This window comes from Impatiens glandulifera, chromosome 2 (assembly GCF_907164915.1).
Source record: "Impatiens glandulifera chromosome 2, dImpGla2.1, whole genome shotgun sequence".
NCBI lineage: Eukaryota > Viridiplantae > Streptophyta > Magnoliopsida > Ericales > Balsaminaceae > Impatiens > Impatiens glandulifera.
The window spans coordinates 3458996-3531084 of record NC_061863.1 but is presented as its reverse complement, the minus strand read 5'-3'; the positions used below and the strand labels follow the sequence as shown (position 1 = coordinate 3531084).

Genomic DNA, 72089 nt, shown 5'->3' with positions numbered 1-72089 from the left:
ACTTTCATGGTGAATGGGCAAAAGCTTGTATTTGGTATGAAGGAGTATGCGTTAGTTACCGGCCTATGTTTCGGCGTTTATCCTGAGTTGGACCAAGAAAAATTGCGCTGTTGTCCACCTCTCTCGGTTAAATACTTTAAAGGGAGCATGAGTGTGAAAATGTGCGACTTCGAGAAGGCTTTTTTCAAATGCAAAGACAAGGAAGATGCATTCAAGATGGGGCTGGTATGCCTGATTTGCCAGTACCTATTCACATTTCACCCAAAAAGAGTTATATTTCCAAAAATACTCAACATGGTGGAAGACAAGGACACTTTCCTCCAATATCCATGGGGGAAGGTCACCTTTAGAGCCACCCTCAAGGGTTTAAACAAGAACATGAAACATCTCTGTACCTCATTTTTTGACAAGAAGAAGAAGGCTGAAGAACCTTATGCTCCTTTTGCATATAACATCTATGGGTTCGCATTGGCACTTCAAGTGTGGACGTATGAGGTCTTCGAAAACTTTATCCCTAAATTCGCCAGAAGGAATCAGATTAATGACCCTCTACGCCCAAGGTTGTTACTCTATCATTCCAACAGGAAAAACACATCGATGGAGGTAAAGACTGCTCTAGAGACCACGGATGTGACTGAGATGGAAGAGTCCTCCATGGAGAAGAGGTTATACAGTGGTGATGTATTTGAGCAAATCAACGAGATAGCTGATGATTTTTTTGAGGGATTTACTGATGGGAAGGTAATAAAAGATGATGTTGATGAAGACGAAGAAAGTGAACATGAAGAAGTTACTCCGATTCCCCCCAAACCTGCCACGAGGAAGAGAAAGGCTGATGCTACTCTTAAAGAAGCAGCCAACTTGAAGAAGAAGCTTGCTTATGAATCGATTCCGGCCCACATTCTTACTCCCCCATCTGCGACCTCAAGTCCTCGGGCTGACACACCTTCTCCTCGGGCTCCAACACCTACTGTTGGATGTGATTTTAATGAGATGAAGGAGGAGCTGAAAATAGAGATGAAAGAGGAGATGAAAAAGATGAAAACAAAGCTCATCAAAGAGCTACAAATCACAATTTAAGAAACTCAACAAACTCACCTTGAGTCGTTCAAGAAGATGGTTTTTAATATGTCCAAACAGTTGTTAGAAAAATCCAACAAAAGGATGTCCATATTATTAACCAGATTAGATGATATGGAGGAGAATATAAAGAAGAAGAAGAGTAAGAAGAAGGATTCTAAGAAGGCTGTGAAGGTCGAAGAGGAAAAGAATACTGAGGTATGGAGATATTGAATTTTGCACTTTACATTTCATTTCGTTAAGTACATATCTGATCTGACCAGTACCTATTTTGCAGGTTAAGGATTATAAGAAGGATGTCGAAGTTGAGAAGAGCAAGGTTGAACAGGAGGAGGAGAAGAAAGAGGTATTCTGCGTACTTTTCGTTTCGCTAAGTTAGTATTTTTCGTTTCGCAAAGTACTTTTCGTTTTGCAAAGTTAGTACTTTTCGTTTCGCAAATTACTTTTCGTTTCGCAAAGTTAATACTTTTCGTTTCGCAAATTACTTTTCGTTTCGCAAAGTACTTGTTGTCGATTCGCTAAGTTTGTACTGACCAGAATTTTGTCTATTTTGTAGGAGATGATAGCGATGCAGGAGACTGTGGGGGATGATGAGAAGATGAATGATGGGACTGATGGGAAGAAAGACGATGTAATAGAGGACAATGAGAAGGTGGAGGATGAACAAAAAGAGGACGGTGAGAAGGTGGATGATGATGAAAAGATGGATGAGGATAAGGTGGAGAACGATGAGAAGGTCGATGATGATGAGAATGTGGAGGATGAAAGAAAAGACAACGATGAGAAGGTCGATGATGATGAGAAGGTGGAGGATGAACGAAAAGACAACGATGCGAAGATGGAGGACGTAAAGATGGACGTTGAGGCTAAAGTGGAGGACGGTGAGAAGCTGGATGGTGTGGCTAAGGTGGATGATGTGGAGGTTGATCTGAAACTGAAGGATTTGAAAGTGAAGGTGAAGGATGAGAAGACTGTGGGGGATGTGAAGGCACAGACAAATGATGACAATGACGATTTCCAGTTATACAATACTCCTCCTAAAGGAAATTATGGGAGGAGAGTGAGGAAGCCGAAAAAAGATGACTCGTACACCAACCCTTCCTTGTCAAAAATGCCCAAGACAAAGGATCCTATGAAAGTGAATCACCTTCAAAAATTTGAAGATGAGCTATTGGATAAAGTAAAGGCGTGGTTGGATGATCCAAAAACCGATAATTCGACAACGGATTTACATACGGTTCAAGCAAAGAAGGAAGTGTTGGTTAGAGTTGTAACAAGGTTTACATGGATTGAAGACACGGTAAGCCGTGCAAATCAATTCATTAATCTTCGTTTCGCTAAGTACTCGTCGTTTCGCCAAGTACTTATCGTTTCGCCAAGTACTTGTCGATTCGCTAAGTACCTCTCGTTTCGTTAAGTACTCTTCGTTTCGCTAAGTACTCTTCGTTTCGCTAAGTACTTAGTCAATGTTGTTTGATATGTACTGAATGTATGTTGTATGCTCCCATTGTGTAGGAAATCGATGCATTCTGCCATCTTCTGCGGAAAAGGATTTCCTGCTATCCCAAGACATATAAAAATACACATGCGGCAATTGGGGATTGCGTATTGTCGGATAGAATCAGGCGACAGCACAGGCTTTTATTAAGGATCCTGCCAAATATCCAGTCGACGAATTCAAAGACTATTATATGGGCGCACCACATAGATATATGCCAGAGTGGTCAACAATTGACGATGTCTACATGCCAGTGAACATTAACCAGAAACACTGGATTTTGTGTGTAGCACGTCTTCAAAAGTACCGCATTGACGTGTGCGACTGTGATGCCTATCTTTATAAGAATCTGGATCCTTATTTGAAACCCTTCTGCGACATGATTCCATTTATATTCGCCAAAACAATCACTCCCGGTGAGAGGGTAAAGTATCCTAATTTCAACTTCGAAGGCCCCATCCAACCAATGACTTACAAACGGTTTCCACACCCCAAAGTGAAAACCGCTGCTACTAAGGTTGGAGAAGTCCCACGGGCAACAGAGAGCGGGGACTGTGGGGTCTTCACGCTAATGTACATGGAACACTTGACCGCTAATCAACCCGTGCATAATGTGACCTCAGAAAATATGGGATTTTTTAGGCAGAAGATGGCGGTCCGGTTATTCCATCAGATTATGGAACCTTAAACATTATTTTTTGTAAATTGGATAACTTATTTTGATGTATTGTAAATCTTGATGAATATGTTGGAAGTTGGATTATGTATTGTAAATTATTTTGTGTAAATTGATGTATTGTAAATTGACCCTTCAACCTACAAAAAAGATAAGTTAGTAGCCTTCGTTTTGCCAAGTACTCTTCGTTTCGCCCAGTACTTTTCGTTTCGCCAAGTACTTTTCGTTTCGCTAAGTTAGCACTTTTCGATTCGCTAAGTCCCTCCCGTTTCGCTAAGTCCCTCCCGTTTCTCTAAGTGCCTCCCGTTTCGCTAAGTTCCTCCCGTTTCGATAAGTGCCTCCCGTTTCGCTAAGTTCCTCCCGTTTCGATAAGTTAATACTCATCGTTTCCCTACTCATATACTACTACTATTAGAACATACAACATAAACATTAAACCTGAATTAACAACATACCAGTACCATAGTTCAATTAACAACATATATTACAACATAGTATCTATCAAGCTAAAGGTTCATATTGTTGAGATGATGAGTCATGCTGCTTAGATGATGAGTCATGCTGCTTAGATGATGAAGCTCGTGCAGTAGATGGTGCAGGCATCACTGCTTTGCATGTTGCCCTATTATGTCCAAGCCCAGCACATGAGCTGCATCGCCTCGGGATCTTACGGACCTCACCCTGGGATGACCTACGCTTTGTTTGTGGCCTGCCTTTCTTAACCTTCACATTTGGTTTAAGACACGAACGTTGCTTGATATGTTCGGGAACATCCCAATTTTCTTCATCACCGGGAGGATAACATGTCTCGGCATATGAATTTATCCAACACTCAGTTGTGTAATACCTGTGTGTATGGAAAATATAACGAATTATTAATTGGTTAAACAGAATGAACACGTGAGCTAGATATTAATACCTTGAACAGAAGTCATAAGAAACCAAATTCCGACTACGGGCAGCAGCCATTGCATGCGTACAAGGAAGACCCGAAACTTCGAATACTCTACAAGTGCAGTTCATGTCTTTCAAATTGACTTTGAAATGAGACTGATTGTCATGCACATAAAACTCGAATCGGTTAAGCGATTGGACTGTATAGAATCTGGCCTTCTCGAATCCCTCACGTAACACCTTCTCATAATTTGGAGATAAAACTTCTTTGTGATTAGACGCTCTTTCTCTTCTATCGTTAAACCATTGTTGTATTGTGAATCTTAAATACTCAGTCATTTCTGAAATGTGATACTTTCTGGCTTCCCTGCTCTGACTATTGAAACTCTCAGCATAATTGTTTGTCAGTTGATTGTATCGCTTACCGGGAAAAAATGCTCTACTCCATCTTGGGAACCCAATTTCTTCCAAATAGGCAGCAATCCTGTGATCTTTAACCTTGATTTTCTCAAACCACCGATTAAATTCGTGGACAGTGTATGCCCTTGAAGCCGAATCAAACTCCGCATGACACTTATCACTTTTAAATTTGGCCACAATATTCATCTTTATGTGATATGTGCACGCACCGTGGTCTGCTTCTGGGAAAACAGCACACAAGGCATTAGCGATGCTTGGGTGTCTGTCGGATACGAAGACGAGATCATCAACTAATCCAATTGCGTCTCTCAGTTTTTGCATGAAATAAGTCTAGGAGTTATTATTCTCTGAATCAACAACGCCGAATGCGATAGGATATAGTTGCTCATTCGCATCCAATGCAATAGCCACCAATAATTGACCACCCACCTTGTGCTTAAGAAAACTAGCATCAACACATAATACAGGACGGCAAAAGGATTTGAAACCCCTAATTGAGAGGCCTAGACATGAACATATACTTGAAGTGACCGAGCTCGTCTGTCTGTATGTCGGTTATGGTACCAGGATTACACTTCTCCTCTACCGTTCCTCGCACCGCTATTAAAGCATTTTCCCTTGCCCTCCATGCCTTATTATAAGTCAAAAATATTCCATAAGTTGTCTGCATGTCTTCAATTATTTTCTTAGGCAAGTGGTTATGATGATGGTCCATGTACTTGCTCTTCACGTACTGCCCAATAACCCATGCTGGTGTTTGCATTTTTTTCTTGGGCCTCGACAAAGTTGAGCATGAGTGTTGATGCTCAAATGTCCGGATCTCAAACATCTCAGAAAACTTACCTTTCACAGCCCGCAAGCTCCACTTGCATGTCTCATCCAAACATTTGAGTTCCCAAAGATTTTTTCTTGACTTCTCCACTTTGAATTCAAAATGATTGCCCATCGCATATTTATATAGAGCAAGTTGAAGTTCTTTTTTATTTTCAAACAACGAACCGACTTCCAATACGGTTTCACTAGTTAATGCCATCGCAAATGTGGGGTCTGGCGGTGATGTGTCTGTCGGGTCTGTCGATGGTGTACTCATTGAAGATCGTCTTGCACTAGATGGTGTACCCATTGATGATCTTCTTGCACTTGTTGGTGTACCATTTGATGCCTTTCTTGCACTAGTTGGTGTACCCAATGATGATCTTCTTGCACTTGGTTGTATAGGTATTGATGCTTTTTCACCACTATTAACATGCAAGTCCTGAGTAAGTGGGATGTGAGGCAAAGAGGTTTCTCCGGCTTCATTTTGACTTTCAACAAAGAATTCCAAGGGTACAACAGGTGGAACAAATTTCTGAGTAAGTTGTGGTGGTAGTATACTTTCTTGAGTTGGGTATGTAAGTAGTGGTATCTTTTCTTTAGTAAACGCTGACTTCTCCACTACAGATACACACAATGGTGACACTGTTCGACCCAAAATCAAGCGTGATAGATATGTGTTCAAATCCCCATCATTATCAATAAAAACAGGTTTTGGATTTCTGATATTCGGAATATCATACTTCACTTGGAGCACTAAATTGTATGCTGATAACTGAAGATTAAGTCTATCGTAGAGTATATCAAGTAATTCAGCATAACGAGTACTTTGAGGTAGATCAAATGTTTTGATTGAAGATGCATCAAAATACAGTATTCCATCAGCATCAAGTTTCCACTCTCCATTATAGAAAACGAAAACTTCAGCTGCAATATAAAAACATGATTTGATTTAGAGACGTATAATTAATACTTCGCGAATCGCTAGGAACTTAGCGAAACGGGAAGGCCTTCGCGAATCGTAAGGCACTTAGCGAAACGAGAAGTCTTTCGCGAATCGCTAGGAACTTAGCGAAACGGGAAGGCCTTCGCCTTCACGAATCGTAAGGCACTTAGCGAAACGAGAAGTCCTTCGCGAATCGCTGGGCACTTAGCGAAACGGGAAGTAAACCCTAATCAATCTCAGAAACCGAACATCAATAAAAACATGCTTCAAATAGACGTACCTATTGGAACAGTGCTCGTGCACGTCGTCGAGCTCATAGTGGATTTCGAACGAACTTCGCCGCCGAGATCTCCGACGAGTTCGCCGCCGCCGGAGTTTAGAGAGAAGGAGGAGAAGAGCGGGAAGAGAAAGAAGGAGAAGAAAAGAAATGAAAAAAAAGTACGGAGTTTATATTAAATAGTAAGGGCAATCTGGACATTTCACATATCGTCACTTCGCGAAACGCTAAGTGACTTAGCGTTTCGCGAAAAGGGCAAAATCGTCCAAAAAAATAAAATCACCACGAGCGCAATTAAATTATCAAAATTCCACCAGGTCAAATAACCCGGTTTTTAAGGTCATTTCATCAAATTTCCCAGTTTCATTGATATTATTATGATTGATTATTAAGTTATGCACTTTACTACCTATAATAACTGTCCCAATTTAAGATCTCTATATCATAAAATATTAATACTTGTTTTTAATTTACTATAGAATTAACTTTCGATATCCAATTTTTAAAATTATTCAAATGTTCATGGAAATGACATAATTTTATCATTTTTTTGAAATATTAAATTGTTAAAAAGATTTTGATGAAATAATGAATGTTTGGAAACAAAATATTTTAATAAAATCCTCAAAATATTCTAAATATTTAAAGATGGTTCTTTATTAAATTTTTAATTATTACAATTTTGTTATTATTATTTAATATTTGTATTCTTATTTAGTTATTTTTATTTTGTATATGTTATTTTGTAATTTATTTTTTATATATAAATAAGGTAAAAAGAAAAATAGAAATAAAATTAAAGCTATTAATATATATATATATTTTTTTCATGGCAACGGAAACCACCAGTCCACTAAACATTTAACACTTGCTCGAGTCCGATGGATTTCGCCGGCTGTTACCGAAGAACGGAAGAAGGCAAGACTTTATTCAACACCACTCTCTGCACTTCTCGATGATCCCATTCTCGCCGATGTATCGAAGAAACCGACGTGGATACCCTAATCAATTTGGAGCTCGATCGGCAGCGCCATGCGCATATCTGTCCTCAAAATGGACAACACCTCCTTCGGTAACCTTCGATTGAAACTTCATCTGCTGCAGTCTTGGATATTTGTTTTCTGATTCAGATGTTGCAGTTAATATTTCGGCGAATGTCAAGGATCTGAAATTGGCAATTAAGAAGAAACATGGGACATCGTCAAATTTCCTGGTCTGTTTGTTTGTCTCCCCTTCCTTTCTTCTCTACTTTTAATTAGAATTGGATTTCCAGATTCAAGCTGAATTTACAGGAAACATGTATGGAAGAATTTCTGTCTTTCTTGTCAAAATGTTAAGATGCTTGACGAAAGCTCCTCCCAGCAAGATCACGGCCTTCGAAACAACGCTCAGGTGATTGTTTTCTAGTATCCTAGTAAACAGAAAATACTATTTGCATCCTCTAAACTGGCATATATGTTAATCTTCATTTAGATAGTTTTGAATGAAAATGGTGATATTTTTTCATATGCAGGTGCATTTTATCCCCTACGTCGCCTCAAAGGAATTCCAACGACATTCTAAAAGGAGAAAGCATCGCTTCTTTCATGGCCTGAACCGGAAAACATGAGGGATTATCACTTGTTTTGCCTGGTATAGTTATCTTCATCACTCGCTTTCTTCATATTATCTCTAACAGTATTAAAAACTAAAATTGATGGAAATGATTCAGGCAGAAACTCATCATACATATATATATGTGGTCTATTGATCAAGAAGAGAGAAACCATTAAAACAGTATGTATCAATCAATATGCTTATTATTATTGAATCAAGGAAAAAGAAGAAAAAAAACTCCAATGCCTAGTGATTCATTCTTATTCAATTAAGGATGACAGACAACAAATCCATTGTCTTCCTATTATGTGTTTACACTTGATTATAATCTCTGTCAGTTTCATTTCATTTCATTTCATTTCTCTGTAGGAAGATCACATTTGATCCACTCAGAATAGCCACCAGCCATATCAGTGACGGAGGTAAAACCCTGCCACCAAGAAAGTCATAGTAGTTTTATTCTACTTGAGATAGATAGCTGTTTGTTTGAATGTTGTAGTTTCATTTATTGCTTCAAAATAGGGGATAGTCTTTACTCTTTACTTACAGCAGATAAAAGATCAGCTGCAGCCATATTTGAACGTCTCCCACTTTGACAACCCTGAATAATCAATCAATACTGAAATTAGGAATTTGTTTGAGTACTGTAAATAGGATTCCTTCGAGAAAAAGGACATACAATGACGATTTTATCCTTCTTCTCAAACTGTGATGATACCTCCTCAACAAACTTAGGGTTTCTTGACATTCCTGTAGAATGAAAACAGGGTTAATTCACTGTGTTAGTTTGTCGATTAGATTCTACTTAGTTACAGCTCTCTATTCTCCATATCTTGAAAATATACCTGTCCAACTCCTGAACATATAAGGAACATTTATAGACCCTGAAACATGTCCAGAAATGAATTCATCACAAGTCCTGAAACAATCAAAACAAAAACGTCATTTTTAAACAGAAATCTGAACTGTTGGAATAATAATTTTCTTTACTCTGCTTTGTTTACATAAATTTACCTAACATCCAAATACTTATGGCCAGCCCATGCTTTACCAACTAAAACCCATTCAGGTTCGTTCATAGTTGTCAATATCGCCCGTGGTGCTATCTATAGCGAACAGCATAGCGACAATATGTAGCTACAAGGCGCAATAGGTTATGCACTTTCAAATAGTCCCGTTTTTGTCGATGGAAGCTATTGCCCAAAAAGCGATGTTTTTAAAAAAAAATATTAATTATTTGACTTTTCGTCTTCCCAAATTTTTTCCACTTATTTAAATTAAAAAATATAAATATTTTTCTTTTTGTTCTTTCTCATATTACTTTTCTCTCCAATATTTTTCTATCCATCTTTTTTTTCTTTTTTTTTTCTTTCCTCTAATCCTCTTTCTACATTTATTCTCTCATTATTTTTTTCTCTACTCTTTTTCTTATCCCTCAATCTCTTCTTTTATTTTCATTCCTCTCATTTATTTAAAAATTCGTTATTATATATAAATAAATGCAGCTTCATTCCAAGAAAAGGAATAAATTGGAACAAAACAGTCTAAATGATTTGGTATTCAATAAGTACAATAGAGCTCTAAAGTGTCAATATGATAGTTGTGATATCATCGATCCTATCATATTAAGTGAACTAGATGATGACAAAACGAATAGTTGATAGCGTGACTTTTATTTTTGTTATGTTTTTTTATTTTTATATGAATATGTTTTATACCTTTTTATTTTAAAAACGCTATTCGTTTTATCGCTATAGCCATGAACAACTTTGACACTATTGGGTGTGCTATACTAAAAATCTTATATTTGACCATTTATAAATGAAAACTTTTTTCCTTAAAGGTTAACTGTTTTGTTGCCAGGCATTGAACCAGTGTAAGTCAGATTTAGTAATTTATAAATGAAAACGTAATTCTTATAAAATACATTTTCAAATAATTGTAATTAGTTTGTTGGATAAATTGAACATCTTGCATAACTTGAAGGATGTTATCAATACTTAAACTCTCAATCTCATGGATCTCATGCAACTCGTACCGTGCCAAAGTCGGCCCAGTGGTGTGTCCTACATGCGCCATCGTCTCTGAGAAAGATTGTTTTAGTGACGGTTCTTTAGAGGATTGAAAGAGCAAAGTCGGCTGGTTGAGACTACTTTAGTTCATTCAGGTTAGTTTTTTATTGAGTTCGGTTTTTTTCTCTAGTTTATTCACTCCATTATCCATGATCTCTAATTGGTTAAGAAATCGAAATATAATCTTCATCTTTATTTACCAGAAATCATAGTCTTTGTCATTAAACTTTAGAATAATTTATTTTTTTAAAAGAATTATATAGATTAGTAGAAGGCTATGTGAATGGATAGAATCTAGAGGTTCTCATACTAAATGTTTGAATATTTTGAATAGAGATTTTGAGAGAACCATATTATATTATTTTGATATTTAGGTTTGTATTACAAAACTTTAATATATGTTAGAAAATAACTGAAAAAATTTACCTCTCTTTTCTTTACACAACTTTCCTCTCACAATAATTTCTCTAATTTTAAATATATTAAGAATACAAAATTAAGTTTATTAATTTAACACTATAGTGTTCATAATTATAAAATAACCTACATCAATTCATAATATTTAAAAAAAATGTCAATATATTTCTGACATGACAGACTTTAATGTCATTTCATTAATGGTATCATGTGTTAAAGAGAGATATCTATATTTTAATATACTGTTCGATCACTCTGGTGGCTAACCAATCACAAATTTATTAATAATGGAAAATTTTAAAACCATACAAATCTCAAATAAGAGTAAAGAAGCAATATCATCTTCTATTTTTTTTTTTCTTTTTAGTGATAATTTGATATCTATACATTTTTTAATTTGATTACTTTGGTGACTAGTAAAATATTAACAATATTAATATTGTATTAAATAATAACATAATTAATACTAAGAATCACTTTAAACCAACCTAATTATATTCATTAACCTTTAAACATTATAAGCTTTTATTTTTTAAATAGACCCTTTATAAATAATAGAAGAAGACACATTTTCTTCTAATGATCATCAACCTTTTATCAAATAGTTAAACATTATCTTCAAGAAACATTACTTTATCAACTTTATAACTTTATATTTCTTCTTTAATGATGAAACTTGCAATTAATTAAATCAAATCCTTTATTAAACATTATCTTCAAGAAATATTACCTTTAAACAAACCCTTTATCAATTTTTATGACTTTATATTCGTCTCTTAACGATCAAACGAACAATTAATTAAATAAGACTCTTTATTAAACATAAATATTACCTTTAAACAAACCCTTTATCAATTTTTATGACTTTATATTCGTCTCTTAATGATGAAACGAACAATTAATTAAATAAGACTCTTTATTAAACATTATCTTCTAAAAACATTACCTCTAAATATTTCATTTTTCAATTTTTATAACTTTTTTTTATCTTTAACAATCATACAGACAATTAGTGGTTATATTCAATAATTTAAAAATATTTAATTAAATACAATAAAAAAAATATATCATTTTAATTAAATTTTGTTATATAAAAATTAACATATTTAATTTTCATTATTACACGTGAATTATAAAAAATTAATAATAATTTAAATTTTATTACATAAATTTTACCATTATATTGTGTTTGACATTAATTTTATAATATCATAATTATTAGACATTATATATATTAAATATATAAGTTTGAGAAATTTTAATATTGTGTATATATTCTTTCAAATTTTTATTTTTATTAATATTTTGTGAAGTTATCTAATCTCAAATTTATTATAATTTTTCTTATAGAAATTTTTTTTAAATACAAATATAGTCATTTATTTAAAATTTTAGTTTTTTCATTCTATTAATTTAATTTAAATTTTCCTTTTTTTTAACGTGAATTATCACACTATTGGAGAAAACAATATTTCAGTAAAACTCAAAATATTAATTAAAATATACGTAAAATGTCTATTAAAAAATAATATTGAACCATTTTTTTTATGTCAATACCATAAAACTTTTCTTTCAAAACTATATATATATATATATATATATATATATATATATATATATATATATATATATATATATTTATTTAAACTTAAGTGTTAATATATATAATTTTATTTTAGTTAAACTATAAAATTAATTATTAATTTTATTAAAAAAAATAATAATTAAATTTTATAATATTCTGTATAAAAATATTAGAGTTAAATATATTTTATATTATTTATATATATATATATATATAATCTATTTATTATATTTTTGTATTATATATATATAAATAATTAAAATATTAATATTATTCATTAAAATACATTTTTATTTATAGTTTTATTATAAAATATTTAATTAGGTTTTGTTATAGAAAAATAAATAAATAAAAATTAAATCCTTGGAGGCAAAGATTTATCGGGTTCCTCTTAATTTCAAATCCTCGTTTCGCTTCCCATTTTTCATTAAATCAAGATCGAATTTTTTCCTCTAGGTCTCTCTTACGTCGTCGTCGCCCTCTTTCGTCGCGTCGCCGTCGCCCATATCCTCTTATCGTGTTACTTATACCTAAGGAGAAATGAGAGTCAATTTAAGAAAGACCTAGATCTAAGGAGAAGGGAGAGACAATTGTACCACAAGAATTTGATGAGAAATTCATATAAAATATGTAAAAATAAAAAAATAATTATTTTTTTCTAAATCTACGGAGACAGAAAATACTCGTCTTCCTTTGGATTTCGAATCTTCGTATTCATTCTCTTCCCATTTTTTTCAAATCAAGATTGAATATTTTCCTCTATATTTCTCTTGCGTCGTCGTTGCCCTCCTCCGTTGCGTCATCGTCGCCCTCCTCCATTGTGTCATCGTCGCCCTTCTCCGTCATGTCGGAGTCGCCCTCCTCTTCTTCTCGTGTTACCTATACCTAAAGAGAAATGAGTGTCGATTTAAGAAAGACCTAAACCTAAGGAGAAATGAGAGACAAGTGTAACGCGAAAATTTAATAAACCGCGAAAATTTAATAAACCATAAGAATTTGATTAGAAATTCATATAAAATGTGTAAAAATAAAAAAATTAATTAATTTTAATTTCTAAATCCACGGAGATAGAGAATATCGACTTCCTTTTAATTTCGAATCCTCGTATTCATTCGCTTCCCATTATTCTTCAAATCAAGATCGAATATTTTTCTTTGGGTCTCTCTTCCGTTGTCAACGCCCACCTCCTATTCTTGTGTTAACTATACCTAAGGAGAAATGAGAGTTAATTGAACAAAGACCTAGACCTGATTAGGAGAAAAGAGAGACGATTGTATCGCAAGAATTTGATGACAAATTCATATAAAATGTGTAAAAATTTGGTAGATGTCACCCTAAATTTTTAGTTTTAAACATCATTATATATATTATCTCCGTTTCCGCAATTTGTACATATATTACCAGTAGTTTTGACATTTCCCATCAATCACAAATTCACACACGCATTAATGTAAGGACTCGCATATGTCATCTTACTTTTACTTTTGGCTTTCTCATCAATCACAAATTCACATACGCATTTACGTAGGCATGCCATCTACATCGACCACAAATTCACCCACTCATACCCACATGCACAATCACATATTTGTAAAGCATTTACGTAGGGACTCACACATGCCATCTATATCAATCACAAATTCACCCACTCATACCCACATGCTTATAAAGACTCGAACTCTAGTCTCCAATATGAAATGTGAATACTTTAACCATTAGACCATTTGTGTTTTTTTTATTTTAATTTAAAATTTTATGTATGTATAAATATTTAATCATTGTTAATTAATAATAGATAAAGTATATAATGAATAAAAAAAATTAATTAATTAATCATATAAATAATAAATATGCATAGAAGGATAATATGAAAAAAAATGTATTTATATAAAATTAATAATAAAATAAATTATCTATAGATTTTAGGAGAAAGAAACGCTTAATATTAATTTTTAAATAAATTAAAATTTTTATTTTATTAAAAATATATAAAATTATGTGTAAGATGTATATATGAGAAAAAAGAAAATAAAAAATAAATTAATTATTAGTGTTAAAAACGAAAATTAATTAGGAAAGATATATTATAAATATGAGAGAGAAATAAATATAAAAGAGAAATTTGTAATTTTATTTTAAGTTTAATAAATAATTTAAACGTTATTATATATTATATATAGTATTATTATGTATATTATAAATATATATATATATATAATATTAAATATAAGTTTATATAAAATTAATGAAAATATATATATATATATATATAATTAGGAAAGATAAATTAGTAAAAAAAAATAAAAATTAATTAGAAAAGATAAATTAATAATTATGGTAAGATAGATAAATTAGTAATTATGAATAGGTAATTATGACAAGAGAGAAATTGTTATAAAATATAAGAAAAATGATAGAGAGCGCGACTTGAGACAGCGACTGGGAGCGGGAGCGCGATGCCTACGTGGTGTGCCTACATGGGTTGACAGGTAGAATATTCTCTCTCCTTTTATTAATTATTTTCTCTCTCCTATTATTAATAATTAGTTACTGGAGAGAAAATAATTAATCGTGAAAATAGAAATATTAGATAAATATTTATTTATAAGTAATAAAACTAAAAAAATATTAATAAGTCAATATAAAAAAAATAATAAAAAAAAGAAAAAAGAGGCCATAAAAAATATTTGATAAATAAAGGAATTGAAAAGTCATAAAAATAAAAGAGATAAATTCATAATTCAACTAATTATTGATATTAATTAGGGTTTAGGGTTTAGAATTTAGTATTTAGGTTTTAGAGTTTAGGATTTGGAGGGTAGGGTTTAAGGTTTAGGGTTTAGAATTTATTTAAACATATTATTAAAATATTTAATGTGAGAATTTGTTGTAAATTATTGATTTATTTTAACCGTTAAACGAGAGATAGTAAATATCAAATAAATGAGTAAAATAATAATCGTGAGAATATGGATAAATGAGATAAATTAATTTGTAGAAATAGAGAGAAAAATTATGTAATAAAAGGAGAGAGAAATTAATTAATAAGAAGAGAGATAAAATAATTAATAAAAAGAGAATATTCTACCTGTCAACCCACGTAGCACACCACGTAGTCATCGCGCTCCCAGTCGCTGTCTCAGAGTCGCGCTCTCTATCATTCCTCAAAATATAATAAGCCTGAGAGTTGTGATGAAAACGTGATACGTTTTATTTATTAAGCATCATCATTAGATATATAGATTAAACCTTCATTATTTTTTAAAGAAAATTTGATACTTCTTAATCTTAAATTCTTAATGCTCATTTCTTAACAAACAAGAAAGCTAATAATAAAAAAAAAATCATGGTTTCCGAATGACTTTTTTAACTTCGGAGGATGTCTTTTTTTTTTTTCACCACTCAGATTTGAGTTTGCGATATATTTTGTTCGATGCAACACCTTATTTAGTAGGATCAAATTTTTTTTATCCCGGATTTTGTGATCTGAATAATTCTCCCAATTTTCGGTGGGTCGATTGTTGCTTATATCATTCGATTGTGTTGGTGATGTTTTCTCGAGTCCGTGTTCATCCCCTTTTAGAAAATAAAGAGACAAAATTATTGAATTTATTGAATTTAAAGTTATTTTTCATGTTTTCAATATGAGATATTTGATTTGATTTTTAACATGGAGACATTCTTACATGTATCCTCCCGTGATTTGTACGAGTTTATTATTATTTCGTCCATATAGGTAGATAATCAATTATTATTTAAGAGAACATTTTTCGGTGTTTATCGACCATCGGTTAAGGATAATTTCAACTGATGTTTAGAATATTTGGTAGAAATTCTTATGATACCGTTTCATTATTTCATTTGGCTTGTTCTACCTTAACACTTATCATTTAAGAACTCAAATAAGTTCGTAGTTTTTTAAACGTTCAGTTCATATTTTGATTGACCTCCAACAAATTGCATTATTGTTTTATTAAAAAAATTAAAAAATTGTTATTACAATTTAACATATATATATATATTCATTTTATAGATTTTATTTTGTATTATTTACTAGTTAATTTTTATATATATATATATATAACTTTTAATTAATTAATAAGAATTGATTTCTTATAAATGTTTTAAATATGAGCAAGCCAATTTTTGTTTTACAATTAAAAGAAGGGCAATAAATTAAAGAGAAAATTTTCCATTATTATTTTATTTTAATTTATCTCATTTATCCTTAATTTAATAATAATTATTATTTATTTAATTATTATAAAAAATACATCTTCCTCATAGGCTATCAATTTTCTTAACATAGATTTATAAAAAAAAAATTGATACTTCTGTTAAAAATATTTATGTCAAGAATTTTGAACTATATTATTTTCACGGTACTTAAAACATTCATAGTTAAATAAATTTTTGTGATATTCTTCTAGAGATTCTCTCACTTATTATTCTCTTATAACAAAATTTCCTAAACAACCTTTCATCAAAGTGTTTGTGATCATACTTTAATTTATTTTAAAATCTCATAACATAAATGGCCTAAACTATATAAATAATTTATATTAATTAATATTATATTAAATACAAAATGAACTTTACTTACATAACTTTCCATGTTTGAATTTTATTTTTTAATTAAAAAGCTTCAAATATAAAAAAACAAAACCAAAGACCCACTAACTACATGATTATGTATCTGTTATAAAATATTGTTAATGCTAAGATAATTGAGTTGTTAATAATTATCTCCACTAACAAACTTTTTTTTCACTTTTTTTCACAAATAATAATAATAATAATTCATGTTGGTTGACTGGTTGTGTCACCCACCACCACTAAGGTGCATTCTTGGTTTATTATATATAATCATTCCATAATTCCATTGATGATAGGAGAACAAAAAAACATTCACAAATCATTTGCATTCTTGCCGTGAATACAACAATCAACAATAAGAGCAAAATGGAAACGATAGCAGTTACTGCGGCGATAAAAGTACTAATTCCATTGCTTGCAAATACTAAATCAATGACAGGTGTTGGCAAGAGAGTGAGTATTTTGAAGGATGATTTGGAATACATGAATTCATTTCTGAAGACTGCGGAATCAATAGATGAAAAGGATGATGGGCTGAAGATATTGGTGAAACAAGTCAGAGACGTGGCTTTTGAGACTGAAGACGTTGCGGAAGAGTTCTTGCTTCTTTTGACCCCACCATCTGATCGTCACTTCCTAACAGCATGGGTCTTTCATGTACAACCACAAGGTCTGAGAACAAGGTCCCTCTTATCTCGTAAGATAAAACTCATTAACTTGGAGATGAAAAGAATCAAGGAAAGACGACAGACCTTTTCTCTTCCGAGTACACATGTTGATGAATCAGGAGATAAGAACCTTAGACTTGATGCTCTATTTGTTGAGGATACTGCTCTTGTGGGAATTGATAATTATAAAAGCCAATTGATTTCAATGCTTAACGTGGAAGATAAGAATCTACTTATCGTCACTGTGGTAGGGATGGGTGGCGTGGGAAAGACTACTCTTGTGAGGAAAGTCTATGAGAGTCCCGCTAAGGGGCACTTCGATTGTCAAGCTTGGATTACTGTTTCCCAGTCATTTACTACCTTGGGACTTCTTCGAGCTTCCTTGAAGAGCCTTAAAGAAGCGGTAAATGAAGAGGTGGACAAAATGGACGAGTTACAATTGATCGATACATTGAAGAATTATCTGCAACAAAAGAGTTACATTATTGTGTTTGATGATATTTGGAGCGCTACGGCGTGGGATCAGGTTAGATTTGCATTTCCTTGCGGCTCGTGTGGGAGTAGGATCATCTTCACTACACGTAACGGAAACATAGCCTCGTCAACTGAAATCACTAATCGCGTGTTCAATCTCAAACCCTTGCCTAATGAAGAGTCTTGGAGCCTTTTCTGCATGAAGGCTTTTCGAGGTGATGAATACAAAGGTGTTTGTCCCGAAGAGATGAACGATATCTCGCAAAGCCTGATAAAAAAGTGCGGAGGACTGCCTCTTGCAATTGTAGCCCTTGGGGGTTTGCTGGCTACAAAGGAGAAACAAGTTCTCGAATGGCAGAAAATTCTGAAAAGCCTATCTCCTGATACGAGAATCTTCACCGGACTTGAGAATCTAGAGAGGATATTATTATTGAGTTACAATGATTTGCCAAATCATCTCAAATGTTGCATCTTGTACACAAGCATGTTTCCGGAGGATTATCTCATCAAGAGATCGAGACTCACTCGTCTATGGGTGTCTGAAGGATTCGTGGAAGACAGACCAGGAGGATATACCCGTGAAGAGGTTGCTGAGGGCTACCTGAATGAATTGGTTAATAGAAGTATGATTCAAACTGTTTTGAAAGACAATTTAAACCGGGTCAAGACTTGTCAACTTCACGATGTCTTGCGAGATGTTCTTCAAAGGAAATCCAGAGACGAGACATTTTCAATTGTGTTGAAAGATGAAGAAATATTACAATTATCAAGTGAGAAGATTCACCGTGTAGCAATCTATCAGGATTTCCGTCGCCCAACTCCTCAAGGAGCCAAGATATCACTATTCATTGGCCTTCGATCCTTACTTCTCTTTGGTACGTGGAAATTAGCTGATAATATTAAATTTTTAAATTTATATAGTTGTCGATCGTTGAGGGTGGTGGAGATTCAATGGGAATCGCTTCAATATTTCCCTGAAGAGTTAACTGAATTGATTCACTTAAAACATTTGGGGTTGAGGACGACTTATATAACAAATATTCCAGACTCTATAAGAAAGTTGAGGTGTCTAGAGATACTTGATCTCCAAAGTTGTTTTATAAATTATCTATCGCAGGGGATCCTAAATTTGAAGAATCTTCGTCAACTGAGTTATGGCAGTAAAGTATATTCCGGTGATAATATTGCAACAGTTAAAGTTCCCTCCGGGATAGGAAAATTGAGCAAGTTAGAGAAATTGATTGGGTTTCAAATGGATCAGGAGAATGACAATGTGGTAGAAGAAATTGGAAAGTTGACAAATTTAAAGAGTCTGGCTGTTCTGAGAGTAAGTCAACAAAATTGGACGCATTTATCCACCACGTTAGAGAAATTGAAGCGTCTGACCGCTTTATACCTTTCATCACACAATCTTGATGAACGTCTTTCTCTAACTTGTATCTCATCTCCTCCACTACTTTTGCAGCGCCTTTGCCTAAGTGCCAATTTACAAAGTTTGCCTAGCTGGATCATTGAACTTAGATACCTTGGAAAATTAGTTCTTTTGCATTCTAGTCTCGAGAATGATCCACTAAGAGCACTTCAGGGATTGGAAAACTTGGTAGTGCTTCATCTCCTACACGAAGCTTATGAGGGAGAGGAATTAAGTTGTGATATTAAAGGAAGTTATCCAAAGCTTAAGGAGCTCAACCTTTGTTGGTTGAAGTATTTGAAGAGGATAGTGTTGACAGAAGGAGCTATGACTAGGCTAAGAGAGCTAAAACTCCATTCCTGCCGTTCACTACTAACGGTACCCACAGGGACAGAACATCTTAGAGACTTGCAATATTTGTCTCTGTCGTACATGCCTTGGACATTCTCACAAAATATAAGAGAACCAGATGGTAAAGATTTTTGGAAAGTTGAGCATATTCCAATAATTCAAATAGGTTAATTGGTAGACGTAATAATATAAGAATATGTTTGGAGGTTGTTGGTATATTCAGAACTTTCTTATCTTCTCCTATATATATTTTTTTAATATGTAAACATATTATTTTAGATTCAAATTTGAAATAATTTGTTTCTTACAACAAAAAGAAAATAAATGTAAATTTTCTTTTGGCCAAGAGTAAATAAAAAATCATAAATCACCATGTTCCTTTTCTATGGATGGGTGATGTCTTACTCTAAAATTTCAACCAGATTGAAATATTTTTTTTACTAAAGAACTCACTCATCTTTTGTAATTTGCTTGTATAATTGCATCATTTGTACTTTTCTTCTTAAATGTAACTTTCCTTTGGATTATCGTATAAAAATTATGCTTAATATATATATGTCAAAAATATTTCAATACCTTCAATATATTAAGTTTAAAATCAATGCGTTTTTTACTTGTTTCATAACTAATACAATACAATTTATTAACTTAATTTGATATTAAACTTAAATAATTCATTTCATAATATTTTTAGAGTATCATTGTTGCTACTATCAGTCCACTCATACTATCAATCAATGTGATTTATTAATTAAATTAACATTATATATTGAGTTCATCTATTGTGAAATCATCATTTTTTTCGTGTAATAACTTTTTCAGACGTATACTCAACATTTCTTAATAAAATGCTACTTTATTGAAAAGAAAGGAGTATATATTGAGTCTAATAATTGTATTGAAATTAAAAAAGCTTCAATTAAAATCCTTAAGAAAGCAAATTGTTCCCACAATTACCCCTTTTTGGTAGTTTAAGACCGTCCCTCCATGAAGAAAAGGTATTTGATCTTCACTCACTCACATAATCCATCTATTCACCATTATTTTTTTTTTAATCCATAATTTGATTGTCCTTTCACAGTCTTAAAGATCTATTTTATTTATTTATTTTTTAATTGTAGGAAGTTATATAACTCCACACTTAATATTTTCACTTACAAATAAAGTATTTTAAATGGAAATAGAACTATAACATGATATTTTAGGAAATAAAGTGTTTTAAATAGGAATAGAACAATAACATGATATTTTAGGAATCACCCTTATCAGTGATGGATTTGACTTACTTTCTTAGAAAAAAAATACAAATTCAAATACCCATAAAATTTTATTTTGAAATTTGACTGTAAATGTCACTATTATATTAGAAACATTATAATTATTACATGTAGACTCAGGTCAACATTGTCAGCACATCTTCTATTGATATTGAATTATTTGGATTCAAGAACAAAACCTAATCACACCATTATTCATTTTAATCCAAAAAAAAAAAAAAAGTTCAAATAAAATATTATAATATATTTACTTTATTATTTATAATAATTTGAATTATTAAATTTGGTAAGGAAATTAATTTCTTAAAATAAGTAAAGACCCATTATAAGTTGTAGTTATTTTTTCCTTTATTCTTGTGTATACCCATTTGAAAATACTTTATGACCAAAACAATTAATAAATACATAAAAAGTTTGGTAAAATTATCTCATCTAAATCAAACCTTGATTGAAAAACTTAAAAAAATAAAGATATTTTCTTATCTAGATTAGACCAAAATGAGTATATTCCAAATAAAGAGGACAAACATGACATTAGTGCATGAAATAGTACTAAATGAAGATCCAACTACCTTTGTTTAGAATGAAATCAAACACCAAATTTGAAAATCTCTCTTATCTCCCCTCTATTAAAACCAAACTCATCTCTCCCCATTCCTCTCATTTCAAGTTCTTCAAATTCCAAAACAATGAACAAACCTAAACCTAATACCTTAATCCAAACTCTACTACTTCTCTCATGCATAACTTCCACCTCTTTTTCCCAACAATTTCAAGAAGCACCCGAATTCTACAACTCCCTAGACTGCCCTTCCATCTCAACCGTCGATTTCCTCTCCTCCGACGACGCAATTCACATTGCAATGACCCTCGATTCAACCTACATTCGCGGAACAATGGCTGCAATTCTCTCAATCCTCCAACACTCCACCTGCCCGCAAAACCTAATATTCCACTTCATCTTCGCAAACTCCCCAAACGAAAACTCATCCCTCCTTCAATCATCCTTCCCTTACCTAAAATTCCAAATCTACACTTTCGATCCCACCTCCATTTCCAAACTAATATCAACTTCGATCCGATCAGCCCTCGATTCTCCTCTAAACTACGCTCGTAACTACCTCCCCGATCTCCTCCCATTCCACATTCGTAAAGTCATTTACCTCGACTCCGATGTAATTCTCGTCGACGACATTTCCAAACTCGCAGCCGCTGCCGGAGGCAGCGTGGTGGCAGCGCCAGAATATTGCGACGCGAATTTTAGTTCGTATTTTACGCGTAGATTCTGGTCGAACCCGAGTCTCTCGTTAACGTTTGTGAATCGGAAAGCTTGTTATTTCAATACGGGAGTGATGGTGATCGATCTTGAACGTTGGAGGGAGGGGAATTACACTAAGACGATCGAAAAGTGGATGGAGATTCAGAAGAGGATGAGGATTTATGAGCTTGGTTCTCTTCCGCCATTCTTGTTGGTGTTTGCAGGAAGAATTACGCCGGTTGATCATCGTTGGAACCAGCATGGGCTTGGGGGAGATAATTTGAATGGAAATTGTCGAGATTTGCATTCGGGTCCTGTTAGTTTGTTGCATTGGAGTGGAAAAGGTAAGCCGTGGGTCAGGTTAGATGAAGGAAGACCTTGCCCGCTTGATGAGTTATGGGCTCCATATGATTTAGTTAAAGACCCGTTTTGGGTCGATTCCTGAAACCCAAAAAATGAAAAAAGATTCAATCTTTGTGACTGAGACTGGAAAAGAAAAGATTCGTAATGTTTAGATACTTAAGGCTCTGTTTGGAGCTGGTAAATAATAGGTGGCAACATAAAACCAACATATTCTTCTTCACAAAGTGTGAAGGAAGCTCATCATCAAAATGCAAGTTACTAAAGATGACAATGGAACGAATAAAACCCCGCCACAGGTTCAAATTCGGATAGGGGAATTCGAATCAGAAAATCCTCACAGGACAAAAATCGTGTTCGAAGAATATTCGCAGGGACACTAGTAATATTATAAACCATTATCTATATAAAAATCTATCGTAACTACAATAAATTTATAAATGATTTTTCATTTTACGTTTATAATGTTCGACCTCATCCCAACCACGACAGGTCAAATCGAAAAAAATTGACAATTAGAATGGAATATATACCATTTGGAAGGATTATATTGTAAACATGAATATCCCACAAATCTTATTTTATCGTGTTAAGATACAAAGTTTTCGTGAGGTCGACAAAACACAAACTTTATACTCAAAAAAGAGAATTTCTAAAATAAAACACTCTTTTTTCTATGTTAAGACTTGAGACTGCAATGTATTTTTTACTGACAACAATATTCAATTATATTCGAAAAGATTAATAACTAACCGTTATACAAAGACAAGAACATCAACAGCTACAAACATCGCTCGAACCAGACAATATGTTCGTGTTTTTTTTCTCTTCTCTGCAGAGAATAACAGATAACTTTCGTGTCATCAATCATTAGTTATAGAAGAGACAACAACTAATGCTATAGATTAAGTTCGATTAAGATTATGTTTTTACAGTTAAAACTTGGACATTTCGATACAATCAAGACTTTTTTCTTTTTTTTCTTGAGTATTTACTGACCAGTTAAGACCTCTGCAGCTCGTCTGTTCGATCCATGATCATGCCCACTTTTTGATCTGTTGTCGTGGACAGAAAGAAACAAAGCTTCGTCTTTGTGTCTGCAGTTGTTGAATTTGACAAGAGATATTCAAAATCAAGGTAAAATATTTGATAAATTAAATTGAATGATACAAATATATATGAACAAAAGATTAAACTAGTCCATTTGAAAGCATCGATAAATTTCATTGCAAACACTGTCTTCTGGTCTAAGTATTTCATCTGAATATTGAATTAGAAAAGATAATGTTCTGAATCATAACATAATTGTACTCGTCCAACTCATTTTCTAGATCCAGATTCAACTAAAGAAAGTGTTTTCAAATGGGCATGGACATGGATCATAACCTAGAAAATAATATGTATACAAAATGAATCACATTATAACCTATGATTCAAATAAATATTATAGGAAACAAAATAAATCACTTCAAAATGCATCTTTGACCATTTTTTCAATGAATTCGTGATTGTAACAAAATATTAGTTTCCAGATAACCTAAACAACAATCATTAACATTACCTCAAACGTCGATCATCCAAGCCCGGTTTCATCACTCATCTTCAAACCATCCGTTAACAAACAGCTTCCACACGTTGATATAAACCATCACGATCATCGTAGCTCAACGATTCTATCCTATCGACATTTCTCCCATATCCAACCTTTATTTTGGGATCTAAACCCGCCCTTATCAGTTGTCCCAAGAGCTTCACCGAACCATCACATTGACCGGTTTTATGAAGGCCATTCACCAAAGAAGAATAAGTAACAATTGAAGGAGCTATCCCGGTTTCTATCATTTCATCCTTCAACCTAAAAGCTCCAATAATGTCGCCACATTTACAGTATCCATCAATCATAGTATTGTATGTAACAACATTAGGAAACAAACCCTTCAACTGAAGTTTCCGAAAAAGACTTAAAGCTCTTTCAAAATATCCAAATTTACACAAACCATTAATAAGAACATTGTATACAACAATATTAGGAACCAGACCAATAGATAACATCTCATCCCGTAATTTGAAAGCTTCGATTAAGTTACCTGAAACCGAAAGGCCATGGATTATGCTACAATAAGTGAAATTATCGGGAGAAAAGCCTTTCCGAGAAAAATCGAGCATAAGCTTCCTCGCTTCATCGAGTTTCCCAGACTTACACAAGCCAGCAATCGCTACGTTTTGAATCGCAACTTCCTCGGTTTTGTTAGAACCCGAGAATTTATCGAGATCTATTAGTTTCTTCAACATATCATCCGCCTCATCGATCCTTCCAAACGCGTATAAACCGCTGATAATCATGTTGTATATTTGGAGATTCGGAGAAAACCCGTTTTCGATAAGCTCGTGATAAGCACTCAAAGCTTTATCCAACATGCCTTCTCTACACCAACCGTAAATAAGAGAACCGTAAGTGACGATATTTAAATCAAAACCCCTAATTTTAATTTCACCAAGAACCTCGGAAACTCGTTTTAATCTCCTCGATTTAAACAACCCGTAAATTAGCATGTTGTAAGCTTCGATCGATAAAGGAATCGACTCCTTTTCCATTTCTCCCTTCAATCTAAACGCTTTTTCGATATTCCCATCTTTACAATATCCATCCATCATCGTTCTATACGTTATTCCATCGGGCGATAAACCAAATTGCTTCATCTTATCCAAAATCTCCTCGGCTTCAACCGTTTTCCCAATCTTAAATAGCCCATCGATCATAATATTGTACGAGACTCTAGTCGAAACAAAACCAGCCATAAAGCGTTTCCACAAATCCAAAGCACTTTCATAATCGCCAGTCTTGAAAAGACCATCGAGCATTATACAATATCCGACTTCATTCGGGTTGACACGTTTCTCCAACATGGATCGCCAAAGAAGTTTTGCGTTTTCAACATCCCCTTTCCCAAACAAGCCTTTCAAAAGGGTATTGTAAATTACAACATTCGGCTCGATTCCTTCCTTCAGCATCTCGTCGCAAAGTTTATAAGCCTCATTTGTTCGTCCTTCTCTGCAGTATCCATTTATAACGATACTATAGCTATAAGAATCCGGTTTCATCTTCCATTTACTAGACATGTTTATTAACATCTCCAATGCTTTATCAACTCGACCAAATCTACAATAGCCATTCATCATCGAATTATAAACAAACAGATTCATCGTTAGGCCTGACGAAATCATTTCGTTTAGAATTCTATCAGAATCATCCATCTGACCGTTCTGGCAATACCCATTGATCAATACGCCATAGGCGCGCTCATCCTTTTCTTTCATTCGTTTCAGCAAGAGCTCAGCTTCTTTCAACTGACCTAATTTACAGTAACCCTTAAGCAGCAAAGTATAAGTAACCTTATTCATGGAGATTCCATTATCACTCATTAAACCAATTACTCCTTCAGCACCCTGCAAATCTCCCAATTCAATATACCCATTAATCAAACAATTGTAAGTTACCAGATTTGGGGAAAACCCCATAGTTTCCATTTCTTTGATAAGCTCTAAAGCAGTATCGATCCGACCATATTTACAGTAAGCATTCACCATAATTGAGTATGTACAGACATCAGGAACGATTTGATTTCGAATTATCTGATCATAAACAGCAAAAGCTGTATGAAGTTCACCTTTTTTCACCAAGCTACTTAGTAAACTATTACAGGAGATAGAACTAGGCAAACGACCTAACTTGGGCATATTATCAAACACGTGGAGTGCATTCTTTGTTAAACCTTTCTCAGCATAGATCTTCAAAATCATATCGAATATTGTTGGAGAGAAAGCAAACTCTTTGTAAACATGGACCAATTCATCCCAAATAATGAAACCTGATCCTTTACTTTTGCATAATGATATAAGTTTGATCAAATAAGTTCTAGTTTCATCAAACATTCGACACCTAGAAAGTATATGAACAATTTTGCAGTAAGACTTAATATGGGGTCTAAAATAATTCTGCTTCGAAGCTAGTTCGAAGAAGTTTAAACATGCAGATGGGTTCAACTTCAATTTTCTAAGAACATTATCAACGAGTTCATCGGAGAAATCGAAGGAGAGATTGTTGATAGCTTCGAACCTACGGAGGACGAGGAGGCGGCAGATTCGTTCGGTGAGTTCGGTTTGGGTGATTTTGGATTCGTCTTGTAACTTCCATTGGAGAGATGATGAAGCGTGAAGTGATTGGGTTTTAAGGTAGAGAAAAAGGCGGAGACGACGTGTGGTGTACCTGAGAATGGGGAGATTTTTGGACTGGAACATACCTTTCGTCGCCGGAAGTGTTGGAAGCCATCAAAGTACGATGAAATATAGCATCTTTCTTAGTCGATTGATCGCTTATAGCAAGATTTTCCGGTGAGGGTTTGCCGCCGCTGTAGCAGGGTAATACTGAACTAGTGAGGAAATGCTAGGCCCTTCTAATTAACAAAGGTTTAAGCTTTAAAAATTACTCCTTTTCTGCTTACTCAAAAATAAATAATGTGTTTCCATAAAAAAAATATATAAGAATTGTTAAAAAATTAAAAAAATAAGAAAAAAATTAAATATAAAACTAATACAAAGTACAAACACCCTCCTCAAAGCTATTGGGAAAATTTGACTAAATGACCCTTGAAAGGTTGTTGGTAAAAATTAATTTCTTGGTCAGCATTTTAAAATATTTTGACGAAATTTTTCTGGTCGCGAAGACAGAATCGTCTCGCGATGAAAAAACATTATGGTGAGTCTATAATTGCATTACTTCAATGGTTCCTTCGCGAGACAATCTTGCCCTTCGCGAGTCGATCTTGTCTGGGTATTTTTGGACTTTTCACATGATTTTCTGTCGCGAGACGATTCTGCCCTTTCGCATTACGCGACGAGTAATTTCGTCAGAATATTTTAAAGTTAAGCTTTTTATGGTCATTTTTTAAAAATTTTCAACTATCGAGTTTGTATGTATTCGAAAAAAACATTCTCATCTCAACTTCACCATCCATATGGAACATAATAATTTTATTGATACTAATATGTAAAATAGATTTAACATTTATTTTTTAAGTTTAATTTATTATTATTATTTTTATAATGTAATATTTATATAACAACCACAGTCATTATTAGGACACAAGAGTCTCCACAGAGCTACCACTCATGCAACATCAGGACCCGCATCTCTCGAAGGCCACCCTCGAAGGGGCCACAAACCGTCCAAATTACTGTAGCAAAATCCCTTTTACTCAATTGATACTGAAGACCTAAAATATGACTAATTCAAATATAAAAAAATGTGTCTAAATGAAAAAAAGATGAGGTGTAAAGTACAAAGAGTTGGTCTTTGAACAATAACGTAATAATTGAATTCTAGCTCGCTCACCTGAAACATATAGAGATTATTGAATGGGAAAAACGACACTCGACAACTATTAAGGAACACACCAATAATATATACCATGCCCTTGGGATAAACTATTGATGATTGTCATTTATGCTACCTTCAAAGACGTGTAACAAAGTATTTCTATCAATATCCTACAATTACTCATTTTAGTAAAGGGGTACATCGACTTTTGTCACTTAAACTATGTAATGAGTTATTTTTTTTATTAAAGTTAAAAAATACTACAGATAATATAAACATAAACAATTACGGTTAGATTTGTAAGATAAAGAAATATTTACATATATATTTTAAACTTTAATAAAAACTAAAAAAAGTAAGGTAAAGTTGTTATTAATTTGTGCTTACTAATAATCTTCCTTAAGGAGGAGAAACATATGATAGGAAAACATTGCCACTTTGTATAAATTTGTGTTAGTTTTTTTTAAATAATTTTGAGAACAGTATAAAATTAAATTAAATTGGAGCATTAACCTAATAAGAAAATTAAATAAATGAAAATTGACAAATCTATACTAGATAATGACACGCAAAATGTAAGTACAAATACAAAAAATAAAAAATTATCAAACTTGTATTTTTTGATTATTTTGTTTTCTAGGACATGTTAGTTCAATTTTGGTTAAGAATGTAGCTTAGACTTATATAGTTTCAAGGAATCACTATGATTTTATATGTTTTATTTCACGATCGAAGTGAACTTATCATTAATTTACTCTTTGTTTTATTTTGTAAAATTGTTTTGCTATATCCATGCTTCCATTCAATTTTGGAGAATATTTGTTGGTACAATTTATACTATATTTTTTTTAAATTAAAATTATTTTATAATAATATTATTTATATTATATATCATGTCGATGATGCTTATTTTGCCAATAATGACTAGTATGTGATTTTTTTTTATATTAAGATTCAGTATTATGAGATATATATTTGGTCGTAATATATAGTCTGATTCATATTTTTTTAATTCATTTTAAAAAGTCGATTCTTCTAATTCTTTCTACAAAGTTGGGCGGGATAGGTCAGGGAAGTATTTTTTTCTTTCTAAGAAATTTTGAGCTCAATAATATTAATAATGTGTTTGTATTATTTTATTTATTTATTCATTCCATTTTAAACTATTATTAACATTTTTAATATATATAGACAATTTAAATATATATTAAAAATTTATATTTTTCACTAATAATTAAACCTATAAATCAATCATGTTTGTTATAAAAAAAGTTAATAGTTTATATTTAAAAATAATTATATTTGTTAAATATTAAAATAATAAATGTTTGTTATATAAAAAAGTTAATAATTTTTAATATATCTTTATCTAAAAATTTATTTTTTTCTTTCACCTTTTACCTACATTTTTTTAATCAAAATTTTTATATATAACAAAAACAAATGACTTTCACTTTTTACTTTTTTCCATTTTTAAAATTAAAATACTAAATTTCATTTTTATGAATAATTTTATTAAATTTAGGCTATGTTTGGTACAAGGGATAACACTGTAGATATTGTATAATTGTATATACAGTAAATTAAATTGGCTGTTTGGTTGGATAATTTTTATATATACAGTAATTTTAAGGTATAATTTATACATTAAATGAGGTATAATCTTATACCTATTACAACCTGTTACAAAAGGGTATAAGCATTTATAAAATATAATTCCTCTTTAACCCTCTAACTTTATATAATTATTAAAATTATAATTTCTTTATTATATTTTAAAATATAATAATAAAAAAATATAATATCATTTATATTTAACTAGGTTTAATTTTATAATTTAAATAATAATAATAAATACTTAATTACTTAAATTGACAATTTTATATCTAATAAAATGTAATAATTATTTTTAAAAACTAAAAAAATTAATTAAAAAATAATAGTCATATATACCATTCATTTATAAAATAAAATTTTATTACATTATTAATAAATAATATTTAGTTACATAAATTAGCGATATTATTAATATTAACACAACTTATATCTATATAAATTATTTTTTAAACTAATTTATAATTATACTATTTAATTACAAATATTATTTTTTATAAAATTATTAATATTTTATTTTAAATAAACAATTAATATTTTTCAAGTATACAAATATTTTTAATAATACATCAATTTTAAAAAGAAATATTTAATATTAATTAATATATAAATAAGTTTTATTTATATAATTATATAAATTAAATTATAAGAAATTATATATAAAATAATGTAAACTATATAATTTCAATATAAATAATAATACAAATTACTTATAAAATAAATAATTTATATAAATATAAGGGTAAAATAGTCATTTACCCTCCTTACTACTTTTTTTATACTACCAACCAAACACAAAATAATAAATCTATATAATTTATACTCCTAACCAAACACAAATAATATATATAATTTATACCTTCTAATACCTACTTACAATTTATACCTCTTACAAATTATACCTATATAATTAGTACCACGTAACAAACGCTACCTTAATGTACTCTTATGCTCAAATACAAATTTTACACACTTTAAATGTCTTAATAAGATTTTTTTTTTTCAATAAATAATATTGAAATAAACTCAAAACAAGCAAATACCATAACAATAATATAGATAAAAATGAAAATATGATAATAATAAAGTTCATCATCATTCATCATTACTTAAAAAGGTAATTTCAAGATCCAAAGTCATTAAACGCATCCAAGAATCAACATAAACATGTTCATTACATACTAATTAAACTTACGATTACGATGATGATGATAATGATAAGCTAGGGTTTAATCAAAAGCTGATAGATCCAACAATCTTCCCTGCAAACGATCTAATCAAAGAGACTGATCATGAAATCCTGCAAAAGACGAATACAAACAAACTCAGATCTGTTTGAAAACTGAGATCATGAGATCGATCTGTTTGAAAATGAAAATAACTTACATCATCCGACTCTTCTTTCTCCTCCACAACCGCCGGCTCTTTCTTATCATCAGCTGTAAACTCAGGCGGATAGTAGATAGAAGGAGGGCTTGAAACAAGTCCCATACCAACTCCAGCACACGCTAACTTCTCCCTACCAACTGCAACTAGTTCAGTGATATCTTTCCCTTTGATTTGAGATATCAGCAACTCAATCATGTTTTCATCAGCATTTGCTCCAACTGTTCATCAATAACAAATACTAGTTAGTTACAGACATCGGCGGCCTTAAACAGCGACGACGACGATCTGGTGAAGAAGAAGAAGATCGTGTATGTAATGTACCTGAAGCGAGTATTTCCTTGATATCGTCTGCGGTTGGACTAGTTTTTCCTCCTAAGACGGCGAGCAAACAGGCGGCGACGATCTTCATTCTGCAATGCTGGAGATTCAAAATAAAATCAGGAATGTTGAACGTATCAAGCAATGATCTAAGATCTATTACATAATATGTTAAGAGAAATGAAGAGAGAGAGAGAACCTGAAGATGGATGGATCTTGATGAGAGGAAATGAAAAATGAGAGAATGAGGAAGAAAGGTTTCTCTTTCTAGGGTTTTAAGAGGGGGCTAATATCTGATGGTCTTCGTTTGTACCGCTCTGCCCCTAGTGGTATTTGATGGTACATGCATAATTACATATGGCATGCTTTTTGTGATGCATTTTCTCTGCAAAACCAACTTTCTTTTGTCATTTTCCTCATTATTCAAATTTTGAATGGCCCAAATACTATTTGAGGGTCTAACTTTGAGTTAGATATTTAAATTTTGTTTCTTTTTAACTTAGTTTGATTTAGGGTTAAATACAATGATAAAATATAAAATAAGACAAAAGGAAAAAATATTACAATAAGAAAAATAAGAAAAATAAAATACAAACACGCTAGCTAATAGATTATTAAGCTCGTAGATTCTAAAATAAACAATAAACTCTTGGACCGAATGAATGAATAATGAGATTGTTGACGGTTGAAGTGGTGGTAGACGTTGGTACAATAGTACTCATGAGATGGTTGGATGCAAAATAAGTTCGATTAGAAAATAAGAGATACGTTGTGTTTAAATATGTGAATGAGTTAGATGATTGGTCGAACTTGTGGTAAGATGTTGTTAACGATATGAAATGGTTTGGTAGAAAATGTTTAGAGTGAGGTCATGAGATAAGTACTAAAAGATCGCTTGAAATAATAGATAATTATGGTTAAATATGTGAATGAGATGGTTAGTTTGTTGGATTTAAAGAAAAAATAGGAAAGAGAAGATACGAAAAGAAATGTTTTATTTTATGTGTGATATGTCATCCATACCATCCTAGGTATTTATATAAACAAGATAAGCTCTTCACATACTTTATGATTAAGTAGCACAACCTTTCATATGCCCTAATCAACATTACTATTAATTAAAGAAATATTAATTTCAATACTTCCCTTAATGTTTTTGTTGGTCATGCCTAACAAATCTCGTAAGTGAACGAATTTGTTTCAAGAAAGTGCTTTAGTAAAGATATATGCAAGTTGATCTCCGATCTTTATGTGTTTGATCATCACTTCTTCATCATCCATCACTTCATGAATGTAGTGATGCTTGAGGTTTATGTGTTTTGTTCGACTATGAAATACCGAATTTCTCGACATAGCAATTGCCAATTTGTTGTCGCAAAAAAAAACGTTGTCGTGTCTTGTTTCTCCTCCATGTCTTCTAAAATATTCCGTAACCAAGTTAACCACTTGTTTGGTTGCTTCGATTGCCGATACGTAATCGGCTTCTGCGGAGGAATGAGCAACTCTCTTGCTTTTTCGACGCCCATGAAAAATACCTAAACCGAGTGAAAAATAATACTCGAACGTACTCTTCATGTTATCCACGCTTCCAGCCCAATCGCTATCACAGAATCCAAACAACTCGACATCTTCACTATTATTTCTTTCAAACATGAGACCATACTCCATGGTCCCTTTTATGTATCGCAACTGTAACCCCTAGAAAAATCCATTCCGCAGCTTAGCACGTGTCGGATCTAGGGTGACTTAAGGTTTGATGTGTTCAACATTAGTTTGCATGTCAAATATATTTTTTTAAATAAAAAGTTATTTTTAAAGATTTTGACAGTACCTAGCTGCTTTTAAAATTAACTATGTAAAAATAATTAATTTTATTCAAATTTTATTAATTTTGGGATTTGTTATAATCAAATGATAATTTGATTGAATTTCGATTTAAATTAATCAAACATAATTAATTAAAAAGATTATTTATTTGAAAACAGAGTCGCCAACTGATTTTAGAAAAATTAGTAAAATATACGTGTATAAACGTATTTTATACTAGAGTTTCCATAAGGGTTCGTTATTTGATTACGCTTAGAAAAGGGATTTCGTATTATTTCCTCCGCGCCTGTTGAAAACGGTTTTATATTTTCAAAAGTTTGGCCATTAAACGATTTATTTATAACATTTATTTCCTTTAATTAGTTTGGGGTCCTAAACAAAGATAAGTTTAGATTACGTAAATAATTGTACAAAATTATTTAGAAGTGCATATCTGTAATTGTGTTTATATAAGATTGAGTACAAGACCTGAAAAATATCAAAAAAGTATTAGAATTTAAAACTAAATTCCAAACGGGGCTCAAAATATTTGTTTGGGAAATATCCCGAAAATATTATTAAAAATCATTTTCTAACATTTTGTGATTATTTGAAAATGGATTGGGGTTTCAAAATTACAAAAATAACTTTGGATTTTGAAAAGTAGAACCAAATAGGCATAGGGTTTTACCGGTCTAGGACTGGATGGGCTCGGTCTAGACCGAGGGTGGTCTAGATTAGGGCTGGGGATACTCGGTTAGAGGACTAGTGGGTTCGGCCCTAGGTTTGGGAGTTTCGGTCCTGAACTCGGATTGTCCGGTTCTAGGTTTGGGAGTCTCGATCCTGAACTCGGATTATTCGGTCCTAGGTCTGGGAGTCTCGGTCCCAAATCTAGATTTCTTGGTTGTGGGTATTGGGAGTCTCGGTCCAATGTCAGACCTCTCGGTCCTAAGTGAAAACCTTTGGTCAGATTTCTCAGTCCTAGCTCAAAAACACTAGTCCTAGGGCTCACTCCTAACTCAATAACATCGGTCCTAGGGCTTGGTCCTAACTCAAGAGCATCGGTTCTTGGTCTTACAGGACTCGGTCCAAGAGGACCGAGTGTTCTTCATTTAGTATAAAGATTGCAGGTTTGTATCTTTTGATACAGATCATGAAAACATGATATGTAAGTTTCTAACAACTCATATGGATGTAGTGATTATAATCCCTAATCCTAAACCCGATCAATCGAGCTTTAAGACGATCGATTTCTCAACCCAATTTATAGGGTAAGATTTGAGAACTTTTGATTTAGGCTATCTCATGGCCTAATTCTTGTTCCAACGGCTTTCAAATGAAGTTTATTGTCGAACACAGCCAAAAGAAGAACATCAATTGAGCTATATAATAACTTTTAAAACTAAAATTCAAACTTTTTATTTCAAAAATTTCAGTTCGATCAAACATGATCTGGATGTATGTTTTATGATTTGAAAATCATCATAACATGTTCACAAACATGTTAGGCAACTATTTGAATCAAAATTTAAGCTTAAAAGTTCAAGAACACAAAATTCAAAATTTCTAAATTTTTTAATAAAATTTGGGTTTTTTTTTATTGTGGTTAAATTGATGAAATCTCTTTCGACAAAAGCTTAAAAATCATCTAGGGGTTGATTTCAACTAAAGAAAGAACGAGATTAAGCCCTAAATAAGATCAACCCGATCGAACTTGGAAAAATCCAATTTTGAATCCTAACTTGAATTATAGTAGGTCTGGAAGTTTACTAGTGATTGGAGAACATTCCAATGATCTGAATAGGCATGGAATTTTAGCCCCGACGGGTCGGGTACCCAAAAGAATCAAACCGATCGGTTCAGGTAATTTTCTTGTTTTTCGGTTCCGAGTAATTTCGGGTCGGAACTAGAGTTGGGCAATGAGTTGGATAAATACGAACCAATACGATCCAACACGATATTTATACAGAACGACACGATACGATATTATCTCACTCGGGTCTTAGGTTGACACGATACAAGCACGAGACACCACGATCACAACACGATTATGAGTTTATACGATCGTAACACAGTTAGGAGTCGACACAGACACATTACGAGTATAAACACTACACAAATATAAGCACGACACGAGCACGGGTATACCTTAAACCCTAAACCCTAAACCCTACACACACGAAATGACATAAACACAATTACTCACATGACTTAACTACTCACGTTAACATTCTCTAAAACCTATTATATTTTTATTTAATTAATAAATTATTTATTTTATAAATATAATAATTATAATTAAAAATACTAAAATACAATAAAAAAAAATATTAACTTAAATAATATAAATTAAAATATAAATAAATTATATGAATAGAATTGTGAGTCTATTAATAATTCTTTTCAATATTACTTTTATTAATTACTTATTAATTATTTAATTATTTATAATTTTAATTAGTGTTAATACATTAAATATTAAATATATTATTAAATATTAAATATATGATAATAATTTTAATTTTAATGATATAATAATATATATTTATAATTGGATTAATTGCTACGTACCCACCTTTCTTACTTTTTTTTCCATTTTCTTACTCAAACTACCAACCTTCACATTAATATTATCAAATTATCACGTCTCTTCCAAGTCTCCTACTAACTAACTAACTGATCACATATTTAATTGTTTATCATTAATTATTTTAAAAATCTTAAATCACTCCAAAATTTTATAAGTTAATAAAAAACTTTAACTAACCAAAAAATTATAAAATAAAAAGATTAAAATAATATTATTAATTAAATAAAATTATAATTTATAAAATTAATATTAATTCAAAAATAAATGCAATAGTGAATAGTTGTAGAAATTTATTTTAACCTAAAAAATTTCAAACTACTTTTAATTATATTAAATACAAAATTAATAATATATTAATTATAATATTTTTTTCCTAAAAAAGTGTCCACTACTTGCAATAATAATTTATTAATATTTGTATATCACTAAATATTTAAAAAAAATCTTAAATCACTCTAAAATTTTAAAAATTAATAAAACATTTTAAAAAATAAACTTTATTTTATCATAAAAAATCTCCACTACTTTTAATTATTTATAATAATAATAAATATCATATACCCAATTAAATAATTAGGTATAAATTCTTATATAATATTTAAAAATTATAAAATTTCATATTTATCATATTTAACTAACTTAATATATATATTAAATAAATTAATAACTTTATAACAACAAATTTAATTAATTTTATTAGAATAATTATTTTATGTTTAAAACACATTTTAAATAATTGATATTTAAATTATTATTTATGAAAGAATATGTTAAAATTTATATTTACACATTTTACATATTAATAACTTTTTAAATAAATTTAATATATTTAACTTATTAAATTAATTTAAATTTTCTAAATTAAAATAAATTAATAATCTTATTTTATCATTTTTACTAACAATATAATTTAATATATATAAATAAATAATTAAATGAGTGTGTCAAGACACATTGTGTTGACACGACGACAAAATCTAGTCGGAATAACACGAAACACGAATTTAAACACGAGTAGCACGACACGAATAAACTCGTAAACACGAATAACACGACACAAAAGAGTCTGTGAATCATAATATTTTGAGTGGATTAAGACACGATATGACACAGATAAGATTGAAACACGACACGATTAAGAGTCTAACACGGTTTGCCCGAGTCAGATACGAACGTTTATGCACGATGCCCAGCTCTAGTTGGAACTGATCAGTTCCGGTTTGGATCCGGTTCGATTTCGGGTACCCGAAAGAAATTTCAATAATTAATTTTTTTTCTGGTTATCCATCTTCCGTTCCTGTTGACGTCATTTCCGACCTAGCATCAAATTCTCTTTCTCTTTTGCATTTCCGCTGCCTTTCGTTTACATAATTTCATTCTTACCTAAGTTATATTTAGGATGAATACAATTCTGGTAGAAAAACTGAAAATAAGAGAGAAAATAAGAGATAAGGAAGAAAATGAATAAAAATAAGAGAAAGTAAGAGATGAGGAAGAAATGAATGTTAGGTTAGAGAAAATGAAAGTTTTTTTTAATAGATTGTTTATTTTATTTAATATAATATTTATAATTGTTTTTATTAAATAATTTTTTAAAGCTTAAAACACGTTAATTTTTTTTTAATGTATCATCTAATATTTTAAAAATATTAAAATTTTGATCAATTTTAAATATAAAAATAAACTAAAAATATATTAACTTTTTAAAATTAATTAAATAAATAAAATAAAAATTGTTTCAAAAAAACTTGGTCTAGTTCGGGTCCGGGTACCCATCGGTTCCGAACCGATATTTCGAGTAATTTAAATACCCATTTTTTTGGGAGCAAAATCGGGTTCGGTTCAGTTTGGGTCCGGGTCGGGTCCTCCGAACCCCGGAAATTTGCCATGCCTAGATCTGAAGGAAGCTTTCCTAAGCCCTAGATCGAAGTCTAGATCGCTGTAACGATTTCTTCAAAAAGATAGTAGTCGAAGTTCTCCAAAATTCTTTAAATAGGTTGTGACTATTTAAATCCGAGCTAGGTCGGTTTCATAGTTGAATTCATCTTCGGATTTTCTTTTGAAGTTCTTCTTCGTTTTTGTTTTTTACTTGGTAGACTAGTTCAATGGTGGATTTTGACTTATAATCCTAGTTTTATGGTAAGTTCCTCTGGCCTCACGAAAAAGATGAACAAAACGACGTCGTTTTGTTTAAATAAAATGCGTCGTTGCGTTCCGTTGGCCTTCCGTCGGTCACTAAAGTGTCTGGGCTAACGGTGTAAGGCCCTAAAATCCTATTTTTCTGTACCTAATTCAACGTAATTTCGGTCATAAATGCAGAAGTGCTAGGATGCCTTTTTATCATGACTATTGAAATGGTGATGTAAAAGTCGGTCATACGGTCTCGGTCCCTCTTTACACATGCATCTCCTGTACCATGCTCTCTACTCCAAATCTCCCTTCACCTGTCATTAAAAACCATGGTTGAGTTCCTACATCACACAAGCATAGTGAGTCGATAGACCCATCAAACATTTAAAAGAATACATTAAAAGACAGTTATACTACATTGCATACATGAGGGTTTTTAAGGGTATATCATCATTACCGAATATATAGTTACATCTTGAGCACATGTTTGGCCCTTTACTTTCAGAGCTGATCCTGAAAGTTAGGAATCCAGTTTGAGCACATATTTGGAAGGGAACTTTTCGGAGTCTATCTCTAAAGTCCACAACCTGTTTGGACACATGTTTGTGTGGGTAGATATTCTGAGAGCTCATCTTTAGAAGTCAGTCCCATATTATACTGCCAATATTTTGGAATTAGACTACCAGAGCTCATTTTGGTAGCCCTCCTCCCATACCATCAATTCCTTCATCATTATCACTTTGATTCCATATCCCTTCTATAAAACGTCATTCTATAGAAATCATGGACATGAAATGAAAACATGCTTTGAAAACATTATGCATCGTTTATATAAAATACATGAATAAATAGCATTGTGTGAGTTTTAAAAGATAATTTAGAAAGATGGCTGGCCTGATAATTCATAATCTGCAGGATCATCGGTCGGACCACTCGGGTCCTGGGTTCTAGTATCCTCGGTCCTAAGTCTCAGCTAGGACCGATGATTCTCGGTCATGAAAAGCTGATTTTTGGGATGTTACAAACGGGGTTAACGTCCCGATAGCTGATCCCGTGTGGACCCGAACGCGCACTACTTTGGTTACAACCGGCTATGCGGCGTGTTTCTAGGCGTTGGATCAAAATCTAGCGCTGATCCGATGGATGAAATATCTGCTGCAGCTAATTCCCTTATTTTATACCAAACTAGATTATCAGTTTTTATTTTTAATAAAAGGGTTATTTAAAATTGAATTTTTACCATTTTTTTCATTTTTATTCACCAAATTAATACACAAATATTTTTGACAATATAATAAAAATTATGTTTATTTATTTTATTTTTGAGTATTTTTGGGTATTTATTTAATTATTTTAAGCCATAAATTATACAAAATTTATGTTTAAAATTATTTCAACCCCTTATTTTAGTTTAATTTGGGTAAAATAAATAAAATATTTTACCCAATTTTTTTCTTCTAATTAGGGTTTAATTATCACAATAGTTAATCCTAATTTAGTCTTAATCTCTCTTTTTGATTATTTTGAATTAAAAATATTATTTTAAATTAATAATATTATTATAAATTGGGGTATGTCAAATTTGTATACTTACAACAACAATCTCTTTTTGCCTAAAAAATAGACCCAACACATTCTTGAAAAATCGTCGATAAAAGTGATAAAGTATTGGTTACCTCTGGGAGATTTTGTGGACATCGGACCACAAATTTCGTTGTGAACGAGCTCCAACAATGCTTTTTCTCTCGAAGCTTTCTCTTTCGGAAACGTCTCTCAATGGATTTTTACAAGAGCACATGCCTCACAAACATCATGATTGTCTTCAATATTTGGCAACCCATACACCATATTTCTTCTGCTCAGCAATTTCAAGCTCTCAAAGTTCACATGCCCAAGTTGTTTATGCCACAACCATGACATATCTTCAACATTAACCTTCATCGATACACAACTTGCGGGTTTAAGATTAAGTGGAAAATTTCGATTCCTCTCCATCTTGACAACCGCTATCAACTCTCTATTACTTTTCTTGTCAAAAATTTTACAATAATCATCAATGAAGTAAAGTGTATGACTATTTTACATGAGTTGCCCAACACTTAGTAAATTTTGAGCTAAATTCGAAACAAACAACAAATCATGGATTAACAATTTACCTTTCTTTGAATCTACTCTAATTGTACCTCTTCCATTTGATTTTACCAAAGCACCATTACCCATTGTGATTCGAGTTGTGTCTCTCTTGTTAAGTTTGCAAAAAATCAACCTGTCTCCGGTCATATGATTGTTGCACCCACTATCAACATACGACTTGTTATTATTTTTGCCGATAGGTTCTTGACATGGAAAAAATATGTTTCCATCAATTTCACAATTCTTTTTCTCCTCGGTGTAATTGGCTTACTCTTGACAATCTTTTTTCATATGACCAAACCTCTTACAATTAAAACATTGAGGTTTACCTTCGTGATAAAAATTTTCTTTAACGTGACTCGATTTTTTTACAATGATGGCAAAATTTGTTATCATGGAAGTTTCTTCCTCCCCCTCGACCACATCCTCAACCTCTTTCATAACTTCAATCATCACGAGAATATTGACATTTACTTGAGCTTTCAGTAGAGTCTTCTTTTACACTCACTTTTGATTGAAAGACACTATCGAGGGAAGCTTTAATCTGACGTTTCATCTATTGTTCATGTATTTCAAGAGGACCTATCAAATTGTGAATACTAAGTGACGAGAGGTCTTTCATTTATTCAGTGATGACCACCATATTGTCATACTTCAGAGAAAGACTTATCAAAATCTTCTTGCAAATCTTTTTTGTCGGTCATGTCGTCGCCAAAACACTTGATTTGGTTTACAACGTCGATCACCCTTGAGAAGTACTCTTGTAGAGTATCTTTCTCATTCATCCTCAAATTTTGAAACTCTCGTTTGACAATCAGGAGCTTCACTATCTTCATTTTGTCAGTCCTTTCAAACTTCTTTTGCAATATATCCCATGCTTCTTTAGATGTATTAATTTCAATTATTCTCGGAAAAAGCTTACGAGAGACACTTTGTTGAATAATAAACAAGGCCTTCGCATCCTTCTTTTTGTTCTCCTTTAACTTTTTATCGGAGGACCGATCTGATGATCCTACGACATTCGGTTCTTTAGTGTATCCGTTCTCCACTAAATCCCACAAATCTTGTGATAGAAAGAGTGTCTTCATCATAACACTCCAATAATCATAATCTTCTCCGTCGAAAACGAGTTGGGCTCCTCAAATCGGCAAAGCATCTTCTAACATCGCCACGAATCAATCTCAAAGCTTTGATATCATATATGTTGGGTTTAAAGAGAAAAATAGGGAAGAGAAGATACAAAATAAATGTTTTATTTTATTTGTGATATCTCATCCATACCATCCTTAGGTAATTATATAAACAAGATAAAATCTTCACATACCCTATGATTAAGTAGCACAACCTTTTATATGCCCTTTATCAATACTACTATTAATTAAAAGAAACATTAATTTCAACATAGTTGACTGAAGTGATGTTTAAATGTTATTAACGATGAGATGGTTGTGGTACAAAATGCTCTAATTGAGGTCATAAAATTAGTACAAAAATGTTAATTAGGGATATGTGATGGTTAATATGTGAATGAGATTGTTAATTGGCCGAATTGACGATAAAAAGCCTATAATGATGAGATTGTACAAGATGTTCGAAATATGATCACGAGAATAATAATGAGAGTTCGATTGAGGAAATAATGAAATATGTGGTTGTTAAATAGTGAATGTGAGATGATTAGTTAGCCAAAATAATGGTAAGAAGTCGATAATGATGAGATGATTGAGTACAAAATATTCGGAGTAGGGTTAGGAAATTAAGTACTAAAAGTTTATTTGGAGAACAAGAAATAATGGTAGTTAAATATATATGAATGAGTTTGTTCGCTTAATCGAAGTGAGTAAATGTTACTTATATGATGAGATAGTTTAATATAAAATAATCAGAATGAGATTACAAGATTAGTTGTGAGGACTCCGTTGAGAGTAACAAAATATAATGGATATCAAATATGTGAATGAGACTGTGAACTGAAATAATGAGATGTTAATAATATAATGAGATAGTTTAGTGTAAAATACTAGTTAAAAAAATAATATTTAAAAGATATAATGTTGTTATTTTGTTTATATAATTGACTGTGTAAACAAACGGAAATTCTGATAATAATTTATAAATCAGTGCGAGTTAACCTATTTTAAAAAAAATTGGAGTGTTATAAATTATTTGAATTTATATATAACTTAAATTTAACAAAATATTTTTATAATAAATATATAATCAACTGTTTTAATATAATATTATATGACTGTTTTTATTTATTTATATTAAAATTATAAATATAAATTAAAATATTTATAATACAAAATAAAGTAACTTCATTTATACCTACATTCATGTTAGTGAAATTTTTTTTTAATAAGATTGGAAGGCATAATACTTTTATATTAAAAAATTAGTAAATTTAACCTTAAAAATTTATTTGTTTTATTAAATGAACTGTATTAGAAGATGGGATGCCCGACTTGCTTGATTTAGAGATGATCCTTCATACCACATCCAAATAAGCTTGAATTAATAACCTCATTTCAACTCAATCCTTTTCATGAAAATTGAATATAAGAATTCTTTATCATTATATATTGTATTAGTCACAAGTAATTACATTTTCTTTTGGCAAATTGAAAAAAAAATTGTAACTAAATTTTGATTTGGATGATAAATTAATCTTATTATTGACTACAAATTCAAAACATGATGTAAATTATTATGATGAGGAGCTACTTGTCTGTCCAATTGTAAGGCCTTGCTCACATTTATATTAATTATTAAAATATTATTTATTTCTTCAATTCAAATAAACTTATTTAATGAATTATATAAATAACTTCAATGAAGAAGGTCAGAGCTAAGTTTTTTCCAAAACCTATGTCCAGTTCTCATTTTGGTTGCAATTAATTAATAATATATTTTGAATTATTTAGGAATACTTATAGGCTTGAAGTTGAATTATAAAATTTTAATAAAAAAATATATTTAAATTAATATAATCGATTAGTAATTATTCATATAATTCAAACCTAACAATGTTAGATCTTTAAAATATTTGATTTTTTTTTAAATAATAAATGATTGGAATCCCATTTTATATATAGGAATAATTGAAAATTTAAAATAGATAAAATAAATAGACACCGTTGAGAAAAAGGTGAAATTTGTTTGGCTTGTGACCGTTGAGTCCAAAAAAAATACTAACAAATGAAAACAACACATTTATTAGAAAAAAGATTGCCAAGTTTAGACATCCCCAATTCTAGGCGGAGACTTTTGCAATACCTCTCAAACTATCTACTTCCTCTCCTTTATAACATAGCCCACTCCTCATTCATTCTACACAATATTGTAACCTCATCTCGAACAAAGATCATTCATCAATGAGTTGCCGTTATGGGGCACTTCCTCGAAGCGTCGCATCGAGCGGCCTTGTTCTCTCCTTACTCGTTATGCTCTTCTTTGTATCTTCTGCCTCGGCTTTGTCTAACATGCAAGCCAATTTGATCACACGTCGTCAACTTTTATCGCTACAAGAAACCGGTGACTTCCCCGATGATTACGAAAGTAAGGTCAAACTCAACATAACATTCCCAAATCCGAGACTAAGAAGGGCCTACATTGGCCTCCAATCTTGGAAGCATACATTCTATTCCGACCCGACAAATTTTACAAAGAATTGGGAAGGACCGGATGTGTGCAATTACAATGGCGTGTTTTGCACCGCAGCTCTAGATGATCCTAGTATCAATGTTGTCGCGGGTATTGACCTCAATGGAGCTGACATTGCGGGGTACTTGTCCGTTGAATTGGGGCTCTTGACCGATCTTGCTCTTTTCCATATAAACACGAATCGATTTTGTGGGATTATTCCTAGGAGCTTTAGGAGGCTCATAATTATGTATGAGTTTGACGTTAGCAACAATCTATTTGTTGGCCCTTTCCCGACTGTGGTCCTCGAAATGCCCAAACTCAAGTTTTTGGATCTTAGGTACAATAACTTCGAAGGTAGGTTACCATCGGGTTTGTTCGATAAAGATCTAGATGCAATTTTCTTGAATCACAATAGATTCACGGAGAATATCCCCGAGAATATGGGTAATTCACCGGCCTCGGTTATTGTCTTTGCGGATAACGAATTCACTGGTTGTATTCCCGGAAGCATTGAGAAGATGGGAAAAACACTGAATGAAATTTTATTTACAAACAATAACCTCACAAGTTGTATACCGACGGGTGTCGGGTCGTTAGTAAATGTAACGGTTTTCGATATTGGATCGAATGAAATAGAAGGGACGTTGCCTGAGACACTCAAACAATTGATCACAATTGAACAAATGATATTGTCGGATAACAGGTTGACAGGATCTATTGCCGACTACATTTGCAATCTACCAAAGTTAAGCAATCTCACATTCTCTTATAATTACTTCAATGAAGAAGCCAAGTCATGTGGAGATGGATCTAGAAAAGATGTTGAGATTGTTGATACAAATAATTGTTTACCAGACCGATCTGAACAAAAATCTCAAGACACTTGTAAGTTGGTTGTGGGCAAGCCCGTTAATTGTGGCAATTGTGGCGGTGGACATGGCAATGCTAACGGGGGCAGCTCAAGTTCTCGTACTCGTCCTTCCACGCCCACACCAAACCAACCCTCGTCACCAGCCACCCCTACACAAACCCCACCACCTACTCCGACAACACCAGCTCAATCTCCACCTCAACAAGAAGAACAACCTCCGCCACAATCTCCAACTCCTCCTAAAGAAGAACAACCTCCGCCACAATCTCCAACTCCTCCTAAAGAAGAACAACCACCACCAAAAGCTCCAACTCCTCCTAAAGAAGAACAACCACCGCCAAAGGCTCCAACTCCTCCTAAAGAAGAACAACCACCGCCAAAGGCTCCAACTCCTCCTAAAGAAGAACAACCACCGCCAAAGGCTCCAACTCCTCCTAAAGAAGAACAACCACCGCCAAAGGCTCCAACTCCTCCTAAAGAAGAACAACCACCGCCAAAGGCACCAACTCCTCCTAAAGAAGAACAACCACCACCAAAGGCTCCAACTCCTCCTAAAGAAGAACAACCACCGCCAAAGGCTCCAACTCCTCCTAAAGAAGAACAACCACCACCAAAAGCTCCAACTCCTCCTAAAGAAGAACAACCACCACCAAAGGCTCCAACTCCTCATAAAGAAGAACAACCACCACCAAAGGCTCCAACACCTCCTAAAGAAAAACAACCACCACCAAAGGCTCCAACTCCTCCTAAGGAAGAACAACCCCCGCCAAAGGCTCCAACTCCTCCTAAAGAAGAACAACCTCCACCAAAGGCTCCAACTCCTCCTAAGGAAGAACAACCCCCGCCAAAGGCTCCAACTCCTCCTAAGGAAGAACAACCCCCGCCAAAGGCTCCAACTCCTCCTAAAGAAAAACAACCCCCGCCAAAGGCTCCAACTCCTCCTAAAGAAGAACAACCACCGCCTAAGGCTCCAACTCCTCCTAAAGAAGAACAACCACCGCCAAAGGCTCCAACTCCTCCTAAAGAAGAACAACCACCGCCAAAGGCTCCAACTCCGCCTAAAGAAGAACAACCACCGCCAAAGGCTCCAACTCCGCCTAAAGAAAAACAACCTCCGCCAAAGGCTCCAACTCCTCCTAAAGAAGAACAACCACCACCAAAAGCTCCAACTCCTCCTAAAGAAGAACAACCACCGCCAAAGGCTCCAACTCCTCCTAAAGAACAACAACCACCGCCAAAGGTTCCAACTCCTCCGAAAGAAGAACAACCACCGCCAAAGGCTCCAACTCCTCCTAAAGAAAAACAACCACCGCCAAAGGCTCCAACTCCTCCTAAAGAAGAACAACCTCCGCCAAAGGCTCCAACTCCTCCTAAAGAAGAACAACCCCCGCCAAAGGCTCCAACACCTCCTAAAGAAGAACAACCACCACCAAAGGCTCCAACTCCTCCTAAAGAAGAACAACCACCGCCTAAGGCTCCAACTCCTCCTAAAGAACAACAACCTCCGCCAAAATCTCCAACTCCTCCTAAAGAAAAACAACCCCCGCCAAAGTCTCCAACTCCTCCTAAAGAAGAACAACCACCGCCAAAAGCTCCAACTCCTCCTAAAGAAAAACAACCACCGCCAAAGGCTCCAACTCCTCCGAAAGAAGGACAACCACCGCCAAAGGTTCCAACTCCTCCGAAAGAAGAACAGCCACCACCTAAGGCTCCAACTCCTCCTAAAGAAAAACAACCACCACCAAAGGCTCCAACTCCTCCTAAAGAAGAACAACCTCCGCCAAAGGCTCCAACTCCTCCAAAAGAAGAACAACCCACGCCAAAGGCTCCAACACCTCATAAAGAAGAACAACCTCCTCCTAAAGAAGAACAACCCCCTCCAAAGACACCAACTCCTCCTAAAGAAGGACAACCCCCTCCAAAGACTCCAACTCCTCCTAAAGAAGGACAACCCCCACCAAAGGCTCCAACTCCTCCTAAAGCAGGACAACCCCCGCCAAAGTCTCCAACTCCACCTAAAGAAGGACAACCTCCGCCAAAATCTCCAACTCCTCCTAAAGAAGAACAACCCCCGCCAAAGTCTCCAACTCCTCCGAAAGAAGGACAACCCCCCCCAAAGGTTCCAACTCCTCCGAAAGAAGGACAACCCCCGCCAAAGGCTCCAACTCCTCCTAAAGAAGAACAACCCCCGCCAAAGGCTCCAACTCCTCCGAAAGAAGGACAACCCCCGCCAAAGACTCCAACTCCTCCGAAAGAAGGACAACCCCCTCCAAAGGCTCCAACTCCTCCGAAAGAAGGACAACCCCCACCAAAGGCTCCAACCCCTTCCAAAGAAGGACAACCCCCACCAAAGGCTCCAACCCCTCCCAAAGAAGGACAACCCCCGCCAAAGGCCCCAACTCCTCCTAAAGAAGGACAACCCCCGCCAAAGTCTCCAACTCCACGTAAAGAAGGACCACCTCCGCCAAAGTCTCCAACTCCTCCTAAAGAAGAACAACCCCCGCCAAAGGCTCCAACTCCTCCGAAAGAAGGACAACCCCCACCAAAGGCTCCAACTCCTCCGAAAGAAGGACAACCCCCACCAAAGGCTCCAACTCCTCCAAAAGAAGGACAACCCCCTCCAAAGGCCCCAACTCCTCCTAAAGAAGAACAAACACCTAAGACTGATACACCTCCCATTGCTGGCCCAAAACATAGAGAACGCTCTCCACCTCCACATGTTCAACCACCAACTCAATCACATCCACCACCAACCAATCCTTCCCCAAAACCTTCTCATGACCAACCAACACCGACTCCACATTCACCAACACCTACACCACCTACACCAGCTGATGATGTCTATATTCCACCAGTCTTGGGATATAAATATGCATCACCACCTCCACCACAATTCCCAGCTTACTAAATTAAAGATGCAGATTATAAACAATTCCCTTTTTCTTTTCCCGTTTATTAGGTTTTTAAGTAATTATTAGTACATGACCAATTTCATGATTAGAGAATTTTGTAAAGATCCCTCTCTCATTTGATAAAGACATGTAAGATATAGTGGATTCATAATCCTTCAAAGGAGCAGACATTAGTTATAATTGATTTATTTTGATATGTATTTCATTAGCTTATAAAGTTATAAGGCCCAATATATATATAGCCATTTCTTATTACTTTTGTTGTCCATGTTCTTTTCAATTTCTTAAATATATAAAGTTTCCTACAATTATTTTTTTATAATGTATTATCATTACATATAAGATAGTTAAAATAAATCAGCATTTAAAATAAGTCAAAACAAAAAAAAAATTAATAAAACAAAAAAACATTATTTTATATTATGCAAGTAAACTAAAATTATATTATTTGAGCATTTTTCAAGATTCGTCTACTACAAATTGAATATAAAATAACTTTTTTTCTTTTACTCTAAATATTATCAATAAAGTGTCTAAAACAAAATTACTCTACATAAGAATTTTTATAGTAAACTAGCAAAAAGTCAGCGCACGAATGTAAGAATGTAAGTTAACACGTATATTAACTAAAAAAACATAAAAAAAATTAAAAATTATAAAAGAAAAATTAAATTTTCTGTTTTTTTCGTCTTAATAAATCTTGGTTCGGCGAACAATCACTAAATGTTTGTAGTTGCTACTTAAATCCACCATTCAAATGTATACCTTTGTGTTATTTTTTGAGATTCTAATATAAATAGATATTATAATAGTTAGTCTAAATTGTAAACATAAGAAAAAATATACGATAAAATAATAAGTAGAATGAATATCAATAATTGGATAACATTTTTTACTACATTTTTTTAAGGTTGTAAGGATCGTAATTGAACACAACACAAGGAATCATAAGTTCTAATTTCTCAAAATTTATGACTATAAATATCATTTAAAAGTCCTACAAATTTGAGACTATAAATATCAAACAAAACTCATATTCATAGTGGAGATCAATAAATACGATTGAAATCATCATCCGATAAGGATTTAGTGGATCTACACATTCAAACAATAAAATTGTTGTTCGAAATTTCTCTTTTGATGTTCTTGCAGATAATTTCATTTTAAATAGAATAGATGAAAAAGTAATAGAGAATAAAAGTATAATATCAAAAGGCTAAGAGTTTGGTAACATTCTCAATAAATATCTTATTATTTCAATTTCAAATCACCAAAATATAGAATAGTAACAATAAAAATAAATAAGTTTATTATCAAATGTAAAGACAATTACATATATAAATACCAAAATAATGTAGATAATGAAAACCAGTAATATAACATTAAAGTTAAAATATGTCAAAAAATAATAATAATAAAGTTAATAATAATAATAATAAAAATAAAGTATTCATTGTTTATGAATTTACTTATACCACCTAACAATTTGTCTAAAATTTTATAAAATAAAACTCATTTTTTTGTTGTATTAATTTGTTTTATTTGATGTTAATTATTTGAATAAATTATTAATATATATGAATTTAAGGTTGTAATAATATTTAATATCCGTTAATTTTATTTCCATTAATTAGTTATAAATTAGAATGAAACTGAATGATTTATTTTATGGATGAGAGGTTATAATAATATTTATTATCGTTAGTGAACATATTCAATGTGAGTATATTTTTTACAATTTAAATCTCCTAAATAATTTTCATAATTAATATTAATATTTAATATAAATCTCAATAATTATATATGACTTTTTAGATGAGAAGAGTTTATTTTATTTGAATTTATTTATAAATAATCAAATTATTTAGATGAAATATTTAATAAAAAATATTAATATATATATAGATGGTAGGTTATATTTATTGAGTTTATTTTTACTAACATTTATTTTTATAAAAATAGGAGTATCAAAAATTAAAATATACCATAAAAATAGAAGTTGCACAATAAAATTAAATTCATATATAAAACACATTATTATTTCATTAAAATTAAGAGTATTAAACAAAATACTTGATTTTCAATTATTCCAAGTTAGTGTATACATATGAAGATACAAATCTAGAGCTATAAACACAATTATTTCAAAATTAAAGTATTTTAAGTAAACAAACATTCAGAAGTACAATAGCTTGTATCCAGAAGTATAATGATCTACAATGGCTGAAAGTACCTGAAATAAATTAAATAAAATCAAGAATTAATATAATAGAAAAATTAAAAAATCTTTTTACAAACAAATTTTATCAGATTATGATAAAATGATCTAAATTTCTAACTTACCAATGCTCACACCTCCAGGCATGATAACACGATTATCACCAAAACAACTTTGCATAACCATGATAGCACCATTATCGCCTTGAATTCAATGAACCCATCGTCTCCATCTAAACATCAATTGAAATATTAAAAATCAACCTATTAAAGTGATGACTAAAAGTACTTGAAACCAACCAAACAAATCGGGAATTATTATATATAAAGTAAGACTTAAGGAGAGACGAAACATAATAGAGAAGAAAAATTATATTTCAAGAACTAATAAAAATATATGATAAGAAGTTTAGACTTGAGCTCAAGAGTTCATACCACATTACACAAATATGGATCTTCTTTGAAATAACTGAAAGTCTCGTTCTCGTCAACAAAAACTCAAGAAAAAAATATTCATTGCATCAATAACAAATAAATACCTTTCAGAATATGTATAATTAACAACTCTCTATAACAAATAAATATATCTAAGAAAGAAAAAATACCTATGATGATGATGTGAATCATTTTGGAGAGAGCATGATTAATATATGTAATATTTTAGAAGAGAATTCATTAGGTTTATTTTTAAAATAATTAATAAAAAAATATTAATATATATATATATATATAAAAGAGTAACCTACATAGAATAATTAATTATGAAACTTGGTTAATAGAATTGATGAAAAAATATATATTTTATATATTATTAGTGTGAATATATATATGGTAAGGGATAGAAAAACAATTAAATGAATAGAGAAAAATATATATATATATAAGAAAGAGAAAATACTATGATAACGATGTGAATCATTTTGGAGAGAGCGTGATTCACACCTCCAACATTTTAAATTAAGCGTCATTATATATATATATAGATATGCAATTTATTTCGATTCAAATTATCTTTTTAATGTTGATTTATATCTATGTATTATTAAGAAATCAATTCTATTGATGGAGGACGTGAACCACTAATTATGATCAAAATATCGTTTCTTATTTATCCTTTTATTTATTTGTCGATTAAAATCTAAGAAATTTATTAAAGTCGTTAAGTTATTCATAATTGATTAAATGTTACGGATATATATATATATATCATACTTAATATAATAAAATGACTTAAATAATTATATTTATGGATAGAATCACACAATTTTATAAAATACAAACATAACTAAGATAAAATTTAATTGAAACAATATAAGGGTTCATAAAATAATAATAACTAAGGAAAAAAGTTATCTTTATTTGAAATAATTGTAACTCGAATTTGTCGAGGTTAAATGGAAAAAGTTATTAATTATGTTAATATATAACTATTTAAAATAAATTATATTATATAAATTATTATTTTGAATTAGATATATTATATTTTTTTATTCAAATCTAACTCAGAATCTAACTATTTCCAAATAAAACGATGCTTCAAAGTTATTTTTACACATGAACCTTCAAATTAATTAATTATGAAGCTAATATTAGAATAACTCAATAATACTATTACTTTAACAATACTTTAGTTGAACTAAGTAATTTAATAATTATAAAAATTGATGTGATACTTTTTTTAAAAAAAATTAAAATTTCAAGATATTGTTTAAATATGTGAAATTATATCTAATTTAAATGTATATATAGATTAACATTAGAAAATCTTGCAATTTTATTACAAATCTCAAATATATTATTTTATTAATGAATTTTAAATGGAGTCATAACACAAACTAAAAAATCTATAATTTTATATATTTTTAAATATTATAAATTATATTATTTTGATCATTTTTAAGCTAGATAAATCACTTTTTTACATTAATTTATGCAATCTAAAGTTATATTTTCCCTCAATAAATTTCAAAGTCATTGTGCTTATGTCCCCTAGGGTGGCTATTTTTAGTCGAGAGTACTTTGTTTCTTTTTATATCACTCAAATTTGAGTTGATATGGTATTTTGTTCGGTACGATAATCTATTTAGCTGAATCGAATTTGTTATCTCGAATTTTTATATTCTAAGTAATACTCTTAATTATTGGTGAGTCGTCTAATGTTCATACCCTCCAATGTTTGTGACAAATTCTTGAGTTCGTATTCATTTTCTTATTTGCAGCAAATGAGATGTTGTCGAATTTAGAGTTCTTTTTTATTTTTCTTATAAGAAGTTTTTAGAATTTATCTTTTATCTAGAGGTTCTTTTATCAATTGTCATTTGACATAACTTTTTTACAAATCTATATTATGTATCGTCTAGAGTTATTGAATTCAAATGATTGTTTGCTCGCCTTCATCACTTGTTGTTATAGAATTTAAATAAGTTAGTCTTTAGAGTTACCCCTGAAAAAAATTGCATGATTAGTGAATGAGTTCCATTATAATCTATTTTTTACCAATCTATATTATGTATAGTCTAGATTTGAGTTTTTAGATATTATTTACAAATTAATAAATTTTATATAACTCTTTAGTTGATTTAATGAGAATTAATTCTTTATAAACTTAATTACTTTTTATATTTAAAAAATAAAATTAGGTATAATTTGAATGAAGGTTTAGGAGAATGTATAACAAGAATATTAGTTTAATTTAGGCCCAATTTTTATATTAATCGTTTTTACTCATGGAGGTTCGAACTTTGAACGGTAATATATGCGACTATAACTATCACAGTTTTAATCATTCGAGCCTTTTCTTAAACAAACGAACTCGTCCTCATCTTATTTAAAGTATTATTTTCATTTCGTTAAGTAATTGATGACATTTGTAATAACAAAATAACACTAAATTCTAATTTTTTTTTCCAAATATTCCCACACACACTATAAATCTTTTAAAACATTCTGAGAGATAGTTTGAAATGAAAAATCTCAAAAAAAACATTAAATTTAAAATAAAATATTTCCAAATTATTAAACCATTTTGAAGTTTTGTAAAAATATAAATATAAAATCTATCTTTATTCTCGAATTTCTTTTAAAAAAAATCTTAAATATTTTAGTCACCCAAAATATCTTAAAAATTAGAATATATAAATCTAAAAAAAAAAAATAAATTATTTTCACTAGTTATATTTTATTAATTATTATTATTTTTATTTATTTTTGGTAAACATATTTTATTATTGTTAAACCAGAGAGGAGACGACATAGAAGAAGATCTTCGTTCAAAGCCTTCGGAGCAGTGTCGGTTCGATCCCCTTTCCGATCTCAATCACCAATCGCCGTCGTTGTCGCCGTCGCCGTCTCCGGCGGTTTATTCCTGTATATAATAATATGATTAAACGATCTACTTTCTCCTTCTTCATATTTTATCTCTCAATCCAAACCCTAGCAACGCTAACTCCCGCAACCGATTCCTACGCAAGGTTCAATATCTCTCTCTTTCTCTTTCCTAGAATCGCCGACGATTTTCGTCCTCAACCATCAACTTTCCTCGAGGTATGTATGCATGCATCATCTTCATGTATTCGGTTTTAGGTTTTACTGTTTGTTTAATCGGATCTCAATCCTCAATTCTCAACCCTATCTCTTTAATCAGGATGTTTTGAAAGCAATTTCGATACGGCAGAATTGGAACGAGACTAGTGGAGTAAAAGTAACGAAGTTGGATTCAGCAAACGCTAAATTTGGCGATTCTCGTAGGTACGATATACGTCTTCGTGTTGGAAAGAGCGAAGTTAGTTTTAGGCTTCGAGACGAAGTATCGTTATGGAAGAAACTGAAGAATGGAGGCGAATTTGAGCCATCTGTTCGTGAAATTGGATCGAATCCTGTTCTTGATAAATTTCTTATTCGTGGACCATTGGAGTTATTGATGAATGGATCTGATGAACTGTTGCTTCAATTGCCGGTAAAAACTTCCTTTTTATTATTGATAAATATCATAGATGTGATTGATCATCATCTAAAAGTATTAAAACTGTAAATTTTCAGCTGAATGTTACTCATACTGGTTTGAAGAGAATCCTAGTTGGTGAAGGTATAATGGTGGAAGTGAGAAATGCTCAAGAGGTAACTCTGTTTCATTCTCTTCAACAAGGGTTCAATTCGAAAGTAAGAACTCATTTTTCGCCATTTGAGCATGAATCATGTACACCATTGTTTCCTATACATATATCTGGCCCAGCTTCTGTAATTGCCTACTCATCGAGAAATCAAAACGCCCACGTCGTCAAAACTTTCCTTTCGAAAGACACAATCAAACTGTTACCCGAGATATGTTACGCCAAAGACACAAACAGAAACCAGAGATTTCCTGTCGATTCACTGAAATCGAGAATTGTAATAATCGATAAGCTAATGAGGAGTTTAGTTTCCGATAAACATGCCAGAAGCTCCTTAAAAGTGAAAATCAAGGCTTCGACAGTCGTTCGGTTTAAGATTGATCTAGAAAGGGATACGAAATTAAACGACAGTGATGGTACTCGAGAGAGCACGATGGCAGAGTGGCGAACGAGGCCCAATATGGAACGTGTTTGTTATGAAGTAGTGGCCAGGATTGACGAGGATAGGTTAAAACCGTTGGTTGTGAAGAGATCTAGACCGTTCATCGAGGTTGATACATATGCGTGGAGTGATTTGTTGTCGAATATCTCCTTTACTAAGTTTCCCTCATTGATGGTCCCTCCTGAGTCTTTAACATTGGATGTGAAATGGTAAGTGAAAGGTATTTCACTTAACGTGCGAAACTTTGGTTTATTGAGATACAGAAACAAACAAAAGTGTTGGTGTAACACCTGTACTATCTGATTGTAACACAAGTTGTGTGTTTTGTGTTATCGGGAACTCTTGGATCGAGTACTCGAGCTCCATCTTTATAGTATATATGTCTCGACATAAAATTTGTTCTTTTTAGTGTACCTATTATTCCACAATTGTATTTGGTTGTTTGAAAGTAGTTTTTTTTTTTTTCTTTTCTGAAGTTGAGTCTCAAATACAAATAGATGTTGAGGAATATGATATACTGAAGTTGAGTCATTCCCTTTAATTTGGCATTGGTATAATATAATGGTTATTTAGTTAAGACTCAGACCAACTATGAGAATCCTTAATGAAACAATAGCATCAAAAATGAATCTTTTATTACTTGTCAAATGTAAAAACTCACATGAAACTAAAGATACTCTTCTCGTTTGTTGAAAACATTGCGCACCAGATTATTAAAGAAAACGCAAAAATAGAGTGAGTTAAAAGAAGTATACAAAAACAAATTCATCCAAATCAAAATTTTCCTCTTTTTCTCCCTGCCAATTACACATGTGGATGCGCTCACCAAATGGAGAAATTATTATGGAAAAATCTTGTGAAGGTATTGATTTCACAATGGCTAAAATGGAAACTTTAATACTCACAGGACAACGAACTAGGTCTCAATGATGTTATCATATTTTCAGACAGTCTATTGTCTATTAAAAGTCTCGAAATGTCATAGTTGTTATAAAAATAGACATTCTTAATTGTTTAGAAATTAACAAGGGTTTCAAAATAGCTTGGACTAAGAGATAACTCAATTTTACGGTAAATTGGAATGAGTTTAACTTTCAACAAATTCAAAACCTACTACTCACTAACCACAAATGTTTTGGAGACTTTAAGCGAGTTGTTGACAAATCAAATTCTCGACAATCGAACTGAATCAAAATAACTCAATGAATAGAATGAAGGAAAATGAAAGAATTCGGGAGACAACATTTATAAAACTAAAATATTTTAGAGTTTTATTGAGTTATTTTTTTTCTCACCTACACAATCTAATCTTTTAGCTTTTATGTTTTAATTTTTTTTGATACATTTTATTAGTTTATTTATCGACGGTGAACAATTATTGTATTTTCTCACACTCAATATATATTGTCTCCTCCATTAAATTGGAGGAGAGAATGAAAGAGAAAATGACGTATAATCACCTCATTTGTCTGGAAAAAAAATGTAACAAAATAGATAAATTATTTTACTTTTTCAACTAATCAGACGTATTTTCTCCTCCTTCTGTTTCCTCACATCTCTCAAAAGTTAGGTCATTTTTTAAGAAAATATAAAGCATGAAGTAAATATACAGCGTGAAGTTATTTAGTTAATTAAAAATGCTTAATTTGATTTCAATAAAACTGTAACTAATAACCAATTAGATAGTTTGAGTTGAAAGAGTTTTTCATAAATGAATGTTTTTGGGTTTATTCTTAAAAGCGTCTTAAGTTGAATTTTTTGTAGCCTTGTCTAAGATGAAATGTTTTAATAAATTTTACAGTCATATAATTTTTGTACAAAATATAAGATTTATAACTTCTTTAGTTTTTTCATAAATTTTTTCATTAAAATTGTACCAGGCATTTAAATTCAGACTATGGACCCTTTATTAGTTTTTTTAAAACAATTAATGTCGTTAAAGTACAATAAAAAAAAATGGTAACAACATTCAAACTGTGATTTTTTTTAAATTGTAAATTTCAATTCAAAATTAAAAATCCGTTATAGTCTAGATGGTTAAGATATTCGGCTCTCCCGAAAGATCCTGGTTTGATTCCCAACCACCTAAATTTTTTTCTATTAATTTTATAGTTGTTAACTTCATTGATAATGTAATAATTGTTGATAGCAACATTCAAATTCAAACTATGATTTGTTTAACCTATAGTAAATTTAAAATCCGTTGTAGTCTAGTTGATTAGGATATTCGGCTTTCACATGAAAGACCCGGTTTTATTGCTAGCAACATAAGTTTTTTTGATTTTGTAGGTTGTTAACTTCATTGATAATGGAATAATTGTTGGTAGCAACATTCATACTATGATTTGTAGTCTAGTTGGTTAGGATATTCATCTTTCACCCGAAATGCCCGAGTTTGATTCCCGGCAAAATAATTTTTTTTTATCGATTTTCTAGGCTATTAACTTCATTTATAATGCAATAATTGTTGGTAGCAACATTCAAATTCAAACTATGATTTGTTTAACATATTGTAAATTTCAATTCAAAAACCGTTGTAGTCTAGTTGGTTAGAATATTCGACTCTCACCTCTTGAAAGACCTGAGGTTGATTGCTAGCAACGAAAGTTTTTTTGATTTTGTAGGTTGTTTACTTCATTGATAATGCAATAATTGTTGATAGCAACATTCAAACTATGATTTCTTTAACATATTGTAAATTTTAATTCAAAATCCGTTGTAGTCTAGTTGGTTAGGATATTCGGCTCTCACCCGAAAGACCCGGGTTCGATTCCCGGCAATGGAATCTTTTTTATTTTATAGGTTGTTAACTTCATTAATAATGCAATAATTGTTTGTAGCAACATTCAAATTCAAACTATGATTTGTTTAATATATTGTAATTTTCGGTTCAAAATCCGTTGTAGTCTAGTTGGTTAGGATATTCGGCTCTCACCCGAAAGACCCGGGTTCGATTCCCGGCAATGGAAATTTTTTCGATTTTTTTTGTAGGTTATTAACTTCATTGATAATGCAATAATTGTTGGTAATAACATTCAAACTATGACTTCTTTAACATATTGTAAATTTCAATTCAAAATCCGTTGTAGTCTAGTTGGTTAGGATATTCGGCTCTCACCCGAAAGACCTGGGTTCGATTCCCGGCAACGGAATTTTTTTCAATTTTGTAGGTTATTAACTTCATTGATAATGCAATAATTGTTGGTAACAACATTCAAACTATGATTTCTTTAACATATTGTAAATTTCAATTCAAAATTCGTTGTAGTCTAGTTGGTTAGGATATTCGTCTCTCACTCGATAGACTCGTGTTTGATTCTCGGAGAATTGAAGTTTTTTCGATTTTGTAGGTTATTAACTTCATTGATAATGCAATAATTGTTGGTAGCAACATTCAAACTATGATTTGTTTAACATAATGTAAATTTTAATTCAAAATTTGTTGCAGTCTAGTTAGTTAGGATATTTGGCTCTTATCTGAAAGACCTTGGTTTGATTCCCGGCAATGAAAGTTTTTTCGATTTTGTAGGTTATTATTAACTTCATTGATAATGCAATAATTGTTATTAGCAACATTCAAACTATGATTTGTCTAAAATATTGCAAATTTTAATTCAAAATCCGTTGTAGTCTAGTTTGTTAGGGTATTTGGTTCTCACCCTAAAGGCCCGGGTTTGATTCCTGGCAATGGAATTATTTTCATTTTGGTAGCAACATTCAAAGTATGATTTCAAAAATTGTTGTAGTCTAGTTGGTAAGGATATTAGACTCTCACCCAAAAGACTCTATTTTCAAAATCTATTGTAGTGTAGTTGGTTAGGTCTGGTTTTGATTCCCCGAAACAAAAGTTTTTATTTTTTTTTTATTTTTTAGGTTGTTAACTTAATTGATAATGCAATAATAGTTCGTAGCAATATTCAAACTATGATTGGCTTAAAATAGTGTAAATTTCAATTTAAAACCCGTTAGTAATCTAGTTAGTTAGGATATTTGACTCTCACTCGTAAGACTTAATTTCATTCCCACAATGGAAGTTTTTTTTTCGAATTTGTAGGTTAACTTCATTTATTAAGACAAATGGATTTGTTTTTTCAAGATCGCATCTTTAAAAGAATAAAATGCTAATGGTAAAAACATTTTTGAGTATGTTAATTTTAAAAGAAAAATATGCCTATAACTAATGTACTAGAAGACCAAAAGTTTATTTTATTAAAACTGAGATTGCTCATAACTTATTGAAAAGTTTTATCTTAATTTCTCCTTTCAAGACGATAGAAAAAATATATAAATCATAAAATATATATGCAAAAAGATTTCCAACTCTAAATGTTTCTCTAAAATAAAACCATTAAAATTAAGGATAGATAAACTAATTCCATGGAATCATATAAAAAAATATAAAAAGAAGAAAGAAGATTTCTGACTCAATGTTTCTCTAAAATATAACCAATAAAACTTAGATAAATAAACTAATTGACTTAGTCAAGAAAATATGAGCATGAAAGGACCTATTAAAATTTTAATTAAAATTTCAAATATGTGACCATTATAGCAAATTTTTATATATTTATATCCCCTTAATATTAAGAAAAGTTAAAATTAAGCATGAACTTAAAATAATAATAATAATAATGAAAAATTAACTTTTAAAAGTCAATAATTGTGAGCATTCTTGGCCAATGGAGAACTAGATTTCATAACTCAATTTATTTTAGCAACTGGTTGAACCGAATTTTATTTTTATTTTAAATATATTAGTACATAAATTGTATATATAATCAGTTAGGGATCTAAAAAATAATCAAACGAATATTAATTAAACACAATAATTTTAAAATCAAATATCTTTTATATAATTTTAACAAATTGTGAAATTTGAAAAAAATTGTCCAACATCTCAAATGACCTTCTAGAGCTCTAGGCCAAACATTTTTAGTAATTTTTTTTTTTTCTATAGTGCTTGTTTTTTTTTTCTTAAACAAAAAAACTTTTAGAGTTGCATAATAAATTATAGAGATAAAAACACTTGTTATTTCTGTTTTAGAAAATAAACATTTTATTTAGTGTTTAAAAAATATAAAATAAAAATTGTGTTTATCTCCTACTGGCTAATGTGGCAAAATGACATGGCAACTTCTATCGTACTTCATCATCGTAACTATTCCATTTTTATCTATTCCACATACACGTTATATTGTGAACCCATCAATATAGCTCAGTAATAAGATTCACCTCAGAGTTTGTGTTTTAGAATATATACAATTTATTCCGTGTTTAAAAAGTATAAAAAAATAATGTCTATCATTTAAAACACAATGTCTTTATTTATAAATTATAAAATAAAATTTGAATTTTTTAAATTTACTTTTCAAAAAAAAATAAGTATTTTAAAATAAAACATTTGATTTATGTTAGAAAATAATGAGAAAAGAAAAAGAGGATTATTTCTTGTAATTTTATAAGAATCAGTGTTGATTGCTTTCTTCCCAATTTCTCAAACTCGCCGCCGGCACCTATGGAGTATCGCAAACCCTCAACGTCAGTCGCCGGCGCCTGCAATCCTCTTCACTCTCTCTCCTCTTTTATCCACCAACAATGTCTCCATCTCGGTGCTCAATTCGCCACTCGACTCGATGAAACCAGCCGCTTCGCCTGTAACCTCGCCGCCAGTTGGCCGAGGCCGCCGGCTTCACTCAGGCGACATCCTCCTCCTCCTCCTCCTCTTACTACTCACGTGTCTTCTACTTCATTAAATTTTGCTTCTTTATCGCACCAGTCCGAAGCTCGTGAAGGAAAGCACGTTTTCGATATTGCTCTGAGCTCCGATTATATTGGTAAGACGCTCGCCGGAACAGTCGTGTACACTGTCAGCAATTCTAACAACGAGTTTGTACTTATATCTGATCCGAATAGCTTCAAGTCAATTGGATTGCTTTGTTTTCGTCAGGAAGATGCTGAAGCCTTTCTAGCTCAGGTTCTCTCTTTAAGATTTTTCATCTTTCTTTGGTTTCTTCACCTTAAATTCTATAAAGATAATCCAATTGCAGAAGATTCATGTGATTTTCTATTCAGGTGCAATCTCGGAAGAGGGAACTTCGAAGTAGAGCACGGGTTGTTCCAATTACACTTGACCAGGTTCTTCAATTCTAACTCAATTTCGTTTCTTCCTTTAAAAGATTGTTTTTCATTCATTGTTTGATCAATTTGAGTGTATGGACTATGGTAAATTATACATGCTAATGATTGAGACTTTTTTGGTTCAATTTATCCTTGATTGATCTTTGTGCATTTCAGGTTTATTCATTGAAAATTGAAGGAATTGCCTTCCGTTTCTTGCCTGATCCTGTTCAAATAAAGAATGCTTTGGAGGTGATTTCCTTATTCTTTGGTTTCTACTTATATTGTGAAACTTAGTGTAAGAATAATATCTTCTTTTTACCTTAATGCAGTATATAACTTAACTAAGGTTTAGGGTACCCTATGCGAGAATTGTTTTTGTTTTTTCTTGTCATATCAGTATATTTGAAGTTACATTGGAGAAATATAATATTTTTGTGTTATAAATTAACAAAAGTTACCTAGTCTGGTTGGTTAAATATCATGTTAAGGTGCATTAGTTTTCTTTTGGTGCCCGGGGGAGGAGGGTGGCCCTATACGGCCTTTACCTTATGGCTGACCATGTTTGGATGAGTGAATTTGAAATTAGAATTTCAATTCTATAAGAATTGGTATTACATTACAATACCAATTCAATTACTAGAGAAATTATTGAATTATAGTTCTTAAGAGATTTATTTGATTTCCTTGTTCTATTATCTTACTTATAAACCCGTTTTCAGCTAATTAACAAATAGTTGGATGATTGAGTTTAAGCGGGGATATGATTTTGGGGTGTCATGCTAGTTCTCCTTTACTTAAAAAAAAAAACAAATAGTTGGATGAATGGTCTTGGCTTGAATCATGTGGGAGTATATTGCATTTGATTAGGAGGTTATTATACATATTTTAATTACATGAGCTAATTCTAATTTCAATTCCTCTTTTAAAGTCCTTAAACAAACAACCGAACCCTAATTCCAGTTCAGCTTTAACCAATTGTAGTCTTAGAATGATCCATGATGAGAATAAGAATTGAAATAAATGTTCTATGGGGCTTCTAAAGCTTATGAGACATGTACTTGCTCTCTATTTCATGTTTCTTTTGATGGACTGATAATTGGTAAACATGAGAAAACTGCAGTATTCATTTGAGTGATTTTTGGTTTTCATTTATATAGCTCAAAGCTTCCGATGTCAGGAGAGGCTTTGATGGAGTTCCTGTTTTCCAGGTAAGAATCAAATACTATTACTTACATTGTAATAGCTTAACAAATTTCATAATTAATTGAATGAGATTTTGAACCCTATATATCATCTTTAGTGGAAATTCAAAGGGTTTGTTGTCTTCTTGCCTTACTTCCCATCTCATAATCAAAACTTTTTCCATTTAATAAGTCGAATCATCAATTAAATTACCATTACTGCTTATCGCTTCTTGAGTTGGACTTTTGTCTTATTTGCGAAAAGATTGGATTTGAACTCATTACTCTAACCACTAACTTAAGTAGGTTAATATTCTCATAAAGAGAACCAAACAAAAGGGGCTTATTGCATTGATGGAGTATAAATATCATATTACTTCAAATCCTTTTATGAATAATGGAAAATATTTACAAAATTTTATTGAGATACCGAACAAGGCTCTGTTCTCATTTTCAAAATAAAAAATATAAATCATAAATGTATTGGTGATAACATTTGATCAGGAATGATTACTCTTTATTGCTTGCTTAGGCTATACAGGCTTTCTTAACTAATATGTTTTCGTCTTGGCAGTCGGACCTTCTTGTTGTCAAGAAGAAGAATAAACGATACTCGCCTATTTATTTCAGAAAGGTTAGTTTACTCATGTTATGATAAGAATAACGCCATGACATGCAATGCAGATGTTATTCTTACTTAAATTACTAAAACAGGAAGATATAGAAAAGGAACTTTCAACATTCTCAAGAGCAAGAGGGTCAGGATTATCTCAACACATTACGGTATTATTAATCCTTCTCCTGTTACAGTCCTTTTTTGTGCATATTTTGACATTCATGTGAGTTTTCATACTTTGATAATATGAGATAATAATGGTGTTCAATTCACTTATATTGATGCTTGTTGGGCTTAAATAACTAGAAAGTAGATATTGTGTAATTGGTGGAGCATGTTTGAAAGAAAGCTTATAAATTTACATGTTTTTGCGGTTGATGGTGTGTTTGGAGCAGAAGCAACTTTTTCTTTGTTAATAACTCCATTTGGAATCCATAAATGAGTTCTTTCATGTCTGTTCCCTTCTCTATGCAAAATAAATTAATGAAGCTGAAGGGTAATTAGGTAATTGACTAGGTATTTGAGAAGCATGTTGGCTTTGTTTGATCTTGGGTTATTTCCAAATAATCTTGTTTGATATAGTTTATTGAAAACCAGGTTATTTGGGTAAACTGATAATGAATTTATTTATTTCTTTCTAAAAGAGTGTTTTAGTTGATGATTTAAATGATGTGATTAATAAGTGGATTATTTGAAATTAATCTCAAATAACCCACATCAAACAACACCTTAGAATCAACAAAAGCTAATCATCATAAAGTCTCAAATTCGATTTTCAATGAAAACACTTATATTCAGTTTTTTTTTGGGTTACTCTATGAACCTCCCTCAAGGGTAATAAAAAGTAAAGAGAAATTTTCATTATGAAATGTAACTTTCCTTACTTTAAATTTTGCATTTCTTATGTGCCATTAGTATATGTTCATCATACTCCCATTTCTTTAATACGAAAATCTTTGAACAGGTTGGAAGTTTGGAAGATGTTCTTAGAAAGATGGAGGTAAACAGAGATCTCAATATTCGATTCGATTAAAACAGCTCCTTCATATGTTATTTTTTTATACTGAATCTATTAATTGCAGATAAGTGAGAAGAACTCTGGTTGGGAAGATTTGATCTTCATTCCACCAGGCAAAAGCCATTCACAACATATTCAAGAAGTTGCCAATGCATGATTGAGTTTAGATCCATAAATTTAGATCACATTAACATGTATTTTCCAAGGAAAATGGCTTCTTATGATTGTGTTGACAGCTCCAGGATCTTTAAAGAAGTCACATGAGATGGGTTAAATTTTACCCAAATTTTTACCGTTCGTTTAAATAATGCACTATTTGAATGTTCGTTTTTATTTTTTGGTTCGAAGAGAATGTCTCTAGTACGATACATACTTTCTCTCATTTTGTATGTAAATGGAGTTTGCTTGTCTTTAAGAACTGTATTATGTTTTAGTCTAGTCTTTTACTATAATCTTCTTGAGACTATACATTAGTGGTTTCTCAATAAATTTGCATTTCACTATAATACATGGGTGGATTAGATATATTAGATATTGTATTTGACCCTTTTATCTACAAATTCACATTCAACATTTTCTGAAATAATTAACTAAACGAAATTGCTTAGTGGATAATGTTTGGTGCGAAATTTTCATTGTACCATTATGCTGCTTCCATACTTATTAATTTCACATTGTACCATTTTTTGCGATGTAGTAAAGTTGTGAATTTTCAAAACTTCTAGTTTCTAAGATTCGAACCAAATTGCTAGTGCAAATGGACAATGATGAAGACGCGACTCGTGAGAGGATGTTTCATGGGCATCGTGACAGAGTGACCATGATCTATCATTGATCAAGTTGTATCGAACAATAGGCATAATACGCCAATTTCGAGTAAGATTTTTTGTGTGCGTGAATTTTGTGTTTCAAAAAATGTTTTAGTTTGTGTTCTATTTCTAGGATGATACCTTGCAAATTAATTTGTAAGCATTTTGTTAATTAAAAATACTAAAAGGAGTGAGATTCATAACTCATTAGTTACTAAGCGCAAAATCAGTATCTATAAAGCCTAAGTTTGAGTTTTCACGTTTCGGACCATTTATAAAAAAAATACCAAAAGGAGAATGATGCTAAACTTTCACTTTAATGTTATGAATAATTTTTAAAATGTTTGATTGAAAAATAGTTCTGACAATATTCATAGGACTTTTTTTTGTGAAAAAGTTCTAAAAATGACATGAAGTGTGAGTGTTGTGTGACTGAGTTTGGAATGAATGGAGAGTCAAAAAAATGAATTCAGGGCTCCTACTAAATATTAATGATTAAGCCATCTTCAATTTTAAAACAAAAATCGTTGATGATTGAAAAATAGAGTTTTTAATTTGGATGAGATCTTTCTAAAAATTGAGTTATTTAGTTTTGCTTAAGTTTTTTTTTAAAAAAAATGAATCTTCCTAAAATTTTTATTTAGTGAGATTTTGTGAGAATGGAGGAATGGTCAAGATTAAGGGTTTTGCTCATATTATTAGGGCGCACCACCAAAGTTTGGAGGTTTTTTTATTTATTTATTATTATTTATGTTATATGGTAAAAATTAATAGTTTTGTATTATATTTAACTTAAATAGTTTATTTTAGTGGGTTAAATGTTACAAGATTTTCTAAAAGTCTTAAATTTAAACCTACATTTTTTTTTTATAAAATTTGTTGGGACCCTCGAATGGTATTTAGGTGCTGCATTAGTTGTCTTAGTTTAGGGCAGACTCTACATACGAATCGAACTAGCTTTTTGGAAACGAAATTTTTTTTATAAATTGAACTTGAAAGAGAATGGTGAATATTAAACTTGCTGAAAATGATAACAATGCTGATTTTCAACTTTAATTTTTGTTTCAATAGACTCTATGAAGTCCCTTTAATTTACTTTGCTTTTGAGATTAACCTAATAAATTTTGTTAAGAAATATATTAAAAAATATGGACTATAAAAATAGGCCATGTTGCTTTTAAATTATTTTAAAAGAATCTAAAATATTTCATCATTCGTCTTAAAAAAATAATAATTTGTAACTAAAATTAGTATTATTTAAGTTAATTTATTCCTTATAGCTATTACTAAAGTTGAGCATCGTGCATAAACGTTCGTATTCGACTCAGGCAAGTCGTGTTAGACTCTTAATCGCGTCGTGTTGTGTCGTGTCTCAATCTTATCCGTGTCGTATCATGTCTTGACCCACTAAAAATATTATGATTCGTGAATTTTTTCGTGTCTACGAGTTTATTCGTGTCGTACTAACTCGTGTTTAAATTCGTATTTCGTGTTATTCTGACTAAATTTTGTCATCGTGTCAACACAATTGTGTCTTGACACACTCATTTAATTATTTATTTATTTATATATATTAAATTATATTGTTAGTAAAAATAATAAAATATGATTATTAATTTATTAATTTAGAAAATTTAGAAAATTTAAATTAATTTAATAAGTTAAATGTATTAAATTTATTTAAAAAATTATTTAATATGTAAAATGTGTAAATATAAATTTTAACATTGAATATTAATTATTTAAACAAATACACAAACAAATTATATTAAGCTTCTTGTTTTAAACTATGTGTGGAATGCATGAAGTTTGTAAAGAGAGATTGCAATCCTTACCTACATGAGCACCGCAACTCCAATGGTTTAACGGCGGAAGAGTTGTTTGAGGAAAACCATAATTTTCTTAAGAGAAGAAGCGACAAAAAAAGCCAAGGACATGAACCAAGGTCTGATACTGGTGTAGAGCTGGGCATCGTGTATAAACATTTGTATTCGACTCGGGCAAGTCGTGTTAGACTCTTAATCGCGCCGTATTGTGTCGTGTCTCAATCTTTTCTGTGTCGTGTCGTGTCTTGACCCACCTAAAATATTATGATTCACAAACTTTTTCGTGACGAGTTTATTTGTGTCGTGCTAACTCGTGTTTAAATTCGTGTTTTGTGTTATTCCGACTAAATTTTGTTATCGTGTTAACACAATCGTGTCTTGACACACTCATTTAATTATTTATTTATTTATATATATTAAATTATATTGTTAGTAAAAATAATAAAATATGATTATTAATTTATTAATTTAGAAAATTTTAAAAATTTAAATTAATTTAATAAGTTAAATGTATTAAATTTATTAAAAAAGTTATTTAATATGTAAAATGTGTAAATATAAATTTTAACATTGAATGTCAATTATTTAAACAAAGACACAAACAAATTATATTAAGCTTTTTGTGGAAGAACTATTTAAGGAAAATCATAATTTTCTTAAGAGAAGAAGCGACAAAAGAAGCCAAGGACATGAACCAAGGTCTAATGCTGGTGGCAACATTAATTGGAATAGTCAATTACTTTTCCCTAATTACAATTCCTGGTGGCTAGAGACGTGATAATTTTATAATGTTAATGTAAATGTGAGTACCTACATGAGCACCGCAACTCCAATGGTTTAACGGCGGAAGAGTTGTTTGAGGAAAACCATAATTTTCTTAAGAGAAGAAGCGACAAAAAAAGCCAAGGACATGAACCAAGGTCTGATACTGGTGTAGAGCTGGGCATCGTGTATAAACATTCGTATTCGACTCGGGCAAGTCGTGTTAGACTCTTAATCGCGCCGTATTGTGTCGTGTCTCAATCTTTTCTGTGTCGTGTCGTGTCTTGACCCACTCAAAATATTATGATTCACAAACTTTTTCGTGACGAGTTTATTTGTGTCGTGCTAACTCGTGTTTAAATTCGTGTTTTGTGTTATTCCGACTAAATTTTGTTATCGTGTTAACACAATCGTGTCTTGACACACTCATTTAATTATTTATTTATTTATATATATTAAATTATATTGTTAGTAAAAATAATAAAATATGATTATTAATTTATTAATTTAGAAAATTTTAAAATTTTAAATTAATTTAATAAGTTAAATGTATTAAATTTATTAAAAAAGTTATTTAATATGTAAAATGTGTAAATATAAATTTTAACATTGAATGTCAATTATTTAAACAAAGACACAAACAAATTATATTAAGCTTTTTGTGGAAGAACTATTTAAGGAAAATCATAATTTTCTTAAGAGAAGAAGCGACAAAAGAAGCCAAGGACATGAACCAAGGTCTAATGCTGGTGGCAACATTAATTGGAATAGTCAATTACTTTTCCCTAATTACAATTCCTGGTGGCTAGAGACGTGATAATTTTATAATGTTAATGTAAATGTGAGTAGTTTAAATAAGAAAATTAGAAAGAAAGTGAGAAATGTGAGTAAAAATTAATCCAATTATAAATATATATTATTATATTATTAAAATTGAAATTGTATCATATATTTATTATTAATAGACTCACATTTCTATTCATATAATTTATTTATTTTATTTTAATTTATATATTTAAATTAATATTTTTTATTATATTTTAGTATGTTTAATTTTAATTTTAATTATTATATTTATAAAATTAAATAATTTATTAATTGTATAAAAATGTAATAGGTTTAGAGAATATTAATGTGAGTAGTTTAAGTAATGTGACTAATTGTGTTTATGTCGTTTCGTGTGTGTATACATGTGCTTGTGTCGTGCTTATATTTGTGTCGTGTCTATACCCGTGATGTGTCCGTGTCGACTCGTAACCGTGTTACGATTGTATAAACTCATAATCGTGTTTTGATCGTGTTGTCTCGTGCTTGTATCTTGTCAACCCAAGACCCGAGTGAAATAATATCGTACTGTGTCGTTCCGTACAAATATCGTGTTGGATCGTGTCGATTCGTATTTATCGAACTCATTGTCCAGCTCTAACTTGTACTATCTACAAATTATAAAAAAGTTAAAAAAAATTATTTTTTATAACGATGATATTATTCTAATCATTAAATTACTTAATTACTTAACTAATTAACAAAATTAAATATTTTTTTTGTGTGATCATTTGTTATTTTGAAAAGTATCTTGAAACCAAATATATCATTTGAATATTGAATTGTATAAATTGCGGCTCAACTATACAAAATTTAGCCATACGATGCTAAAGCGTCCATCTCTTCTTATTTGATGTGGATTTGAATTGTCAATTTTGTTTTTAAGGTAGTTTTCTGCCACGAACAAACTAAAAAAATGGTTTTATCGTGTGAGTTATCTTTTATCAGTGTTTTTATTTAATTATTATGAAACAAGCTTTATTCAAATCAAGCTTTATTTACAGTTCATGTTTGTTTTAGTTCATCTGTTTTTTTAAGGTCTATTTGAAAGAATAAAATATGGCCAATTGAAAGAATTGTTCAAAATGATAAACATTCATAAAAGTTGTACCATCACTTCTAAGTTCTAATTAATTAAAATATGGGTTTAAAAGTGTTGGTTCTAAGATAATCTCCAACTCTACGTCAAACGCATATCATAATCATTTTCCGACTCCAATCCATCACCAAACACGCAAACTCGGTTACTCTCTTCAAACAACGCAAATATCTCAAAACTTTCATTAATTTGTAAAAAGGTTTTTAAAGTTAAAAGAGATTTTGATTTTGATATTTAATTTTTTATATAATTTATTTCAAATATTTTATTTGATCTTTTAACTTTTAATTTAAGTGAATTTATATTTAATTTTTTATATAATTTATTTATATGTTTAATTATTTTTATCTTATATATCTTTAGTAATAATTTTTACCTATCATAAATTTATAATAATGTTCAAAATTGATAAAAAAAAAAAAAAAACTACAAAATAACAAAAAACAATTTTGTAAAAAAAAATCCCTTATATGCCACCAAATTAAAAAAGACATTCAGATTATCATACTCAAAATAAAAATTATTTGATTATAGTGTAATTTACATTTATTTAATGATGTTTGTTTTTTGTTTTTTTATGTGTATAGATTATTGATCTATAATTAATTTTATCATAATTTTCTTTAATTTTCTTTAATGAATGAAAAAATTGGAATTTAATTTATAAAGTTTATAAATATATAGGTAGAAAATTATTTTGAGTTTGAAAATTTGTTTTTAGATTAAAAATAAATTATTGATTGATGTGACACTTATTACCTTTTGAGTTTTAGAATTAATTTTTTTTTTTTTTTTTTTGTTAACTTGAGTTAATGGAATCCGAAATTAATGATGGTATTATTTAAAAATATATTTAATATCAATTTTATAAAACTTACCATAAATAATAAATATTATAATAAAAAATAAATAGTTATTTTGTTAAATAAAAATATTTAGGTCATGTGTTAATATATATAATAGATGAATATTTTTTTTTTTCACGTGTGACTTGAATAAAAACGAAAAGTCATTGTTGAGAAACGGAATATCTATTTCTCTGTAAATAAATAAAAAAATTGTCACATGTTCAACCTTTAATCTCTAACATACTTGTTGATTACCTTCAAATATAAGAGAAAAAAAAATTAGAAAAAGATATTACTTCTTAATTGCAAGAATTTAAATATTAAATACATTGGTTCTTTGTCACTTTCAACATATTAGAGTAATTATAATATTTTTTTAAGAGAAAATACCTAATTTCTAATCGTTTTATACGACACAAGAATAATATGAATCTCTAACTTAATACTCGAATAATGGATAATGATTCTTATTAAAATCTCGTTTTAGCGGTAATCGAGGAGTTATCGTTTCGACAATAATAATTTCACTTATAAGGTATTGTTTTGATGGTAATTGTTACAATTACGAGTTATCGTTTCGACGGTAATTGTTACACTTACGAGTTATTTCGGCGGTAATTGTTGCAATTACGAGTTATTGTTTCGACGGTAATTGTTACACTTACGAGTTATTTCGGCGGTAATTGTTGCAATTACGAGTTATTGTTTCGACGATAATTGTTACACTTACGAGTTATCGTTTCGACGGTGAACTTCCAAGTTATTGTTTGAACTATAATGGTTATCTTACAACTTATCACTTAAGTGATAATGAATGCTATATAAATGATGAAATAATCTAAATAATTAGAGTTGATTGTGAAAACATATATATAAAACGATAGAACTGATATATTTATGTTTTTGTAAAATGTTAGTTGATTTTATTGGTTAGAGGTTTATGTCACTGAGCGTGTTAAGCTCATTTATTTATGATGACTTCTTTTAGAGGAAGACTTTATTGGTTTAGAATGACAAATACAAAACTATTTTAAAGTGAAAACATTAAACGTTGAATCACTGTCTTATCTTTATCTTTAGAGACTATATAACTAATACTTATTATATTTTATCTGTTAAATTATTACTATAATTTGAGAATAATAGTTATTCAAATTAATTACATATTGGTTGATTAGGTTAGTAGGAACATATTTAATAATAGTGGTGTACCTAGCATGCTCTTAATTAATTAGTTAATAAAGTTTGGCAGTTGTCACGTCTCATTTATAAATTAACAAGGATCTTATGGATGCAGTAAGAATAATCAAATAATAAAACCCATAAAACTGAGAAAAAGTATCAAATTGTTGTTTGATTAATTTTTTTTTTTTTATAAAAATTGCATTAAACCAGATGATCATCAACTTAAACCAAATGTAGCATATCTCTTAACTGTTTGAGTGTTTTGTTTTTAATTATAAGTTTAGCAAGGCCCACTTCAACTTTGATCACTTCAACTTTGATCTTGAGACGTTTTCTCATCATAGAAAAACTCATCTATAGATTTTAAAATAAAAATATGCATTTAGTATATAATGAGAGAAAGTAACACATTAAATGTTGAATGACCCATTTATAAAACACCTATATGGAAATAACACAATTGTATTAACTAGGGAGAGAAACTCTATTAATTATTTGCAAAAATAAATTAAATAAATATATATATATATAACTCAATTGTATTGACTATCGAGAGAAACCCTATTAATTAAGGCTGTTAAAAAAACAGAAAATCGATAACTCAACCGAACTGATACTTATCGGTTTCATTTTACCGGTTGATTGGTTAACCGGTTCTAACGGTTTCGGTTTTCGATTGAACTATTTTTCTAGCTGGTTAACCATAAATCGGTAATAATTTAATCATATTTATATTAGTTATTTTTGTAAATATTAGATATATTATAAATAATATTTAATTATATATTTTTTTTCTTTTAATTTTAAATTATAATTTGTATAGAATTGTTTTAAAAAATTTTAATTTATATGATTATTAGTTTAAAAATAGATATTTTTAAAATATATTATATTGTTAGAATAATATAATATATTATAAAACATTTCTAAATATATCTATAAAATATTATTATAATACAATATATTATAATATAGATATAAAAAATAGAGAATTTACGACGCAGACAAGAATTTTGAAAAAAATAATTCGTTTCATGGTTAAACTGGTTAATGACCGGTACTGACCGAAACCAAAATCGGTAAAATTGATATCAATATTGATCGGCCGATTTGTAAAATAAGAGGTAAAACCGGACTTAATCAGAACTGTTTAATCGGTTAACTGATCGGTTGAACATCCCTAATTTGAAAATAAGTTTTTCAGTTGAAGAAAAATTACTATTTAATGTAACATTTACACCGAAAATAAGTTTAAAAATAAAATTTTCATAATATTATGTCAAGTTATTCTCTCTCAGTTCTTGATAAAAAGTCATATATCGAGTCCAAAATAGCAATTGACTAAAAAAAAATTAATAACCCGAATTTTGAACTCATAAAAAAATCTAAAAAAATAAGATAAAGACATAATACTAACTGTGTCATGTTTGGTTATGATTCTACTATGTCTATGTGTGAGAGAAATAATGGTGAGAACGTAAGAACCTGTAAGCACGTCATATTACCTGCTTTCTCTCTATCTAGAATTCTAAAAATAAAAGAGCAATTGAGAGCCACTTGTAAATCCGGCAAGTAATC

The 72089-nt window shown here is 31.0% G+C and overlaps 8 protein-coding genes and 3 non-coding genes across 11 annotated transcripts in view; 9 read left to right on the top strand and 2 right to left on the bottom strand.

Moving 5' to 3' along the window:
• Window positions 1-17193: 17193 nt before the first annotated feature.
• Window positions 17194-20054, top strand: LOC124924157 (disease resistance protein RPM1-like). Its single transcript, XM_047464233.1, has one exon. It carries the CDS (start codon window positions 17237-17239, stop codon window positions 19943-19945), a length of 2709 nt encoding a protein of 902 aa, XP_047320189.1. The 5' UTR covers window positions 17194-17236; the 3' UTR covers window positions 19946-20054.
• A 1672-nt stretch (window positions 20055-21726) lies between these two features.
• Window positions 21727-23037, top strand: LOC124925409 (probable galacturonosyltransferase-like 1). Its single transcript, XM_047465402.1, has one exon. The coding sequence runs from the start codon at window positions 21741-21743 to the stop codon at window positions 22752-22754; it is 1014 nt and encodes a 337-aa protein (XP_047321358.1). The 5' UTR covers window positions 21727-21740; the 3' UTR covers window positions 22755-23037.
• Window positions 21806-27094, bottom strand: LOC124925408 (putative pentatricopeptide repeat-containing protein At1g19290). Its single transcript, XM_047465400.1, has 4 exons — window positions 24231-27094; window positions 23669-23766; window positions 23423-23501; window positions 21806-22750 (listed from the first exon to the last, which is right to left on the bottom strand). The coding sequence occupies exon 1, from the start codon at window positions 26966-26968 to the stop codon at window positions 24284-24286; it is 2685 nt and encodes an 894-aa protein (XP_047321356.1). The 5' UTR covers window positions 26969-27094; the 3' UTR covers window positions 21806-22750; window positions 23423-23501; window positions 23669-23766; window positions 24231-24283.
• Window positions 27095-30734: 3640 nt separating this feature from the next.
• LOC124927658 (60S acidic ribosomal protein P2B-like) lies at window positions 30735-31615 on the bottom strand. Its single transcript, XM_047468114.1, has 4 exons — window positions 31567-31615; window positions 31371-31467; window positions 31047-31267; window positions 30735-30960 (listed from the first exon to the last, which is right to left on the bottom strand). The coding sequence occupies exons 2-4, from the start codon at window positions 31456-31458 to the stop codon at window positions 30934-30936; spliced, it is 336 nt and encodes a 111-aa protein (XP_047324070.1). The 5' UTR covers window positions 31459-31467; window positions 31567-31615; the 3' UTR covers window positions 30735-30933.
• Window positions 31616-43396: 11781 nt separating this feature from the next.
• LOC124924156 (pollen-specific leucine-rich repeat extensin-like protein 1) lies at window positions 43397-47450 on the top strand. The gene has a single exon (XM_047464232.1). The coding sequence runs from the start codon at window positions 43401-43403 to the stop codon at window positions 47448-47450; it is 4050 nt and encodes a 1349-aa protein (XP_047320188.1). The 5' UTR covers window positions 43397-43400.
• Window positions 47451-52905: 5455 nt separating this feature from the next.
• On the top strand, window positions 52906-54626 carry LOC124925933. Its single transcript, XM_047466074.1, has 3 exons — window positions 52906-53214; window positions 53315-53626; window positions 53710-54626. The coding sequence occupies exons 1-3, from the start codon at window positions 53050-53052 to the stop codon at window positions 54433-54435; spliced, it is 1203 nt and encodes a 400-aa protein (XP_047322030.1). The 5' UTR covers window positions 52906-53049; the 3' UTR covers window positions 54436-54626.
• A 2308-nt stretch (window positions 54627-56934) lies between these two features.
• On the top strand, window positions 56935-57007 carry TRNAE-CUC. The gene has a single exon. It is a non-coding gene; the product is annotated as a tRNA-Glu (tRNA).
• Window positions 57008-57118: 111 nt separating this feature from the next.
• On the top strand, window positions 57119-57191 carry TRNAE-CUC. The gene has a single exon. It is a non-coding gene; the product is annotated as a tRNA-Glu (tRNA).
• A 110-nt stretch (window positions 57192-57301) lies between these two features.
• On the top strand, window positions 57302-57374 carry TRNAE-CUC. Its single transcript has one exon. It is a non-coding gene; the product is annotated as a tRNA-Glu (tRNA).
• A 2293-nt stretch (window positions 57375-59667) lies between these two features.
• On the top strand, window positions 59668-63609 carry LOC124925610 (protein TIC 22, chloroplastic). The gene is made up of 8 exons (XM_047465660.1): window positions 59668-60196; window positions 60295-60357; window positions 60517-60591; window positions 61500-61550; window positions 62098-62157; window positions 62238-62306; window positions 63104-63139; window positions 63222-63609. Exons 1-8 carry the CDS (start codon window positions 59738-59740, stop codon window positions 63312-63314), a joined length of 906 nt encoding a protein of 301 aa, XP_047321616.1. The 5' UTR covers window positions 59668-59737; the 3' UTR covers window positions 63315-63609.
• An 8380-nt stretch (window positions 63610-71989) lies between these two features.
• LOC124928011 (protein WEAK CHLOROPLAST MOVEMENT UNDER BLUE LIGHT 1) overlaps window positions 71990-72089 on the top strand; it is a 3202-nt gene continuing 3102 nt past the window's right edge. The window contains exon 1 of the mRNA XM_047468533.1: window positions 71990-72089. This exon is cut by the window's right edge and continues 981 nt beyond it. The gene's annotated coding sequence lies outside the window, so the exon portion shown is untranslated.

What these genes read in the sequence shown, in the direction of transcription:
- LOC124927658 (XM_047468114.1), bottom strand. Translation starts at nt 31,458, where the DNA reads ATGAAGATCGTCGCCGCCTGTTTGCTCGCCGTCTTAGGAGGAAAAACT. An exon ending in CAAGGAAATACTCGCTTCAG is followed by an intron (nt 31,268 to 31,370) that starts GTACATTACATA and finishes ATTGATGAACAG; the next exon opens with TTGGAGCAAATGCTGATGAA. An exon ending in AGAAAGAAGAGTCGGATGAT is followed by an intron (nt 30,961 to 31,046) that starts GTAAGTTATTTT and finishes CGTCTTTTGCAG; the next exon opens with GATTTCATGATCAGTCTCTT.
- LOC124924157 (XM_047464233.1), top strand. Translation starts at nt 17,237, where the DNA reads ATGGAAACGATAGCAGTTACTGCGGCGATAAAAGTACTAATTCCATTG.
- LOC124925409 (XM_047465402.1), top strand. Translation starts at nt 21,741, where the DNA reads ATGAACAAACCTAAACCTAATACCTTAATCCAAACTCTACTACTTCTC.
- LOC124925933 (XM_047466074.1), top strand. Translation starts at nt 53,050, where the DNA reads ATGATTAAACGATCTACTTTCTCCTTCTTCATATTTTATCTCTCAATC. An exon ending in AACCATCAACTTTCCTCGAG is followed by an intron (nt 53,215 to 53,314) that starts GTATGTATGCAT and finishes CTCTTTAATCAG; the next exon opens with GATGTTTTGAAAGCAATTTC. An exon ending in AACTGTTGCTTCAATTGCCG is followed by an intron (nt 53,627 to 53,709) that starts GTAAAAACTTCC and finishes GTAAATTTTCAG; the next exon opens with CTGAATGTTACTCATACTGG.
- LOC124925610 (XM_047465660.1), top strand. Translation starts at nt 59,738, where the DNA reads ATGGAGTATCGCAAACCCTCAACGTCAGTCGCCGGCGCCTGCAATCCT. An exon ending in CGCCTATTTATTTCAGAAAG is followed by an intron (nt 62,158 to 62,237) that starts GTTAGTTTACTC and finishes TTACTAAAACAG; the next exon opens with GAAGATATAGAAAAGGAACT. An exon ending in ATGTTCTTAGAAAGATGGAG is followed by an intron (nt 63,140 to 63,221) that starts GTAAACAGAGAT and finishes TATTAATTGCAG; the next exon opens with ATAAGTGAGAAGAACTCTGG.
- LOC124925408 (XM_047465400.1), bottom strand. Translation starts at nt 26,968, where the DNA reads ATGTTCCAGTCCAAAAATCTCCCCATTCTCAGGTACACCACACGTCGT.
- LOC124924156 (XM_047464232.1), top strand. Translation starts at nt 43,401, where the DNA reads ATGAGTTGCCGTTATGGGGCACTTCCTCGAAGCGTCGCATCGAGCGGC.